The following is a 72089-nucleotide window of genomic DNA, read 5'->3' on the forward strand; positions in this document are numbered from 1 at the left end:
TAACGCGGGTTTCTATCAGTTACGTAGTTTCTTGTCGTAATATAATAAACGGTAGATGTCTTATGTTTAGTGATCGTTTCTGAGACTGTATTTGCAAATAGGTGGCTGCAATTGAGGTTTCTCTGTCGAGTTGTAAATTACATCATGAGAACTATTGGGACACAAATTCTGCTTCATGTCCATCCATACTGTTTACTCTGATCATTCTGATTTAGTGACCGTTTTTCCTCAGCAGTTGTCCACTGAAGCGTGTAACCTTTCTGGACGGATATTCAAATACACCCTACCTGTGTCGGTCAGATGGAATCTTTCAATACAGATACAGCTGAGTTCGTATCTCGGCAATAAAGCCTGATCGCGCCTATACACTTATTGTTAACTGCTCACTGCAAAGCGTCCCTCTGCAGTAGCTGCTGATCACAGTTGTAGCGAAATCTTTATGTGGCCTGACGAACGTAGAAGAGTTTCTTCTTGATAATTCTTAAGTACAGGTTATCAGAAACCTTAGGAGCTCCCGTATTTACAGCAAACGCAGCAGCGGCTATGAAAACCAGGAAAGAAAAATCGAGATCGCAGTAAAGAATTGGGCGGCGAAAGAAGCAGCGATCTTTCAGGTCGGAATACGTCCTCTTGGAAGTACAGCCAAAGAACTTACGCCGCTGTGTAGACATCTACAATTCTAAAATCTAGTTTACTGCGCGAGGGATAATTGTTCGAAACAGGGTTGTGGCAGCTGTTCCAGGGAGTGGGGACCCCATGCACAGCCCCATGCACAGTGGACTCCAACCGCTTTTGCGGAGACGGGTGTTCACCTCCTTCGATGAGTGAGCTTCGTTTGATAATCGAACATCTGTCCCGAGTAGGTCATCATGAAATGCCCGCCATATTTTGTCTTTGTGCTACTTTGACGACGAAAAAGTTTTGTGCTACGCATCCCCCAGCGTTCCTCAGGAAACAACACTGCATATAATTTTTACAGGAACAAAGTTCAGTGAAACCCAAATATGATTAAGCCGGCATAGAAGAAATATAATGCAAGGATCTTCGCTTGTTAGTGTCACAAGTCCTTTAATGAATGTAGTCACTCTCTTTACGCTGCCGAAAACCCTTTTCAGAAAGTAGAAAAAAAGGAAAAGAAAAAGAAAACGCCATCAAACATCACTGCGTAGATATCTGCACATAGTAATAAATATTAGTAGCAAGGGACATTTTATAACATTACCTAATGAGTAACTCTCACAAGCATCGTATTTTATGAACAGTGTTCGTACTCTAATGAAATAAGAATATACGTATAATTGGAAAGACTGAACTTGCCGGTCTATAGTGTCCAACGGGCAAAATGTAGTCCATCAACAAAGGAGGTGGCTTACAAAACACTCGTTCGACCTATACTTGAGTACTGCTCGTCAGTGTGGGATCCGTACCAGATCGGGATGACGAAGGAGATAGAGAAGATCCAAGGAAGAGTGGCACGTTTTGTCACAGGGTTATTTGGTAACCGTGATAGCGTTACTCAAGTGGCAGACTCTGCAAGAGAGGCGCTCTGCATCGCGGTGTAGCTTCCTGTCCAGGTTTCGAGAGGGTGCGTTTCTGGATGAGGTATCGAATATACTGCCTCCCCCTAGTTATACCTCCCGTGGAGATCACGAATGTAAAATTAGAGAGATTCGAGCGCGCACGGAGGCTTTCAGGCAGTTGTTCTTCCAGCGAACCATACGCGATTTGCTTAAAAGATTGTATTTATTCAGATAATTCATTAATCTGTCTTTCATAATTGCTTCTATTATTTTTGAGAATGCTGACAGCAGGGAAATGGGCCGGTAATTTTCTATGTCTTCTGCATTACCTTTCTTAAGCAAAGGTACAACTCTTGCCTGTTTTAGCTGCTCTGGAAATGTCCCTGATGTGAAGGATTCATTTATTATATTTGTTAATGGGCCTTGTATAATCCCTATGCATTGTTTCAGTACACACATTGGTACATCATCTAAGCCTTCTGACTTTTTATTTTTTAGCTTTTGAACAGTTTTATTGACTTCATTCTCTGTGGTTGGAAGTAACATCATTGTATCTAGTGCAACAATTTTTGCAGGTGTTATATTTGTTTTGGGGAATTTTTGCTGTAACTTCTCTGCAATACTTGAAAAATGCTCGTTTACATAGTTTGCTAAGTGTTGTGGATCATTTATTACCTTATCCCCCTCCCTTAGCAGTATGTTATTCTGCGTTTGTTTGCCTCTCCCCGTTTCCTTTTTTATAACATCCCAGACTGCTTTGCTTTTATTCTCTGCATTATATATTATTTTGTCATTAAATGACTTTTTTGCAGCAATCAGCACCTTCCTATAAATCTTTTTGTATCTATGATAGAAATTTAAGAATTCTGGATCATTGTGAATCTATTTCATGGAACTGAGGTGTTTAAGTGTTTGGGAGGACTTCTTAATACCTGCTGTTATCCATCTGTTTTTGTGAGATGTTGATACAGTCATGCATACTTTTGGAAATGCTGTTTCAAAGTTCAATTTAAACAATGTGGAGAATTTGGAGAATTTCATATTCACATTGGTTTCCTTATACACTTCATCCCAGCTTTGTTTTTCTAGTTCTTTTGAAAAATCTTTTATTTTGATTTCTGATAGATGTCGTTTATAGGCTTGTAGTTTAGGGAATGATTCGATGCCTGATTTTACTGTTGTTATTTGACAGAGATGGTCTGATAGTCCGAGATCTTTTACAGCTACATCACATTTTTCCCTGTCTATATTTGTGGCCACATGGTCAATTACTGTACCACAATCCTAGTGCGTTCGTACTCCGTAGCATGATTTTCCGGCAAACAATGTTCAGCGACCGCCGACTTGCTCGGATACATCAGTCGAGTGTGCCTCTGGTGTTCACGGCATCGATCCTCGACGGTACGCATCGTCTGACCAATATACGACTTGCCACATTGACACGGAATCTGGTGCACGCCGGCCTTCCTCAAACCGAGGTCATCTTTGGCGCTCCCCACCAGTGCACGAGTTTTATTCGGAGGACAAAACACAATTCCGACCCGGTGTTTCTTCAGAATGCGGGCGATTTTCCCCGAGAGTGCGCCTGTGTATGGAATAAACGCAGTGCCTACCTCCACCCTCGTGATTTCATCCATCTCCACAGGTTGTGCTGTAGTCGTTGGACGGAGAGCGCGTCGAATCTGCCACTCTGAGTACCCATTTTTTCGAAATACAGTTCTCAGATGTTGCAATTCCTGGGGTAGCCTCTGCGTCAGTGATAGTGAGCGCCCTATGTACTAGGGTTTTAAGTACCCCGTTCCTGTGTGAAGGGTGGTGGCAGCTGTCTGCGTGTAAATACAGATCAGTGTGTGTTGCCTTTCGATACACCCCATGACCTAGGGTGCCGTCAGCCCTTCTCCTGACCAAGACGTCAAGAAAAGGTCATTTACCCTCCGTTTCAGTCTCCATAGTGAATTTAATGTTGGGGTGTATGGAGTTTGGATGTGTAAGGAAGTCAAGGAGTTTATCCATACCGTTTGGCGAACGTGTCGTCCACATAACGGAAAAAGCAAGTAGGTTTCCATTCGGATGACGACAGATCTTCCTCCTCCAAGTTCTCCATGTACAAATGCGCTACTGTTGAAGAACAATTTGGGGATGGTGATTGCATCTTTCAACACTATCGAACACCTGTTCATAATGCACGCCTGTGGCGCAGTGGTTACACGACAGTAACGTTTCTGTAATGGGCTGGTCTGCACAGAGTCTTTACCTGAATCCTACAGAACAGCTTTGGGATGTTTTGGAACGCCGTCTTCATGCCAGGCCTCACCGACCGACATCGACACCTCTCCTCAGTGCAGCACTCTGTGAAGAACGGACTGCCATTCCCCAAGAAATCTTCCAGCACCAGATTGAATGTATCCCCAAGAAATCTTCCAGCATCAGATTGAATGTATCCCTGAGAGAGTGGAAGCTGTCATCAAGGCTAAGGGTGGGCCAACACCGTACTGAATTCCAGCACTAAGGGTGCACATTATGAATCACCTCGAAGGGAACGATCTATTGACACGTAATCAGCATGGCTTCAGAAAACATCGCTCTTGTGCAACGCAGCTAGCTCTTTATTCGCACGAAGTAATGGCCGCTATCGACAGGGGATCTCAAGTTGATTCCGTATTTCTAGATTTCCGGAAAGCTTTTGACACCGTTCCTCACAAGCGACTTCTAATCAAGCTGCGGGCCTATGGGGTATCGTCTCAGTTGTGCGACTGGATTCGTGATTTCCTGTCAGGAAGGTCGCAGTTCGTAGTAATAGATGGCAAATCATCGAGTAAAACTGAAGTGATATCAGGTGTTCCCCAGGGAAGCGTCCTGGGACCTCTACTGTTCCTGATCTATATAAATGACCTCGGTGACAATCTGAGCAGTTCTCTTAGACTGTTCGCAGATGATGCTGTAATTTACCGTCTAGTTAGGTCATCCGAAGACCAGTATCAGCTGCAAAGCGATTTAGAAAAGATTGCTGTATGGTGTGTCAGGTGGCAGTTGACGCTAAATAACGAAAAGTGTGAGATGATCCACATGAGTTCCAAAAGAAATCCGTTGGAATTCGATTACTCGATAAATAGTACAATTCTCAAGGCTGTCAATTCAACTAAGTACCTGGGTGTTAAAATTACGAACAACTTCAGTTGGAAGGACCACATAGATAATATTGTCGGGAAGGCGAGCCAAAGGTTGCGTTTCATTGGCAGGACACTTAGCAGGTACAAGAAGTCCACTAAAGAGACAGCTTACACTACACTCGTTCGTCCTCTGTTAGAATATTGCTGCGCGGTGTGGGATCCTTACCAGGTGGGATTGACGAAGGACATCGAAAGGGTGCAAAAAAGGGCAGCTCGTTTTGTATTATCGCGTTATAGGGGAGAGAGTGTGGCAGATATGATACGCGAGTTGGGATGGAAGTCATTACAGCATAGACGTTTTTCGTCGCGGCGAGACCTTTTTACGAAATTTCAGTCACCAACTTTCTCTTCCGAATGCGAAAATATTTTGCTGAGCCCGACCTACATAGGTAGGAATGATCATCAAAATAAAATAAGAGAAATCAGAGCTCGAACAGAAAGGTTTAGGTGTTCGTTTTTCCCGCTCGCTGTTCGGGAGTGGAATAGTAGGGAGATAGTATCATTGTGGTTCGATGAACCCTCTGGCAAGCACTTAAATGTGAATTGCAGAGTAGTCATGTAGATGTGGGTGGAGGGAGCCACAAACTTGTAAGTCATTTTCAGCCAGGTGTCCGGATACGTTTGATCACGTAGTGTACTTGTATAAGTGATCTCGTCTGAAGTATCCGGAAACCACACTGTGGTGCCGAATTAAGCAATTGATGTTATAAAAGGCGGAACCACCAATGTGAAAGAAGCCAGAGAATATTATGTTGTCAGTAGAGAACCAGTAACTGCAGAGTGGGTCAGTCGGAAGAGCTCCCTGACTTCCATTGCCGACTAATCATTAGATGTCACGCGAGTAACTAATTCGTCAGGGACATTTGAACCCTTCACATGCACGCCAATTCGACTGTGAAGTGGAAATGTAAAGGAACGATCACAGCTAAAACGAGACCGTGCACACCACACGTAATGACGAACAGGGACTGTCGAGCATTGCGGCGGGGGTCGTAGAAAACCTCATGAAATCAGTGAAAGGAATCACTCGTGAGCTTCAAAGTGCTGACAGCAGTCCAGCTAGCAAAACGACTGTGTGTAGAGCATAGATAATGAAAAATAATGACATGTAATTGCCAGGGTCCTCCTCATAAGCTGAGTGTGGGCAGAGGGGGGGGGGGGGGGGGGGGGTCAAACCGGGGTATCTGCCATGGGTGACAATTTCAGGGCCGCCAAATTCATTTTTATCCTTTTATTTTGGTTTACTGCGAGTTCCATTGATACTGATAGCAATGGAGTTGCTACGATATGAAACAAGTCAGTATGTTTATGACGTTGACAATACAGCAGCACACAATACAGTGAATTATTGGCAGTATTACATACATCAGAATTAATACCTATGTGTACACATTCAGATTAACAATATGAAAGCAGGCCTATTTGAGCTACAATATAACGCTACAGCAACAAATAGTTTACATTTATGGCTAACTCAGTTTAATGAACAAAGTAAGAGCATACGGACTATCAGATCAATTGTGTGATTGGATTGAGGAGTTCCTAGATAACAGAACGCAGCATGTTATTCTCAATGGAGAGAAGTCTTCCGAAGTAAGAGTGATTTCATGTGTGCCGCAGGGGAGTGTCATAGGACCGTTGCTATTCACAATATACATAAATGATCTGGTGGATGACATCGGAAGTTCACTGAGGCTTTTTGCAGATGATGGTGTGGTGTATCGAGAGGTTGTAATAATGGAAAATTGTACTGAAATGCAGGAGGATCTGCAGCGAATTGACGCATGGTGCAGTGAATGGCAACTGAATCTCAATGTAGACAAGTGTAATGTGATGCGAATACATAGAAAGATAGATCCCTTATCATTTAACTACAAAATAGCAGGTCAGCAAATGGAAGCAGTTATTTCCATAAATTATCTGGGAGTACGCATTAGGAGTGATTTAAAATGGAATGATCATGTAAAGTTGATCGTCGTTAAAGCAGATGCCAGACTGAGATTCATTGGAAGAATCCTAAGGAAACGCAATCCGAAAACAAAGGATGTAGGTTACAGTACGCTTGTTCGCCCACTGCTTGAATACTGCTCAGCAGTGTGGGATCCGCACCAGATGGGGTTGATAGAAGAGATAGAGAAGATCCAACGGCGAGCAGCGCGCTTCGTTACAGGATCATTTAGTAACCGCGAAAGCGTTACGGAGATGACAGATAAACTCCAGTGGAAGACTCTGCAGGAGAGACGTTCAGTAGCTAGGTACGGGCTTTTGTTGAAGGCTCGAGAACATACCTTCACCGAAGAATCAAGCAGTATATTGCTCCCTCCTGCGTATATCTCGCGAAGAGACCATGAGGATGAAATCAGAGAGATTAGAGCGCCCACACAGAAGCATACCGACAACCCTTCTTTCCACGTACAATACGAGACAGGAATAGAAGGGAGAACCGATAGAGGTACTCAGGGTACCCTCCGCCACACACCGTCAGGTGGCTTGCGGAGTATGGATGTACATGTAGATATATAATAAAAACTTGCTCCTCTGTACTAAAAAATTCGCTAACTGGGTAGAATGACTTTCATATTAGGTATTCCTTCAGTTTTCTCTCGAACTTTGGTGTTTCCGGAGCAAGACTTTCGATGACACTGGGTAGAGCACTGTAAATCATTATGCCAATATAATTTACTCCTTTCTGTGCAAGGGTATAGTTTGACTGGTTACCATGGAAGTCCTTTTTTGACCGTCTGTTGTGACTGGGATATTCACTATTGGTCTTGAGGGGAGAGTGGTTTTTATCAATGAAACTTACAAGGGTGTGTATGTACTCAGATATCACTGTAAATACCTGTAGTTTCCTAAACAGATTCCTACATGAGTGCCTTCGTTGCACACCACTCATGGTGCATATAGCTCTCTTCTGAGCAATAAAAGCCAAGGCCTGGTTACCCCAAAAGATGATTCCGTAAAACAAAAGTGCACGGAAATATCTGAATTAAGCAGCCGTTATGGCATCCTTATGTGTGGATGATGCAATTATGATAAGGGAAAGTTTGCAGAATGTAGCCTTTCTTCTTGATCTAGGATATGGTTGGACCAATTTAGTTTATAGTCTATGTACACGCCCAGGAACTCAGTCAACTTGCTTTATTTGGTGTCCATTACATTCTTTATTTAAATCCGCAAGTTCTTTGTATGCCATATAAAACTGTACGTAATGAGTTTTTTTTTAATATTCTGAGAGAATCCATTACAGTTAAACCATTTCAGAATATCATCAAATGCAATGTTCGCAGATGTTTCCCAGTTGTTCCCTGTTGTGTTATCAACTAGAAGAGAAGTATCGTCAGCTAATATGGTGAATTTGCTCACTGACACGGTGCAGTGTGGGAGGTCCAGTGTGGGAGGTCCTTTATAAATATAGGAAACAGTAAGGGTTCCAATACCGACCCCTGAGTCACTCCAGTGTTGACTGTGCCTCACTTTGAAGAAAAAAAAAAAAGGTTTCACCAAGCTCCTAGCATCCAGCACACGTCGGATTATCGCTTATTTGTATGATTTTGAAACTCATTCCTGTCGGTTTTTGAACATTTTTAACACATTCTAAGTAGATTTGTGAGCGAATCATAAGCTGATTTTTGAATGCACACTCAGTGTAGGCCTACGCAATGTCTCTGGCAGGCAAAGCCTGATCGCTTCTAGAAGTAAAAAACTTTCCTACGGAAAGCTACATGAGCTGAGCCTAATAAACCCGAAAGGGTGAATGTCAATCGCTGTTTGTTTATGAGGTTGAACGAGTGGGTGAATGATCGTCATTGTTATAATGACTAGCAAAATCCGTAGATTGAGACTACAAGATCGGAAGTAAACGATTAATAGGAATAACAGGTTTAGATCACATATTATCTTCTCGGTGTATGCAAGAAAACGAAATTTTCACAGAAAAGTTTTGCCAGATTGTTACACTACTAAGGGCCAGTTGTAAAGTCCCAGGTTAGTAGCTGCTTAAATTTTGTTTTCGGAATAGAATGGAAAGCACATTGTACGGACACACAATAATTGCTGATGGGAGAATAAATGCGGGATTACAAAATTCATGATCCTTGAAGGGTTAGTGAAGTCTTACAATGGCACGAATAGTTACAGGATTAGTGATGATGAGCTTGTTTGTTAGAACGAGAAGAAACAGGGGACATCACAGAAATTGTATGGAAGAATATGATTCCAGATTAATATAAAAATTTCGGTCTGCTGCTACTTTTCTTTTCATGCTTGAGAAATTGGAGCACATGAATGAAATGTGAATCTATTTCCTAACATGAAATTTGTTGCCTAATAGGCATTTGATATTAGTACATTATGAATTATATTGTGTCATATTATTTATGTAGATGAGACAGATAAAGATGGCCATTTGTGCCAAAACAGTCTCTCTTATTTGGTGAGTTTCTGCAATATTAGAAAGGTGTCTTTCATTTTATCTAGCAGACAGTGATGAAATAGGTGTAATGAAATTGAAAAACCACACCGGTCTTGGGTACTATTTGTATTAACAACTTTTTCAGTATCAGACAACCACATTTTGATTTTTTGTGAAGCAAAATGTTTGATGAACTTTGATGAGGTAACAGATTATTTTACAGACAGAAAACCACGTTGTGTAAATCTGTAGCAAGATTAGAGAGAGAAGACTGCTGGAACCAAAGGACTGAAGAAATGTCTATTGTCCCACTCAGTATTAATTGTGAGTTTCTTTTAAGCGGGTAGGATATCAAATCAACCAACTGGGAGCAGAAGAGACACCACAGGACATTTTAGTTTCCACTGTCCTGAATATAGGTTTGATAGCTTCCATTACAAAATGTATACATGTGAATTCCATAGGGTGCAACACAGTGTCATGCTATAGAAGAATGCTGTGTGAAGAAGCATGGTGCTGCACTTTGGCACACTTTGCACCAAATAACATGTCATACATTTCCTCGACATGAGTGTTTTACATGTCAAACTCTTCAGAAAGATGTGCGTTACAAACTGAACACATTTTTGAATTTTTAATGTGCTATCTCAAATCCTCAGGGTGGAAGGGGGCACCTCTATCAAGCCCATGACTCATTTCTGAAATATTGTTGATCCGGGGCATCATAAGCCACACTTTTTCTACTATCGGTACTAATTAACTTTTAAGGTTATGTAAAGGGCAGATGCGACTGGACAGTGAACGATTGGAAAGGAGTGATTTGCTGTGATATGGAATGCTACAGACAGTGGCAATCTACATCTACATCTACATCTACATTTATATTCCGCAAGCCACCTAACGGTGTGTGCCGGAGGGCACTTTACGTGCCACTGTCATTACCTTCCTTTCCTGTTCCAGTCGCGTATGGTTCGCGGGAAGAACGACTGCCGGAAAGCCTCCGTGCGCGCTCGAATCTCTCTAATTTTACATTTGTGATCTCCTCGAGAGGTATAAGTAGGGGGAAGCAATATATTCGATACCTCATCCCGAAACGCACCCTCTCGAAACCTGAACAGCGAGCTACACCGCGATGCAGAGCACCTCTCTTGCAGAGTCTACCACTCGAGTTTGCTGAACATTTCCATAACGCTATCACAGTTACCAAATAACCCTGTGACGAGACGCGCCGCTCTTCTTTGGATCTTCTCTATCTCCTCCGTCAACCCGACCTGGTACGGATCCCACACTGATGAGCAATACTCAAGTATAGGCCGAAAGAGTGTTTTGTAAGCCACCTCCTTTGTTGATGGACTACATTTTCTAAGGACTCGCCCAATGAATCTCAACCTGGTACCCGCCTTACCAACAATTAATTTTGTATGATTATTCCACTTCAAATCGTTCTGCACGCATACTCCCCGATATTTTACAGAAGTAACTGCTATCAGTGTTTGTTCCGCTATCATATAATCATACAATAAAGGATCCTTCTTTCTATATGCTTGCAATACATTACATTACATTTGTCAATCTGGTGGAAGGCTCTGGGTTTGGAAAATGCCTGACGTGACAGCAGTGAAACCAGAGGAGGACGTGTTACAATTGGAAGGTGTTTGTCGTGGCTAGGGGTAACACCCTAATTGCTCTTAAGAAACTGTTCATTGTGGAAGGATATGATTAAGGAGGCTGTACTGGTATCAGTACAATCTACATTGTAGCAGATCTTCGCAAGGGGTCATTGTTCTTCTTGGTCAGTGCTAGACAATTACTTTCCTTCAAGGCCACAAGCCAGTATCCTCCTCAATGGAAGCCCTGAGGCATTTTTCCTCGTCTTCGAGGCCATGAGCATCCTCTGTTGTCTACAAGTAAGTGACAGTTAATTATTACCTGTCACTCACAACAAAATTACTTATTGGTCAGTTAATGGACAATAAGTATTTATAACCACATCATAAGGACATAATACTCAAAAAAGATAGGATTTTCACAAAAGAGCTGAACCTTAAGACTGTTGCCAGGGTTCCTATACTACCGATTATTTAATTTCAGCTACATTGCTAGGCTATCCAACAAGACACTGTCAGCTACTCTTTTTAATGTCAACCAGTTATTTACTAAGTTTGGCAAAATAAAACGCTCACGGACAAATATAATGAAGGGAAAATTAAGCTTTCAGTCACATTGTTCACATGGCTCTGAGCACTATGGAACCTAACTTCTGAGATCATCACCCCCCTACAACTTTTTTTTTTTTGGTCATCAGTCTACTGACTGGATTGATGCGGCCCGCCACGAATTTCTTACCTGTGCTAACCTCTTCATCTCAGAGTAGCACTTGCAACCTATGTCCTCAATTACTTGCTTGACATATTCCAATCTCTGTCTTCCTCTACAGTTTTTTGCCCCCTACAACTCCCTCTAGTACCATGGAAGTCATTCTCTCATGTCTTAGCAGATGTCCTATCATCCTGTCCCTTCTCCTTATCAGTGTCTTCCACATATTCCTTTCCTCTCCGATTCTGCGTAGAACCTCCTCATTCCTTACCTTATCAGTCCACCTAATTTTCGACATTCGCCTATAGCACCACATCTCAAATGCTTCGATTCTCTTCTGTTCCGGTTTTCCCACAGCCCATGTTTCACTACCACACAATGCTGTACTCCAGACGTACATCCTCAGAAATTTCTTCCTCATATTAAGGCCTGTATTTGATAGTAGTAGACTTCTCTTGGCCAGAAATGCCTTTTTTGCCATAGCAAGTCTGCTTTTGATGTTCTCCTTGCTCCGCCCGTCATTGGTTATTTTACTGCCTAGGTACTAGAATCCCTTAACTTCATTGACTTCGTTACCATCAATCCTGATGTTAAGTTTCTCGCTGTTCTCATTTCTACTACTTCTCATTACCTTCGTCTTCCTCCGATTTACTCTGAAACCACACTGTGTACTCATTACACTGTTCATTCCGTTCAGCAGATCATTTAATTCTTCTTCACTTTCACTCAGGATAGCAATGTCATCAGCGAATCGTATCATTGATATCCTTTCACCTTGTATTTTAATTCCACTCCTGAACCTTTCTTTTATTTCCAACTTAGAACTATTTAAACCTAACTAACCTAAGGACATCACACACATCAATGCCAGAGGCAGGATTAGAATGTGCGAGTGCACGGTTACAGACTGTAGCGCCTAGAAACACAGCCACCCTTGCCGGATATGTCACGTGATTCATGTGTGTATATTAGCGCTGAATGGCACAAAAAGGTATATTTATAACCAAATTGAATAGGTATGAGTTACCAAAAATTAATTAACCACAGACTGAGTTTCTGCAGCAAACAAATAATCAGCTGCACTATAGGTAACACTGAGAGTGTGGAAATTAATAATTTTTTATTTTTTTCATGACTACTACCTTCAGTAGCAAATTTTAAAATTACATCCTCAAAGTTAAAATGTGGTACATTTTTTGTACTTATATGAAGAGTGTTCTTGTTGTCAGGCAGCAATGCTTATTCTTCCATCGACTGGATTATTGATTGAACAGAGACACATCATTTAAAGTAATAACAAGAAGTTTCAGAACTTAAAAAATCCTTGCCTTCCCTTAGATGTAAGATACAGCAACTTCAAATATAAATGACGTGACAATCTAAACAGAAGGGTGATATGGTCGCACGGCAGCAATGCGTAAAGTGTCATTGATGTATTCCTGTAAGAAAAGAGACACCTCCTAAGCCATACGAATGATGAAGAATCTGAGCTGCAAAACTTCTTTCTTTTGGTAAGAATATCCTTCTTTTATATTTTCTATTGTATGATACTGCTAGGTCAGATTTGACTGACCTACCTTACTTACATAATGAACTAATCAATTTGTTCTTCACAGCAAGGTAATATGGTCGTATGGCACCAATGCATAATGTCTCACTGATGATGTATTACTGTACGAAACAAGACACCTACTAAGCCATACGAATGATGAAGAATCTGAGCTCCAAAACTTCTTTCTCTTGGTAAGAACTTACTTGTTTTATATTTTTTATTGTAAGATACTGCTAGTTGAGATTTGACTGACCTACCTTATCTACATACTAATATATTTGTACTTCACAGCAGGGTAATATGGTCGCATGGCACCAATGCGTAATGTCTCACTGATGTATTACTGTACGAAACGAGACACCTCCTAAGACATACGAAAGATGAAGAATCTGAGCTGCAAAACTTTCTTCTTTTAGCAAGAACTTCTTTGTCTTATATTTTTTATTGTAAGATACTGCTACTTCAGATTTGACGGACCTACCTTATTTACAAAATGAACGAATCTATTCGTTTTTCGCAGCAGGGTAATATGGTCATATGGCACCAGTGCGTAATGTCTCACTGGTGTATTATTGTACGAAATGAGACACCTCATAAGCCATAGGAACGATGAAGAGGCTGAGCTGCAAATCTTCTTTCTTTTGGTAAGAACTTCCTCGTTTTATATTTTTTATTGTAAGATACTGCTAGTTGAGATTCTACTGACCTATCTTACATTATGAACTAACCTATTTGTTTTTTCACAGCAGGATAATATGGTCGTATGGCAGCAAAATGTAATGTCTCATTGATGTACAAATCGAGAGACCTCATAAGCCATATGAACAATGAAGAATAATAATTGCAAAACTTCTTTCTTTTGGTAAGAACATCCTCGCTTTTTAATTTTTGTTGTAAAATACAGCTACTTGAAATTTGACTGAGCTAACTTATTTACATAATGAACTAATCTATTTGTTTTTTACAGCAGGATAATATGGTCGTATGGCACCAACGCGGAATGTGTCATTGATTTATTACTGTACGAATCGAGACACATCATAAGCCACACGAACAGAAGAGAATCTGACCTGTAAAACATCTATCTTTTCGTAAGAACTTCCTGGTTTTTTGTTTTTTATTGTAAGATAATGCTTGTTCAGATTTTAATGACCTACCTTATTTACAAATTAACTAATCTATTTGTTCTTCACAGCAGGGTAATATGGTCGTATGGCACCAATGCGTAATGTCTCACAGATGTATTACTGTATGAAACGAGACACCTCCTACGGCATATGAACGATGAAGAATCTGAGCTGCAAAACTTCTTTCTTTTGCTAAGAACGTCTCCAAATTATATTTTTTGTTGTAAGATACTGCTAGTTGAGATTTGACTGACCTACCTTACTTACATAGTGAACTAATCTATTTGTACTTCACAGCAGGGTAATATGGACGTATGGCACCAATGCGTAATGTCTCACTGATGATGTATTACTGTTCGAAACAAGACACCTACTAAGCCATACGAACGATGAAGAATCTGAGATCCGAAACTTCTTTCTCTTGGTAAGAACTTCCTCGTTTTATAAATTTTTATTGTCAAATACTGCTAGTTGAAATTTGACTTGGCTACCTTATTTACATAATGAACTAATCTATTTGTTTTTCACAGCAGGATAATATGGTAGTATGGCACCAATGCGGAATGTGTCATTGATTTATTACTGTACGAAATGAGACATCTCCTAAGACATACGAACAATTAAGAATCTGAGCTGCAAAACTTCTTTATTTTTGTAAGAACTTTCTTGTTTCATATTTTTAATTGTAAGACACTGCTACTTCAGATTTGACTGACCCACCTTATTTATAAATGAACTAATCCCTTTCTTCTTCACAGCAGGAGTATATGGTCGTAAGGCAGCAATGCGTAATGTCCCATCGATGTATTACTGTACGAATCGAGACACATCATAAGCCATACGAACAAAAGAGAATCAGACCTGTAAAACATCTATCTTTTCGTAATAACTTTCTGGTTTTTTGTTTTTTATTGTAAGATAATGCTTGTTCAGATTTTAATGACCTACCTTATTTACAAATTAAATAATCTATTTGTTCTTCACAGCAGGGTAATATGGTCGTATGGCACCAATGCATAATGTCTCACAGCTGTATTACTGTATGAAACGAGACACCTCCTACGCCATATGAATGATGAAGATTCTGAGCTGCAAAACTTCTTTCTTTTGGTAAGAACGTCTTCAAAATTATAGTTTTTGTTGTAAGATACTGATAGTTCAGATTTGACTGACCTACTTTACTTACTTAATGAACTAATGTATTTGTTATTCACAGCAGGGTAATATGGTCGTATTGCACCAATGCATAATGTCTCACTGATGTATTACTGTACGAAACGAGACACTTCCTAACCCATAGGAACAATGAAGACACTGAGCTGCAAATCTTCATTCATTTGGTAAGAACTTCCGCTTTTTTTTTTTTTTTTTATATTGTAAGATAGTGCAAGTTCTGATTTTAATGACCTACCTTACTTACAAATTAACTAATCTATTTGTTTTTCACAGCAGGATAATATGGTCGCATGGCACCAATGTGTAATGTCTCACTGATGTATTACTGTACAAAACGAGACACATCCTAAGCCATAGGAACAATGAAGAATCTGAGCTACAAAACTACATTCTTTTGGCAAGACCTCCCTCGTTTTTTTATTTTTTATTGTAAGATGATGCTAGTTCAGATTTTAATGACCTACTTTGTTTACAAATTAACTAATCTATTTGTTTTTCACAGCAGGTTAATATGGACGTATGGCACCAATGCGTAATGTCTCACTGATGTATTACCCCTATGAAATGAGACATCTCCTAAGACATCTGCACGATGAAGAATCTGAGCTGCAAAACTTCTTTCTTTTTGTAAGTACTTTATATTTGTAATTGTAAGACACTGCTACTTCAGATTTGACTGACTCACCTTATTTACAAAATAAACTAATCCCTTTTTTCTTCACAGCAGGATTATATGGTCCATCGATGTATTACTGTATGAATCGAGACACCTCCCAAGCCATCCGCACAATGAAGAATCTGAGCTGCAAAACTTCTTTCTTTTGGTGTTAACTTCTTCATTTTGTATTTTTTATTGTAAGATAATGCTAGTTGAGTTTTGACTGACCTACCTTACTTATATAATGAACTAATCTATTTCTTTTTCATAGCAGGATAATACGGTCGTATGGCAGCAATGCATAATTTCTCATTGATGAACGAATAATGAGACCTCCTAAGCCATAAGAACGATGAAGAATCTGAGCTGCAAAATGTCTTTCTCTTGGTAAGAACTTCCTCGTTTCATTATTTCTATTGTAAGATACTGCTAGTTGAGCTTTGGCTGAACTACCTTACCTACATAATGAACTAATCTATTTGTTCTTAACAGCAGGGAAATATGGTCGTATGGCACCAATGCGTAATGCCTCACTGATGTATCAGTGTACGAAACGAGACATCTTCTAAGCCATACGAACAATGAAGAATCTGAGCTGCAAAACTGCTTTCTTTTTGTATGTTCTTTCTTCTTTTATATTTTTAATTGTAAGACACTGCTAGTTCAGATTTGACTGAGACACCTTATTTACAAAATAAACTAATCCCTTTTTTCTTCACAGCAAGATTATATGGCCGTAAGGCAGCAATGAGTAATGTCCCATCGATGTATTACTGTACGAATCGAGACACATCCTAAGCCATATGAACTAAGAAGAATCTGAGCTACAAAACTTCAATCTCTTGGTAATAACTTCCTCATTTCATTATTTCTATTGTGAGATAATGCTAGTTGAGCATTGGCTGACATACCTTACTTACATAATGATCTAATCTATTTCTTCTTCACAGCATATTAATATGATTGTATGGCACCATAGCGTAATGTCTCACTGATGTATTACTGTTCGTAACGAGCCACCTCTTAAACCATAGGAACGATGAAGAATCAGAGCTGCAAAACTTTGTTTTGGTAAGAACTTTCTCGTTTTATATTTCTCATTGTAAGATACTGCTACTTGAGATTTTACTGACCTACTTTACCTATATAATGAACTAATCAAATTGTACTTCGCAGCAGGGTAATATGGTCGTCTGGTACCAATGTGTAATGTCTGACTGAATTATTACTCTATGAAACGAGACACCTCCTAAGCCACAGGAACTTTGAAGAAACTGAGCTGCAAATCTTCTTTCTTTTGGTAAGATCTTCCTCGCTTTATATTTTTTATTGTAAGATACTGCTAGTTGTGTTTTGACTGACCTACCCTACTTACATAGTGAACTAATCTATTTGTACTTCACAGCAGGGTAATATGGTTGTATGGCGCCAAAGCGTAATGTCTCACTGACGTATTACTGTACAAAACGAGACACCTCCTAAGCCATACAGATGATGAAGAATCTGAGCTGCAAAACTTCTTTCTCTTGGTAAGAACTTCCTCGTTTAATAATTTTTATTGTAAGATACTGCTAGTTGAGATTTGGCTGGACTACCTTACTTACATATTGAACTAATCACTTTGTTTTTCACAGCAGGGTAATATGGTCGTATGGCACCAATGCGTAATGTCTCACTGATGTGTCAGTGTACGAAACGAGACATCTCCTAAGCCATACGAACAATGAAGAATCTGAGCTGCAAAACTTCTTTCTTTTTGTAAGTACTTTATATTTGTAATTGTAAGACACTGCTACTTCAGATTTGACTGACTCACCTTATTTACAAAATAAACTAATCCCTTTTTTCTTCACAGCAGGATTATATGGTCGTAAGGCAGCAATGCGTAATGTTCCATCGATGTATTACTGTATGAATCGAGACACATCCTAAGCCATACGAACAAAGAAGAATCTGAGCTGCAAAACTTTTTTATTTTGGTAAGAACTTCCTCGTTTTATATTTTTTACTGTATGATACTGCCAGTTGAGATTTGAGTGACCTACCTTACCTATATAATGAACTAATCTATTTGTACTTCACAGCAGGGTAATATGGTTGTATGGCACCAAAGCGTAATGTCTCACTGACGTATTATAGTACGAAACGAGACACCTCATAAGCCATACGAACGATCAGGAATCTGAGCGGCAAAACTTCTGTCTTTTGGTAAAGACCTTCCTCACTTTTTATTTTTTATTGTAAGATAAAGCAAGTTCAGATTTTAATGACCTACCTTATTAACAAATTAACTAATGTATTTGTTTTTCACAGCACGATAATATGGTCGTATAACAGAATTGCTTAATATCTCATCGATGTACGAACCTTGAGACCTCCTAAGCCATATGAACGATGAAGAATATGATTTGCAAAACTTCTTTCTTTTGGTAAGACTTTCCTCATTTTTAATTTTTTATTGTAAGATACCGCAAGTTCAGATATTACTGACCTACCTTTTTTACAAATTAACTAATCTCTTTGTTTTTCACAGCAGGGTAATATGGTCAAATGGCACCAATGCGTAATGTCTCACTGATGTATTACTGTACAAAACGAGACACCTCCTAAGCCATAGGAACGATGATGAATCTGAGCTTCAAATCTTCTTTCTTTTGGTAAGAACTTCCTCATTTGATATTTTTTATTGTAAGATACTGCTAGTTGAGTTTTGACTGACCTACCTTACTTACATAATGTACTAATCTATTTGTACTTCACAGCAGGGTAATATGGTTGTATGGCACCAAAGTGTAATGTCTCACTGATGTATTACTGTACGAGACGTGACACCTCCTAAGCCATAGGGACGATGAAGAATGTGAACTGCAAAACTTCTTTCTCTTGGTAAGAACTTCCTTGTTCTTCACAGCAGGGCAATATGGTCGTATGCCACCAATGCGTAATGTCTCACTCATGTATCAGTGTACGAAACGAGACATTCCTTAAGCCATATGAACACTGCAGCATCTGAGCTGCAAAACTTCTTCTTTTGGTAAGAACTTTCTTGTTTTATATGTTTTATTCTAAGACACTGCTACTTTAGATTTGACTGACCCACCTTATTTACAAAATGAATTAATCCCTTTTTTCTTCACAGCAGGATTATATGGATTTAAGGACGCAAATTGTAATGTCCCATCGATGTATTACTGTACGAATCATGACACATCCTAAGCCATAAGAACGAAGAAGAATCTGAGCTGCAAAACTCCTTTCTTTTGGTAAGAACTTCCTCGTTTTATATTTTTTATTGTAAGATAATGCTAGTTCAGATTTTAATGACCTACCTTATTTACAAATTAACTAATCTATTTGTTTTTCACAGCAGGGTAATATGGTCGTATGGCACCAATGTATAATGTCTCACTGGTGTAGAACTGTACAAAATTAGGAACGTCCTAAGCCATATGAACGATGACGAATCTGAGCAGCAAAACTTCTTTCTTTTGGTAAGAACTTCCTCATTTTTATTTTTTATTTTAAAATACTGCTAGTTGTTATTTGACTGACCTATCTTACTTACATAATGAACTAATCTATTTGTTTTTCACAGTAGGATAATACGGTCGTTTGGCAGCAATGCATAATTTCTCATCGATGTATGAATATTGAGACCTAAGCCACATGCACGATGAAGAATCTGATTTGCAAAACTTCTTTCTTTTGGTAAGTCCTCCCTGTTTTTTTATTTATTTTTTATTAAAAGATAATGCTAGTTCACATTTTAATGACCTGCCTTATTTACAAATTAATTAATCTATTTGTTTTTCACAGCAGGATAATATGGTCGCAAGGCACCAATGCGTAATGTCTCACTGATGTATTACTGTACGAAACGAGACACATCCTAAGCCATAGGAACGATGAAGAATCTGAGCTGCAAAACTACTTTCTTTTGGTAAGAACTTCCTCGTTTTATATTTTTTATTTTAAGATACTGCTTGTTGAGATTTGACTAACCTAACTTACTTACATAGTGAACTAATCTATTTGTTCTTCGCAGCAGGGTAATATGGTCGTATGGCACCAATGCGTAATGTCTCACTGATGTATTACTGTACGAAACAAGTCACCTCCTAAGCCATACGAACGATTAAGAACTGAGCAGCAAAACTTCTTTCTTTACGTAAGAACTTTTTCACTTTTATATTTTTTTATTGTAAGATACTGGTAGTTGAGATTTGACTGACCTACCTTACTTACATAATGAACTATTCTTTTTGTTTTTCACAGCAGGGAAATATGGTCATATGCCACCAATGCGTAATGTCTCACTCATGTATCAGTGTACGAATTGAGACACATCCTAAGCCATACTAACAATGAAGAATCTGAGCTGCAAAACTTCTTTCTTTTGCTAATAAATTCCTCGTTTTATTTTTTTTATTGTAAGATACTGCTAGTTCAGAATTGACTGACCTACCTTGTTTACAAAATGAACTAATCTATTTGTTCTTCACAGCAGGATCATATAATTGTATGGCAGCAATGCCTGATATCTCATTTATGTATAACTGTATGAAACGAGACACCTACTCAACCATACAAATGATGAAGAACCTGAGAATCAAAACTTCTTCATTTTGGTAAAAACTTCCTCGTTTTATATTTTTTCTTGTACGATACTGCTAGTTCAGATTTGACTGTTCCACCTTATTTACAAAATCAACAATCTATATGTTCTTCACAGCAGTATAAAATGATCGTATGTCAGCAAAGCATAATGTTTCTTTGATGTATTACTGTTTGGAACGAGACACCTCCGAAGCTATACGAACTATGAAGAATCAGAGCTGCAAATCTTCTTTCCTTTGGTAAGAACTTCCTCGTTTTATATTTTTTATTGTAAGATAGTGCTACTTCAGATTTGAATGACCTACCTTATTTACAAAATGAATTGATCTATTTGTGCTTCACAGCGAAATAATATGGTCGTATGGCAGCATTGCATAATGTCTCATTGAATGTTTTACTGTATGAAACGAGACACTTCCTCAGCCATAAGAACAGTGTTGAATCTGTACTTCAAGACTGCTTTCTTTTTTATGTCATTAACCGCTTTATATTATTTATTGTAAGATCCTGGGATTTCAGATTTGAATCACCTACCTTATTTACAAAATGAACTTATCTGTTTGTTCTTCACAGCACGGTAATATGGTCGTATGGCAACAGTGATTAATGTTACATTGAATGTATTATTGTATGAAACGAGACACGTCCTCAACTATATGAATGATGAAAAATCTGAACTGCAAAACTTCTTTCTCTTGGTAAGTCGTAATTGATTTTATATTTTTTTTGTAATATACTGCTCGTTCACATTAAATGACTTACCTAATTTACACTCCTCCCCCCATGAACCATGGACCTTGCCGTTGGTGGGGAGGCTTGCATGCCTCAGCGATACAGATAGCCGTACCGTAGGTGCAACCACAACGGAGGGGTATCTGTTGAGAGGCCAGACAAACGTGTGGTTCCTGAAGAGGGGCAGCAGCCTTTTCAGTAGTTGCAGGGCAACAGTCTGGATGATTGATTGATCTGGCCTTGCAACATTAACCAAAACGGCCTTGCTGTGCTGGTACTGCAAACGGCTGAAAGCAAGGGGAAACTACAGCCGTAATTTTTCCCGAGGACATGCAGCTTTACTGTATGATTAAATGATTAAATGATGATGGCATCCTCTTGGGTAAAATATTCCGGAGGTAAAATAGTCCCCCATTCGGATCTCCGGGCGGGGACTACTCAAGAGGATGTCGTTATCAGGAGGAAGAAAACTGGCATTCTACGGATCGGAGCGTGGAATGTCAGATCCATTAATTGGGCAGATAGGTTAGAAAATTTAAAAAGGGAAATGGATAGGTTAAAGTTAGATATAGTGGGAATTAGTGAGGTTCGGTGGCAGGAGGAACAAGACTTCTGGTCAGGTGACTACAGGGTTATAAACACAAAATCAAATAGGGGCAATGCAGGAGTAGGTTTAATAATGAATAGGAAAGTAGGAATGCGGGTAAGCTACTACAAACAGCATAGTGAATGCATTATTGTGGCCAAGATAGATACGAAGCCCACACCTACTACAGTAGTACAAGTTTATATGCCAACTAGCTCTGCAGATGATGAAGAAATTGAAGAAATGTACGATGAAATAAAAGAAATTATTCAGATAGTGAAGGGAGACGAAAATTTAATAGTAATGGGTGACTGGAATTCGAGTGTAGGAAAAGGGAGAGAAGGAAACATAGTAGGTGAATATGGATTGGGGCTAAGAAATGAAAGAGGAAGCCGCCTAGTAGAATTTTGCACAGAGCATAACTTAATCATAGCTAACACTTGGTTTAAGAATCATGAAAGAAGGTTGTATACGTGGAAGAACCCTGGAGATACTAAAAGGTATCAGATAGATTATATAATGGTAAGACAGAGATTTAGGAACCAGGTTTTAAGTTGTAAGACATTTCCAGGGGCAGATGTGGACTCTGACCACAATCTATTGGTTATGAACTGTAGATTAAAACTGAAGAAACTGCAAAAATGTGAGAAATTAAGGAGATGGGACCTGGATAAACTGAAAGAACCACAGGTTGTACAGAGTTTCAGAGAGAGCATAAGGGAACAGTTGACAGGAATAGGAGAAAGAAATACAGTAGAAGAAGAATGGGTAGCTCTGAGAGAGGCAGTAGTGAAGGCAGCAGAGGATAAAGTAGGTACAAAGACGAGGGCTGCTAGAAATCCTTGGGTAACAGAAGAAATATTGAATTTAATTGATGAAAGGAGAAAATATAAAAATGCAGTAAATGAAGCAGGCAAAAAGGAATACAAACGTCTCAAAAATGAGATCTACAGGAAGTGCAAAATGGCTAAGCAGGGATGGCTAGAGGACAAATGTAAGGATGTAGAAGCTTATCTCACTAGGGGTAAGATAGATACTGCCTACAGGAAAATTAAAGAGACCTTTGGAGAGAAGAGAACCACGTGTATGAATATCAAGAGCTCAGATGGCAGCCCAGTTCTGAGCAAAGAAGGGAAGGCAGAAAGGTGGAAGGAGTATATAGAAGGCTTATACAAGGGCGATGTATTTGAGGACAATGTTATGGAAATAGAAGAGGATGTAGATGAAGACGAAATGGGAGATACGATACTGCGTGAAGAGTTTGACAGAGCACTGAAAGACCTGAGTGGAAACAAGGCCCCCGGAGTAGACAACATTCCATTAGAACTACTGACGTCCTTGGGAGAGCCAGTCATGACAAAACTCTACCAGCTGGTCAGCAAGATGTATGAGACAGGCGAAATACCCTCAGACTTCAAGAAGAATATAATAATTCCAATCCCAAAGAAAGCAGGTGCTGACAGATGTGAAAATTACCGAACTATCAGTTTAATAAGCCACGGCTGCAAAATACTAACACGAATTCTTTACAGACGAATGGAAAAACTGGTAGATGCAGACCTCGGGGAGGATCAGTTTGGATTCCGTCGAAATGTTGGAACATGTGAGGCAATACTGACCTTACGACTTATCTTAGAAGAAAGATTAAGAAAAGGCAAACCTACGTTTCAAGCATTTGTAGACTTAAAGAAAGCTTTTGACAATGTTGACTGGAATTATTAAGAAATGTTGATCCGCTTACCTACCCTTAACTAAAAAACGTTGTTTCACTTAATGTGCCTCAACAGTTGGGAATTCGATACAGATTGCTCGCAGTGACTGCGTGACTTCAAAACTTAAGGCTTCCTGAAAAATAACCTGAAAAGTCTACAAAATATCGAGAAATTAAAAATAAAATCTTGTATACTAGTCGCCTTACATTTGCATGTCTCTTATGGTTTTATTGTGCTGTTTCGATACTTAGTAGTAAAACAGCAGACACATGTAAACAGACGAGAAACGCATCATCCAGTAATAGGACACTACAAATCGAAAGAGAATCTATTCCTCTGGCTTAGCCATACATCATATTTTTTGTGTGCTGCCTACAACTGCACATAAATAAAAGCATCGATCTGTCAAGAATTTGACCCTCAATGTTGTGCAGAAATTTTGATCACAACTTTGTTCAAGTTATAATACTGCAAATCTTTGTTATGTGACACTCGTGAAAAGGGTACTCACTGCACATGACTGAAGTTAAAATTGTGAACTACTGGTCTGCTCTGCAGCCTTCAGCCAGATTCCCCTTCTCACTGCACCAGAAGGCAGTCTGTAACGTTTCCTCCCTTATGGACTTGTAAGGTACAGCAGAAAGCACAGCACTGTTGCATCATTCATCTCGAAATATACCAAAGTACACAGTACTTCCTGTTTTAAACGAGCAACGGCAACGTACATCACCAACTTGGGTGCAACTATAATGTGAGCCAATTTCAGCCAACCAGACGATGCAGGTGGTTTTCACGCCTTAAGGGCAGGCGGAACGATCCATATCCCCCATGTTAATTTTAACAAATATAAGGAACATTTCTTCTAAAACAATTTAAGAAATTCTCTGAAATTTAAACTACATGTTCAGTAAATATTTCTCTACAAAGCTATAATGCTATGTTAAGAAACATTTATTGGTTTTTGTTTTACAATTTTTTTTAAACAGATGCTCATTTTTTCTCTAAAATTTTGCACTTTTTCTTCTATAACCCTTGAATTATATAACATTTTTATTACAATTTTTATTTAAAAATGGAGAGAAAGAAGTAAACAATATTGTCTATAAATTTCATTGATATACTGTTAGTAGTTTTTGAGAAAATGTTCCTCAAAGATGAAAATTGTAAAGTTACGGGAAATGGCTTCCATAGTTTTTTAATACATTCCTGCCCCATATGATGGATTATCAGCATCCTCCTCTTTCTCCAGTGTTAGTTTCCTCTTCACTGGTCTTTTATTCCCTTTTGCTGCATGTTGTAGGCTTTTGTCTCTTCTTCCTGCACCTCTTAGTCTTTCTTCATCAATTAGGTGCATTGTGGAAATGGTGTTGTGTCCTGGTTGGAAACCTAAACGTTTCAGCACATCACATTTGATAATTTTTCCTTCACTGTATGTTGCCACTGCATCATACACTCCAAAATGCAGTATCTTTATCTGTACAAACACTCTTTTGGGAATCCTAATCCAAATTAGATTATTTACACTGTCATTTGGATTTTGTGTTTTCCCATGTAAACACGTTTCCAATAAACTTGGCTGCGATAAATATCTGAATATTGGCTTAATTAGATCAATTACAACATTTGGCAAACTATTCTTATAGGCATATTCCTTTCCCGATTGGTACTTACACCGTGAGTCATCACCCGTGGGGAACAGTGCATGTTGTGGGTGCTCATTTTCTGGTGCAGTATGAAAAAATAATGCCCATACTGCTCTCCTCATATGCTCACTGCTTCTCGTATTTTGCCTAATTGCACACCCATAATACCTCTGCAATCTATCAATTGCTTCATCTGTCAATCTACCCCTTCCTCTAAGGGTCTTACCATCACTAACCTTCTGGCATCGTAATGTCTGCTTTAGTTTGCGCAAGTGAGCCCCCATGTGCTTCTGCATGTGTCCAATGCGCTCTTGTTTTTTAATGTGAATTTCATTGCCATAAGGTTTGAGTTCCTGTACCGCTTTATATCACTTAGAATCACAATCTCCTAGATAATTAGTGTATGGAACATTATACAACTCCTGTGATCTGGAAAAAATTGCTTTCACTCCGTATACTTGCATCGTTCGACTCATGTCGTGAAAATTTGCTTCACAAATTTCACTATGTCCGTCCTTGGTATTTCCCTTAGATGTGCAATGTTTTGAGAGAATGGCAACATCAATTACTTTGTAACTGTCTCCACCGGTAGCTTTCACAACTCCATTTAGAGACTTATGACCTCTATATTGCCATGATCCATGTAAAGCAACAGTTAAATCTCTACAATTCCCATTATCTGTCACAGATTCTTCAACTGCTTTCCTAATTGTTGCTTGAGCAATATCTTCAGCAGGAAATCCCAACAGTTCATTATAAAATCCAAACTTGGCTGGTGGTTTTAACAAGTTCATAATTCCACATGACATTGTCACTGCAAGCACTGCTCTTGCCAATGCAACTCAAGCCATACAGTAGTCTAAAATTCATATCATACAGCTTCTTTCCACTATTACCACTATGAGGAATACTGTTAGAATTAGAAAACAAAACTTCTGCAGCACATTTGTAGCACTTCAATAACGATTTACATGCCAAACCAATGTGTGAAGTTATTTTCAATTCCAGTCCTCTTTCTTTACAATTTTGGCATAATACGTTATGTTTTAAAATATTAGAGAACTAGGAAATGTTAATTATTTCATTTATGTCATTACTGTCCCTTTCATACTTTATAGTTTTCAAATTTTTCTTTGCTGTCACATAGTTTCTTGCTGGAAAAAGCTCTATCACATTCATTTGGAGTAGTAGGTGAAGCAGTCTGAGCAACATCTCCCTTCAAAACAACAAAAAATTTCTTCTTCCAAAGATTGTGCCTTTTCTTAAACACTCAATTGCTGAAACGGGGCATGTTGATAACCACAAACCAAATACGAAAAAACAGGTATGAGCAAAATTCGCAAAATAGGCAAAATTGAACACCTAAACAACACAAATCAACCTCTAGAAGTCAACACACACGGTATAGTGTTTATGTTTACTGATATGAACGGTCACTTGTCACAGAGATAAAGCCATACAACTTTGGAAAACAAAACACTGTCCAATTCCACAAAGATACCCTGCTTGAAGCCAGCCAGCAGCTCCATCAGAGGAGGGAGTCTAACAGACACATGATTGTGGTGGAAAACCACACGGAAGTGACGTCAAAATGACGTGTAGGCAAACCCGTAGCATACTTGTCGACTGTTCGAGATCCGTGGGCGAATCGAGTTAGGAGAGACATTAGGCATTGCTGCCATACTACCATATCACCCTGCTGTGAAGAACAAACAGATTAGTTTATATTGTAAATTGTTGTTGTTGTTGTCTTCAGTCCTGAGACTGGTTTGATGCAGCTCTCCATGCTACTCTATCCTGTGCAAGCTTCTTCATCTCCCAGTACCTACTGCAACCTACATCCTTCTGAATCTGCTTAGTGTACTCATCTCTCGGTCTCCCTCTACGATTTTTACCCTTCACGCTGCCCTCTAATGCTAAATTTGTGATCCCTTGATGCCTCAAAACATGTCCTACCAACCGGTCCCTTCTTTTTGTCAAGTTGTGCCACAAACTCCTCTTCTCCCCAATTCTATTCAATACCTCCTCATTAGTTATGTGATCTATCCACCTAATCTTCAGCATTCTTCTGTAACACCACATTTCGAAAGCTTCTATTCTCTTCTTGTCCAAACTAGTTATTGTCCATGTTTCACTTCCATACATGGCTACACTCCATACAAATACTTTCAGAATCCACTTCCCGACCATTAGATCTATACTCGATGTTAACAAATTTCTCTTCTTCAGAAACGCTTTCCTTGCCATTGCCAGTCTACGTTTTATATCCTCTCTACTTCAACCATCATCAGTTATTTTACTTCCTAAATAGCAAAACTCCTTTACTACTTTAAGTGTCTCATTTCCTAATCTAATTCCCTCAGCATCATCCGATTTAATTTGACTACATTCCATTATCCTCGTTTTGCTTTTGTTAATGTTCATCTTATATCCTCCTTTCAAGACACTGTCCATTCCGTTCAACTGCTCTTCCAAGTCCTTTGCCGTCTCTGACAGAATTACAATGTCATCGGCGAACCTCAAAGTTTTTACTTCGTCTCCATGAATTTTAATACCTACTCCAAATTTTTCTTTTGTTTCCTTTACTGCTTGCTCAATATACAGATTGAATAACATCGGGGAGAGGCTATAACCCTGTCTCACTCCTTTCCCAACCACTGCTTCCCTTTCATGTCCCTCGACTCTTATAACTGCCATCTGGTTTCTGTATAAATTGTAAATAGCCTTACGCTCCCTGTATTTTACCCCTGCCACCCTTAGAATTTGAAAGAGAGTATTTCAGTCAACATTGTCAAAAGCTTTCTCTAAGTCTACAAATGCTAGAAACGTAGCTTTGCCTTTTCTTAATCTTTCATCTAAGATAAGTCGTAAGGTTAGTATTGCCTCACGTGTTCCAACATTTCTGCGGAATCCAAACTGATCTTCCGCAAGGTCCGCTTCTACCAGTTTTTCCATTCGTCTGTAAAGAATTCGTGTTAGTATTTTGCAGCTGTGACTTATTAAACTGATAGTTCGGTAATTTTCACATCTGTCAACACCTGCTTTCTTTAGGATTGGAATTATTATATTCTTCTTGAAGTCTGAGGGTATTTCGCCTGTCTCATAAATCTTGCTCACCAGATGGTAGAGTTTTGTCATGACTGGCTCTCCCAAGGCCGTCAGTAGTTCTAATGGAATGTTGTCTACTCCTGGGGCCTTGTTTCGACTCAGGTCTTTCAGTGCTCTGTCAAACTCTTCCCACATTATTGTATCTCCCATTTCATCTTGATCTGCATCCTCTTTCATTTCCAGTACATCGCCCTTGTATAAAACTTCTATATACTCCTTCCACCTTTCTGCCTTCCCTTCTTTGCTTAGAACTGGGTTTCCATCTGAGCTCTGGATATTCATACAAGTGGTTCTCTTTTCTCCAAAGGTCTCTTTAATTTTCCTGTAGGCAATATCTATCTTACCCCTAGTGAGATAGGCCTCTACATCCTTACATTTGTCCTCTAGCCATCCCTGCTTAGCCATTTTGCACTTCCTCTCGATCTAATTTTTTAGACGTTTGTATTCCTTTTTGCCTGCTTCATTTACTGCATTTTTATATTTTCTCCTTTCACCAATTAAATTCAATATTTCTTCTGTTACCCACAGATTTCTATTGGCCCTCGTCTTTTTACCTACTTTATCTTCTGCTGCCTTCACTACTTCATCCCTCAGAGCTACCCATTCTTCTTCTACTGTATTTCTTTCCTGCATTCCTGTCAATTGTTCCCTTATGCTCTCCCTGAAACTCTCAACAACCTCTGGTTCTTTGAGTTTATCCAGGTCCCATCTCCTTAAATTAGCACCTTTTTGTAGTTTCTTCAGTTTTATCTACAGTTCATAACCAATAGATTGTGGTCAGAGTCCACATCTGCCCCTGGAAATGTCTTACAATTTAAAACCTGATTCCTAAATCTCTGTCTTACCATTATATAATCCATCTGATACCTTTTAGTATCTCCAGGATTCTTCCATGTGTACAACCTTCATTCATGATTCTTGAACCAAGTGTTTGCTATGATTAAGTTATGGTCTGTGCAAAATTCTACCAGACGGCTTCCTCTTTCATTTCTTAGCCCCAATTCATATTCACCTACTATGTTTCCTTCTCTCCCTTTTCCTACTGACGAATTCCAGTCACCCATGACTATTAAATTTTCGTCTCCCTTCACTACCTGAATAATTTCTTTTATCTCATCATACATTTCCTCAATTTCTTCATCATCTGCAGAGCTAGTTGGCATATAAACGTGTACTACTGTAATAGGCGTGGGCTTTGTATCTATCTTGGCCATAATAATGCTGTTTGTAGTAGCTTACCTGCACTCCTATTTTTTAATTCATTATTAAACCTACTCCTGCATTACCCCTATTTGATTTTATATTTATAACCCTGTATTCACCTGACCAAAAGTCTTGTTCCTCCTGCCACTGAACTTCACTAATTCCCACTATATCTAACTTTAAACCTATCCATTTCCCTTTTTATGTTTTCTAACCTACCTGCCCAATTAAGGGATCTGACATTCCACGCTCTGATCCGTAGAACGCCAGTTTTCTTTCTCCTGATAACGATGTCCTCTTGGGTAGTCCCTGCCCGGAGATCCGAATGGGGGACTATTTTACCTCCGGAATATTTTACCCAAGAGGATGTCATCATCATTTAATCACACACTAAAGGTGCATGCCTTCGGGAAAAATTACGGCCGTAGTTTCCCCTTGCTTTCAGCCGTTCGCAGTACCAGCACAGCAAGGCCGTTTTGGTTAATGTTGCAAGGCCAGATCAGTCAATCATCCAGACCGTTGCCCCTGCAACTACTGAAAAGGCTGCTGCCCCTCTTCAGGAACCACACATTTGTCTGGCCTCTCAACAGATACCCCTCCGTTGTGGTTGCACCTACGGTACGGCTATCTGTATTGCTGAGGCACGCAAGCCTCCCCACCAACGGCAAGGTCCATGGTTCATGGGGGGAGGGTGTGACTGTATGGAATAGCATTGTTAACGTGACTACTAACAATGTTATACCATATTCCCTTGTCAATGCACAAAGCAGTATCCAGACTTACGGCCTAGACATCCCGGCATTCGATATATATCGCTCACAGTGAGTGCTACTCCGATACTCATGTTGAAAATTACCCTTTTTTATACCTTTACTACACTAAACAGTATCAGATGCAAATAATAAGTAAGATACGTGCTTAAAATGTTGTTACATTTGAAACTTAGCAAAATTTAACTGCTAAGGAAGAAATGTTAATAAAGAGCAGATATTAAAATTGAATTAAAATTTAAATCCCGTGTGGAGTTGATAGCCTCCCATCAAACGCCTCCCCAGAATATTTACCACATCCAGTGGGTATCGGGTAAATAAAATACCACAGGTGGAGCAAACTAGCCACTGATGCATTTTAGCGTGATATTTGCTTATCAAAGCCTAGAAGAAAACATTGAGAATAAATTGTCCAGTAGACCAGCTCCTCACTCCTGTGAAAAAATTAAAATATTAAAAGTCTAATAATATTATGTCGGAATAACTGGAATTCTGGATGACAGACAGGCGAAGAAAAAACGAAAATACGTTTGATTGCTGATATGTGCAAGTTATCTCCACTAAAATGAATATATTATCAACAGAACTTGACTGTTTCAAAATTAATGTTGTCATGCTCTCTGAGACCAAGAAGAAAGTCAAAGGTGAAGAAGAACTTTTTAATTATGAACGTATCTGGAGTTGGGTGTCCAAAGCAGTAAGATCCAAAGCAGGAGTCTCCATTTGATGAAGAAAGCATTGAAAAAGAGAATCACAAATTGTAAAGTTATTAATGAAGGTATTATTGTGATAGTAATGACACTATTTTCCAGTGAAGTTGTAATTATTGGTGTTTATACATCCATAAACGATGCAAGAGACCAGCAGAAAGATAATTTATGGAGAATCTTAGGGAGACTATTAAAAAAATCCCATAGAGGAAGCAACTGATTCTCATGGGAGATATGAATGGAAGAGTAAGAATTACAGAATCATGTCTGATATTGGGAAAACATGGAGAGACAGAATATAATGACAATGGAGAATGATTAATTGAAAATAGTGAACAGTTTGATTTCAAAATTACTAGCACACTTTTTAAACACAAGTATATGCGAGTGTACACCTGTCCTTTTTTTCCCCTAAGGGAAGTCTTTCCGCTCCCAGGATTGGAATGACTCTTTACCCTCTCCCTTAAAGCCCACATCCTTTCATTTTTCCCTCTCCTTCCCTCTTTCCTGACGAAGCAACTGCCAGTTGCGAAAGCTCGTAATTCTGTGTGTGTGTTTGTGTGTTTTGTTCATGTGCCTGTCTGCCGGCGCTTTCCCGCTTGGTAAGTCTTGGAATCTTTGTTTTTAATATATTTTTCCCATGTGGAAGTTTCTTTCTATTTTATTTACAAGTATATTCATAAATATACATGGCGATAGAATACTAGAAACTTTGTTCTATAATAGACTCTCCTATCATTAGACAGCAAGTAGTTTCAAGGCAGTAGTTGTTTGATGTTATACAGGCGTCCAGTATGGATCAGACCATTGTTTAGTAAAAATGGTGAGTTTTTGGCACAGAAGAATGCAAAGAATGATTCTAACAACATTAAAAGGTACTGTGCTGAGAAAGTTCAAAATCTACACTTCAGTATTGACTGTCTACATGATGAAATTATACAGATATTCTTTGCTGCTGGCATGGAAAGAGCACTCGACGAATCATTTGAAGGAAGTACAGAGGAGATACATGAAGGCACAAAATCCTGTGTTGTAAGTACAGCAGCAGAGGTGCCGGGCATAAAGGGGATACAAAGACAACCATACAACAGAATGGTGGTTGAAGGAAATAGAGGTGGCAGTGAAAGAAAAGAGGAACACATTCAACCAGGTGTTGAATGATAAATGGGTTAGTAACAAGAACAATCTACAAGGAAACGAAAGAATGAAGTGATAAAAAAAATAAGGATGGCAAATAATGAAGCATGGGAAAGGGCATGTGCTAATGTCAATAGAAAGCTAGGGTTTGGGAGAGCAAAAGAAGCGTGATCAATATTAACAGGACTTCTTCAACTGATAACACCAAAAGAATAGAAAGAATATTTGCAGAAATTACTAAATAACGATACAAAAAGAGTATCTGGAGGAAGGAACAGTGGAAGAAAAGGAACAGAAAGGGGAAGAGATCCGAGTTTTAGAAAGTGAAGTGAGTAAGTTGTTATGAATAGGGAAGAATGGTAAATCACCTGGACCAGGCAATAGCAATCTGGAGCTCTTAAAATATGGTGGTGACAAAATTGTGAAACTAATAACATGGTTATTCAATAAAATGTTACATGGAGATTCAATACCAAACGAAATGAAGCTATGCTATATTAATACTGAATTTTAGAAATGGGACCATAAAAACTGCTCAAACTATCAAGGAATTTATGTTACAAACACATTAATGAGAATTTTTGGGAAAATAATTAAAAATAAGTTGAAAATAAATTTTAAAACCCAGGAAGAACGATGTGACATCACAGTTGGTAGATCATTCATAGATCATAGAGAAAAATAGGCAAAAATAAGAGAAAAAGGATTAATTTTCATTGATTTAGAAAAACTTTTGATACTATCCCGAGAAAACGGCTTTGGAGAAAATTACATATGCTCAAACAAAAAGAGTCCTTTAATGAAAGCGATACATGAAATATATGAAGATAACGTATGTCAGGTGAAAATTGGTAGTGCACTTTCCCAGAAATTTAGAACAAACAAGGGCCTATTACAATGTTGCCCCATGTCACCAACATTACTTAAAATCTATATAGACGTCAGTATTAAGACATGGTCTCGTAAATACAGTGGGATGAGGCTATGAGTTAAAAATAGAATTTATTTACATAACCTACAATTTGCTGATGATCAGGTAGTTACAGCACAAATCAGAGAGGATCTAAATTATGTATGTAACCAATTTTCAATAGAATTCAGCAACTGACGATTAAAGATTAATTACCAGAAAACAGAATATCTCACTAACAATACAGAGCACTTAAACATAGAGGGGAAAGAAAATGAATAAGATCAGTACTTTCTGTGATTTGGGATCCATTTTAGAGCTGGAGGGACAAGCAGAGGTAGAAATTAAAAAAAAGTATTAACAGTGGCAGGAAGGTCAATGGGATGCTCAACTCAGTGTTATGGAACAGGAATATAACAAACCGAACCAAAAAACTAATATATAAATCGATACTAAAGAGTTTAGTTATGTGTGGAGTGGAGACTTGGACTACTAATCTGAAACACATAAAAAACTACAAGCAGTGGAAATGGATTTCTAGAGAAGGCCAGGAAGAATTTCTAGAAAATAGAAAGTAAGAAACCATGAAATAATAAATAAAATGGAAGTAAGAGAAAGAATATATGTTCTGATGGATAGAAGGAAGTTACAGTGGCACAGATATGTAAGAAGAATGGGGGAAGCCAGAATTCCGAAAATGATCCTGGACAGGGAACCAGAAGGAAAAAATAGAAGAGGATGCCCTATGACCACCTGGCTCCAAAATGTAGGATTAACAATGAGAAGACTTGGCGCAGAGGCAGAAGATATAAAAGATTGGAACAGCTGGAGGGACATCCTGAGGAGATAAATTAAGATCTAATGTAATATGTGTAATATTTTCCAAGTATTTGTTATGTTGGAGAAATATTTTTGTATAAATGAAAATCTCAATAAATAAAAAATAATAAAAATTTAAATTACTGTCCAGCAATTAAGTAAGTAGTGTGTAACAGATGAACAGTGTCATTGTGTATTACTCAGACATGTTATGCACATTGTATGTCAAGTTATCACTATCAATAATGTGTGCAAAGTTATGTTGTTACACAGATTAACAGATTTTATGCTTCTAAAGACGACTGTGATAGACAGTTAACAAATTTTTGCACCTGTGATGAGAATAGTTGCAAGAAGATTAGCAAATAATTTTGCTCATAGTCATTTTACTCCAAATAATATGAAAGCAAGGGAGCTGATGGATTAATGAAACCTGAGCCAAACAGGGTACCAACCATTTTCTGTCGTCATAAATCACTAGTGATATCCAGTGCCCCTGTTAAGAGGAACACTATTTGAAGTATGCCTTGAGGAAACAGATAACATGGAAAAACAATTTTTACTGCTTCAGTACTTTCCTAGTGATATTATCATATGCTGCTGAATCTAGAGTATATGATATACCATAGTACTATTTTTCATAAATTGACAGTTCCAATACATTTAGTTGTTTCAAATTGGAGAAGTGACCTGAAGTACCTTACGTGTTGCCGAGACAGAGCACTAGCTTCAAAGTGAAGAGTTCAGTTATTTCAGAATCACTATAAGCTCTCTCCTGGCTCAGACAAACCTGTAACCATTCATGCTGCCCTTCTCAGTTAATTCAATGTCTCCGTGTGTTCCTACTGGATACGGGTCCCGCTTACTTCAGCAGATTTACACTCCTGGAAATGGAAAAAAGAACACATTGACACCGGTGTGTCAGACCCACCATACTTGCTCCGGACACTGCGACAGGGCTGTACAAGCAATGATCACACGCACGGCACAGCGAACACACCAGGAACCGCGGTGTTGGCCGTCGAATGGCACTAGCTGCGCAGCATTTGTGCACCGCCGCCGTCAGTGTCAGCCAGTTTGCCGTGGCATACGGAGCTCCATCGCAGTCTTTAACACTGGTAGCATGCCGCGACAGCGTGGACGTGAACCGTATGTGCAGTTGACGGACTTTGAGCGAGGGCGTACAGTGGGCATGCGGGAGGCCGGGTGGACGTACCACCGAATTGCTCAACACGTGGGGCGTGAGGTCTCCACAGTACATCGATGTTGTCGCCAGTGGTCGGCGGAAGGTGCACGTGCCGTCGACCTGGGACCGGACCGCAGCGACGCACGGATGCACGCCAAGACCGTAGGATCCTACGCACTCCCGTAGGGGACCGCACCGCCACTTCCCAGCAAATTAGGGACACTGTTGCTCCTGGGGTATCGGCGAGGACCATTCGCAACCGTCTCCATGAAGCTGGGCTACGGTCCCGCACACCGTTAGGCCGTCTTCCGCTCACGCCCCAACGTCGTGCAGCCCGCCTCCAGTGGTGTCGCGACAGGCGTGAATGGAGGGACGAATGGAGACGTGTCGTCTTCAGCGATGAGAGTCGCTTCTGCCTTGGTGCCAATGATGGTCATATGCGTGTTTGGCGCCGTGCAGGTGAGCGCCACAATCAGGACTGCATGCGACTGAGGCACACAGGGCCAACACCCGGCATCATGGTGTGGGGAGCGAGCTCCTACACTGGCCGTACACCTCTGGTGATCGTCGAGGGGACACTGAATAGTGCACACTACATGCAAACCGTCATCGAACCCATCGTTCTACCATTCCTACACCGGCAAGGGAACTTGCTGTTCCAACAGAACAATGCACGTCCGCATGTATCCCGTGCCACCCAACGTGCTCTAGAAGGTGTAAGTCAACTACCCTGGCCAGCAAGATCTCCGGATCTGTCCCCCATTGAGCATGTTTGGGACTGGATGAAGCGTCGTCTCAGGCAGTCTGCACGTCCAGCACGAACGCTGGTCCAACTGAGGCACCAGGTGGAAATGGCATGGCAAGCCGTTCCACAGGACTACATCCAGCATCTCTACGATCGTCTCCATGGGAGAATAGCAGCCTGCATTGCTGCGAAAGGTGGATATACACTGTACTAGTGCCGACATTGTGCATGCTCTGTTGCCTGTGTCTATGTGCCTGTGGTTCTGTCAGTGTGATCATGTGATGTATCTGACCCCAGGAATGTGTCAATAAAGTTTCCCCTTCCTGGGACAATGAATTCACGGTGTTCTTATTTCAATTTCCAGGAGTGTATAATAAGGGTTGCATGAGTGTTTTGTAAGCCATCTTGTTTGTAGGCTGACTGCACTTTTGGCATATCCTGCCAATTAACTGAGGTCTGCTGCCTGTTTTATGTAAGATTGAGCATGTGTGATCATTCCAGTTCATATCCCCAGTAATTGTTGCATAAAAGTTCTTTGTTATTTGAATGATGTGAACTGTAATTCATCAGTACTATAATCGTATGCTACTGTGTTTCTGTATTTTGCGAAATGTGCAATTTTACATTTGAAAAGAAGTTGCTTATATTTGCACTATATTTGAAATCTTATCAACATATGATGGAATGTTTGTGCAGCTTTTTTCAGAGAGAGGTTGGTTACAGATAACTGCGTCATATATAAAACGTCTGAGGCTGCTATTGATTCTGTCTGCCAGTCATTAATATACAATGTAAACAGTCCCATGGGATGCACCTGGAATTACTTCTATTTCTGTCGATGTTTCTCCATCCAAGATAAAGTGCTGCTTCCTCCCTACTGTGAAATCTTCATCCCAGTCAGAAGTGTTGTTTCATGCCACATATGGCCATGATTATGCTAATAACTCTGTTGTCGTTCCGAGTTACATGTTTGTCCTTGAGTTTCAGGGTGCCATGTAAGAAAACCACAAACTGGGTTTTGTATGACTCGTGTTTTTTGAATTGGTACTGTTTGGCATGGAGTTCATTGTATTAGTGTTAGCTCATTCTATTTGTGTGCAAAATATGGTATATGACTCTGTAACAGATGAATTCCAAGAGATGTGAGACAGTAGTTTTGCAGACCAATTGGGTCAAATTTTTTATACATAGATGCGACATGCGTTTTCTTCCAAGTACAGTTTGATTTTCGATGGGTCTGTGATGTATTCTGATTCAAAAAGAAGCTAATTTGGGCACAAATTCTGTATAGGATCTGATCGCGATTCCATTGGCCACTGGAGTTTATTTCAGTTATAATAATATCAACCTTCTCTCAATGCCACTGGTACTAATGTCCATGCCACTCATCCTTGCAATGATGTGGTAGTTAAACTGGGGTAGTTCTCTTGGAGATTCCTTACAAAGGAACATCCAAAATCAAAGTTCAGTACTTCTTTTTATTCTATGAGTGTATGTGATATAGTGATAAGTGTTAAAGGTTACAAAGGGTCACAATCAACAAAATTCTCCTCACTATTACTTTTGAAGTTCCAAGTGATTTTTCGTTAGTAAATTGAAGTTACTAGTAGGGATAGGTTCCTAAAGTTTTAGAAAAATCTTTAAGATAAAATGTACAATTGTTAAACTGACAGTAAAATTTATGATAGTCGGTGGTGGTGGTTAGTGTTTAACGTCCCGTCGACAACGAGGTCATTAGAGACGGAGCGCAAGCTCGGGATAGGGATGGATTGGGAAGGAAATCGGCCGTGCCCTTTCAAAGGAACCATCCCAGCATTTGCCTGAAATGATTTAGGGAAATCACGGAAAACCTAAATCAGGATGGCCGGAGACGGGATTGAACCGTCGTCCTCCCGAATGCGAGTCCAGTGTGCTAACCACTGCGCCACCTCGCTCGGTTTATGATAGTCCCTTTCCATATTAGTTCACTCTTCACAGAAACTCAGATGTCATTTTGTTTAGAATAGCAGCTAATGTATATTTGTTGGCTCATTATTTGTATTAATGATGACTTTTTTTGTAGAGCAAAGTCATCAATACCTTACCGCTTGAATCCTATGGACCTGATGTAACTGCAGTGCCTAGCAGACATAATTTACCTCTTGTGTAGATTAATAGGCAGTATGCTGGCTTGCAAGACAGGTAGGCAGATCAACTCAACAGATTAGTAATTGTTGTTCTTGTACCCATCCTGACCTGAATGTGGTTTTCACTTGGTTTTCAACACTTGTGTTGACAAATGCTAGGGTGCTATCTCTGCTTCAGAAGATACAGCACACAAAAATTTGAAAAACTGTAACAAAGTTTACAGAGTTCACAGGCGAACAGCCTCTGCGATTTCCTTCCTTCAGGTGGACTGTGGCAGTGGGAAAGATATCCGACTACAAAATGTTGAAATTAATTAATTTTTCCGGGTTATGAACACAGTGAATCTTGTACTGTGGGCTACACATTAGCAAAGACAAAAAGTGGTGGTAATTACTTCTTTTTCAAGTGTTTTCATGTTGGTGCTAGTTGTACTATGTATGCTTTCAAAATCAATAAACTATATGTTGCTCCAGCTAATTTATGAAACATATTACATATTTGAAATTAAATTGTAGCAGGATGATATGTTTGTTGTGCTCACCTTTTCGTTATTACATTGTTGGTGGGAATTTTGAAGGCTGTGGGTTTGTGGCATATGGGATTTTCTCAAAGCAATTAAATTGACCTAACTGGTACTATTTACTGAAAAAAGTTACATTCAATTTTTTCCATTGCAGTGGCGTACATGAATTTGTGATTAAGTAGTAAATAAAAAAGAAAGAAGCTTCCACATGGGAAAAATATATTAAAAACAAAGATTCCAAGACTTACCAAGCGGGAAAGCGCCGGCAGACAGGCACATGAACAAAACACACAAACACACACACAGAATTACGAGCTTTCGCAACCGATAGTTGCTTCTTCAGGAAGGAGAGGGAAAGACGAAAGGATGTGGGTTTTAAGGGAGAGAGTAAGGAGTCATTCCAATCCCGGGAGCGGAAAGACTTCCCTTAGGGAAAAAAAGGACAGGTGTTCACTCGCACACACACACACAAACACATATATCCATCCGCACATACACAGACACAAGCAGACATATTTAAAGGCAAAGAGTAAGGGCATAGATGTCATTCGAGGCGGAAGTGCAGAGGCAAAGAAGTTGTTGAAAGACAGGTGAGGTATGAGCGGCGGCAACTTGAAATTAGCGGAGGTTGAGTCCTGGCGGAAATCGAGAAGGGAGGATATACTGAAGGGCGAGTTCCCATCTCCGGAGTTCGGATAGGTTGGTGTTGGTGGGAAGTATCCAGATAACTCGGACGGTGTAACACTGTGCCAAGATGTGCTGGCCGTGCATCAAGGCATGTTTAGCCACAGGGTGATCCTCATTACCAACAAACACTGTCTGCCTGTGTCCATTCATGCGAATGGACTGTTTGTTGCTGGTCATTCCCACATAGAAAGTGTCACAGTGCAGGCAGGTCAGTTGGTAAATCACATGGGTGCTTGTGGCTCTCCAGCAGGGATACGACTTCCTAAAATCGTGCCCCGAAATGAGATCCATCCTTCATGAAATCCTCCCCACTCCACCAAGAGTGTCTTTCCGCCGTCCACCTAACCTTCGGAACCTCTTAGTTCATCCCTATGAAATCCCCAAACCACCTTCCCTACCCTCTGCCTCCTACCCTTGTAACCACCCCCGGTGTAAAACCTGTCCCGTGCACCCTCCCACCACCACCTACTCCAGTCCTGTAACCCGGAAGGTGTACACGATCAAAGGGAGAGCCACGTGTGAAAGCACCCACGTGATTTACCAACTGACCTGCCTGCACTGTGAAACTTTCTATGTGGGAATGACCAGCAACAAACTGTCCATTCGCATGAACGGACACAGGCAGACAGTGTTTGTTGGTAATGAGGATCACCCTGTGGCTAAACATGCCTTGGTGCACGGCCAGCACATCTCAGCACAGTGTTACACTGCCCGCGTTATCTGGATACTTCCCACTAACACCAATCTGCCAGAACTCCAGAGATAGGAACTCGCCCTTCAGTATATCCTCTCTTCTCGATTTCCGCCAGGCCTCAACCTCCGCTAATTTCAAGTTGCCGCCGCTCATACCTCACCTGTATTTCAACACCTTCTTTGCCTCTGCACTTCCGCCTCGACTGACATCTATGCCCTTACTCTTTGCCTTTAAATATGTCTGCTTGTGTCTGTGTATGTGCGGATGGGTGTGTGTGTGTGTGTGCGAGTGTACACCTGTCCTTTTTTTCCCTAAGGGAAGTCTTTCCGCTCCCGGGATTGGAATGACTCCTTACTCTCTCCCTTAAAACCCACATCCTTTCGTCTTTCCCTCTCCTTCCTGAAGAAGCAACCATCGGTTGCGAAAGCTAGTAACTCTGTGTGTGTGTTTGTGTGTTTTGTTCATGTGCCTGTCTGCCGGCGCTTTCCCGCTTGGTAAGTCTTGGAATCTTTGTTTTTAATATGATTAATAGTAATTTTGTTCTCAAAATTGGTGTAGTCACACATTTTTATACACATTCTAGTGTGCTTTTCTATTACTAACTTTCAAGTTCAGGTTCGATAACGTACATTTCCATGGTTATTAACATGTCTGAGTCAACAGAACATTGCTTCATTAGTATTTAGAGTTCAGAGTTTGAGGTGAGAGTGCAAATGACATTGTGTTTTTATTACACTCAATCGAGGAACAAAACATTTATAGAATATGATTATATAAATCGGTATAAAAATAAGTTCCTCAGTGCTGCTCGCCTTAGTTGCCCAAAGTTGTTACAATTCCCGAAGACTACCATCATCGCCAGCCGCTGTGACCGAGCGGTTCTAGGCGCGCAGTCCGGAACTGTGCGACTGCTACGGTCGCACGTTCGAATCCTGCCTCGGGCATGGATGTGTGTGATGTCCTTAGGTTAGTTAGGTTTAAGTAGTTCTACGTTCTAGGGGACTGATGACCGCAGCTGTTTAGTCCCATAGTGCTCAGAGCCACTTTTTTTTAGACTACCATGATCAGTTGAGACACACTTCTGATCACACGGTGCTGCTGCTCGAGCAATGTTTATGACAACGGGGGGACAGCCGTGCGATGGTCGACTGTCGCCACAGTGATCACGGTGATCGGTTTCAGTGCCGGTGGTACACACTGGCGATTTAGGGCGGTTGGCGCGATTCAAAGGATTTTTCGCCCACTGCGAGGTGGGTGGAACATCTGGCGTGACCAGAGTCCGGGACGAGCGGCGTTGCCGATACGATTCACCCCGAGGGGCGGCAGTGGATGAGCCGAAGAGCCACGAAAATTACTCCGCGGACTCCTCCATGGTAGACATGGGTCCCAGTATGAGAGGACTGCGCACACACCGAAAATTTCCCAGCTAATCTGGGGCAAAAACTGTGAAAGACCAATGCTGAAAAGGCAGGTAATAACGCCGATGCGACATGAAAAGTACAACGATACGACACAGAAACGCACGCGAGCAACAAAACACTTACTGCGATCCAAACTGTAGCACGACGTGTCGAGGTTGGTTATCTCAATGGACTTGCCCATTTGCAGCCCATATCTTCGTTATGGTGGCACCCCATTTGTATCTGCTCTGCTTACATACTTTTGTTACCGCATCATGTGCCCATCTACATCTACATCTACATCTACATCCATACTCCGCAAGTCACCTGACGGTGTGTGGCGGAGGGTACCCTGAGTACCTCTATCGGTTCTCCCTTCTATTCCAGTCTCGTATTGTCCGTGGAAAGGATTGTCAGTATGCCTCTGTGTGGGCTCTAATCTCTCTGATTTTATCCTCATGGTCTCTTCGCGAGATATACGTAGGAGGGAGCAATATACTGCTTGACTCTTCGGTGAAGGTATGTTCTCGAAACTTTAACAAAAGCCCGTACCGAGCTACTGAGCGTCTCTCCTGCAGAGTCTTCCACTGGAGTTTATCTATCATCTCCGTAACGCTTTCGCGATTACTAAATGATCCTGTAATGAAGCACGCTGCTCTCCGTTGGATCTTCTCTATCTCCTCCATCAACCCCATCTGGTGCGGATCCCACACCGATGAGCAGTATTCAAGCAGTGGGCGAACAAGCGTACTGTAACCTACTTCCTTTGTTGTCGGATTGCATTTCCTTAGGATTCTTCCAATGAATCTCAGTCTGGCATCTGCTCTACCGACGATCAACTTTATATGATCACCAGGCGGCATCCAAGGTCACAGTAGGCAGTGGTCATAATGTTCTTGGCTTATCAGTGTTTTTGAAAGAAGCCGTCAGTATTCTGTGAACGTAACAAGTAGTGCCATCTGTTAGAAGTGTGTTTTTCTTGTTGTTGTGGTCTTCGGTCCAGAGGCTGGTTTGATACAGCTCTCCATGCTACTCTATCCTGTGCAAGCTTCTTCATCTCCCAGTACCTACTGCAACCAACATCCTTCTGTCTCTGCTTAGTGTATTCATCTCTTGGTCTCCCTCTACGATTTTTACCCTCCACGCTGCCCTCCAATGCTAAATTTGTGATCCCTTGGTGCCTCAGGACATGTCCTACCAACCAATCCCTTCTTCTAGTCAAGTTGTGCCACAAACTCCTCTTTTCCCCAATTCTGTTCAATACCTCATCATTAGTTATGTGATCTACCCATCTAATCTTCAGCATTCTTCTGTAGCACCACATTTTAAAAGCTTCTATTCTCTTCTTGTCCAAACTATTTATCATCCCTGTTTCACTTCCATACAAATACTTTTTAGAAACGACTTCCTGAAACTTAAATCTATACTCAATGTTGACAAATTTCTCTTCTTCAGAAACGATTTCTCTGCCATTATCAGTCTACATTTTATATCCTCTCTACTTCGACCATCATCAGTTATTTTGCTCCCCAAATAGCAAAACTCATCACTACATTAAGTGTCTCATTTCCTAATCTAATTCCCTCAGCAACACCTGACTTAATTAGACTACATTCCATTATCCTCCTTTTCCTTTTGTTGATGTTCGCCTTATATCCTCCTTTCAAGACACTGTCCATTCGGTTCAACTGCTCTTCCAAGTGCTTTGCTGTCTCTGACAGAATTACAATATCATTGGCAAACCTCAAAGTTTTTATTTCTTCTCCATGGATTTTAACACCTACTCCAATTTTTATTTTGTTTCCTTTACTGCTTGCTCAATATACAGATTGAATAATATTGAGGAGAGGCTACAACCCTGTCTCACTCCCTTCCCAACCACTGCTTCCCTTTCATGCCCCTCGACTCTTATAACTGCCATCTGGTTTCTTTAGAAATTGTAAATAGCCTTTCGCCCCCTGTATTTTGCTCGTGCCACCTTCAGAATTTGAAAGAGAATATTCCAGTCAACATTGTCAAAAGCTTCCTCTAAGTTTACAAATGCTAGAAACGTAGGTTTGTTTTTCTTTAATCTATTTTCTAAGATAAGTCGTAGGGTCAGTATTGCCTCACATGTTCCAATATTTCTACGGAATCCAAACTGATCCTCCCAGAGGTCGGCTTCTACCAGTCTTTCCAATTGTCTGTAACGAATTCAGGTTAGTATTTTGCAGCCATGGATTCTTAAACTGATAGTTTGGCAATTTTCACATCTGTCAACACCTGCTTTCTTTGGGATTGGAATTCTTCTTGAAGTCTGAGGGTATTTCGCCTGTCTCATACATCTTGCTCGCCAGAAGGTAGAGTTTTGTCAGGGCTGGCTCTCCCAATGCTATCAGTAGTTGTAATGGAATGTTGTCTACTCCAGGGTGCCTTGTTTCGACTCAGATGTTTCAGTGCTCTGTCAAACTCTTCACGCAATTGTTTCTCATTTCTCCAAAGGTCTCTAATTTTCCTGTAGGCAGTATATGTCTTACCCCTACTGAGATAAGCCTCTGCATCCTTACATTTATCCTCCAGCCTTCCCTGATCAGCCATTTTGCACTTCGGTCGATCTCATTTTTGAGGTGTTTGTATTCCTTTTTGCCTGCTTCATTTACTGCATTTTTATATTTTCGCTTTTCATCAATTAAATTCAATATATCTTCTGTTACCCAAGTATTTCTACTAGCCCTCGTCTTTTTACCTACTTGATCGTCTGCTGCCTTCATTACTTCATCCCTCAGAGCTACCCATTCTCCTTCTACTGTATTTCTTTCCCCCATTCCTGTCAATTGTTTCCTTATGCTCTCCGTGAAACTCTGTACAACCTCTGGTTTAGTCAGTTTATCCAGGTCCCATCCCCTTAAATTCCCACCTTCTTGCAGTTTCTTCAGTTTTAATCTACAGTTCATAACCAATAGATTGTGGTCAGAGTCCACATCCACCCCTGGAAATGTCTTACAATTTAAAATCTGGTTCCTAAATCTCTGTCTTACCATTATATAATCTATCTGATACCTTCTAGTATCTCCAGGCTTCTTCCATGTATACAACCTTCTTTCATGATTCTTGAACCAAGTGTTAGCTATGATTAAGTTACGCTCTGTGCAAAATTCTACCAGGGGGCTTCCTCTCTCATTTCTTATCCCCAATCAATATTCACCTACTACGTTTCCTTCTATCGAATTCCAGTCACTCATGACTATTAAATTTTCGTCTCCCTTCACTATCTGAATAATTTCTTTTATCTCATCATACCTTTCATCAATTTCTTCATCACCTGCAGAGCTAGTTGGCATATAAACTTGTACTACTGTAGTAGGTGTGGGCTTCGTGTCTATCTTGGTCACAATAAAGGGTTCACTATGCTGTTTGTACTAGCTTAACCACACTCCTATTTTTTTTATTCAGTATTAAACCTACTCCTGCATGACTCCTATTTGATTTTGTATTTATAACCCTTTATTCACCTGACCAAAAGTCTTGTTCCTCCTGCCACCGAACTTCACTAATTCCACTATATCTAACTGTTAACCTATCCATTTCCCTTTTGAAATTTTCTAACCTACCTGTCTGATTAAGAGATCTGACATTCCGTGCTCCGATTCGTACAACGTGAGTTTTCTTTCTCCTGATAACGACATCCTCTTGAGTAGCCCCCGCCCGGAGATCCGAATAGGGGACTATTTTACCTCCGGAATATTTTACCCAAGAGGATGCCATCATCATTCAACCATACAATAAAGCTGCATGCCCTCAGGAAAAATTACGGCTGTAGTTTCCCCTTCGCAGTACCAGCACAGAAAGGCCGTTTTGGTTATTGTTACAAGGCCAGATCAGTCAATCATCCAGGCTGTTGCCCCTGCAACTACTGAAGAGGCTGCTGCCCCTCTTCAGGAACCACACATTTGTCTGGTCTCTCAACAGATATCCCTCCATTGTGGTTGCACCTACGGTACGGCTATCTGTATCGCTGAGGCACGCAAGCCTCTCCACCATCTCTAAGTTCCATGGTTCATGGGGGGGGGGGGGGGGGGGGGGGTTAGAAGCGTAAAGAATTATTTGCACAAATGTTGTCATTCTCCTGTATAAAGAAACTCGTAAATGGTGATGTTATTATGTTTGTGATTAATTCTTTCAAAGGATTTTTAATGTAGAAACAATTAAATACGTAGTGAAAGCAAACACAGCACATATACGAAATTAACGTAGCTGTACTGTAGCTGCACTCGCCAGCCAAAGACTTGATTTTTTGTGAAAGCTTTGAGTACAGCAAAAGATTGCTTGGAATACAGCAGCAGCAAGTGTTTGTGATGATAAAGGAGTGCACAGGGGCAATTTTCCTGGGATATGACAATATACGGGAATATTAGAAGAAGAGGAAGAGCATTGTGGAGTCAATCATTGATGTGACACGGCTATAAAATGAACGACGGAGGACATGAAGAATATCTGTCACTGAAACATGACCAATGCATCAACAGCCCAGCTAAGTTTTCTTTGTAAAGTGTAGTTTCCCAAGAAATAAAAATCATTTTACTTCAGTCTAGGCAATTCCTTTTACTGAAATCAGTAAAATGGATCTGTGTGTTATTTGCCTGTTTTTGTAACCCACTTTGATAAAACAGGCACTGTATCGAGTAGAAAGTACTGTTTTGCCATTGCAGTACACTGATAAATTCAAAACCTTCACTGCATTGTGGAGACAGACAGGTTTACACATATAGTGAACAGCACAAAGATTCTGTTACTGTACAAGAGAGGCAACACATGTTGCATGTGTACAGACTGTATTTCATAACAATAGGAGGTATGTCTTTGTGCAATAGCATGATTTAATTTAGTGATAGTGTCTAGTTCACATGAACTTTCAATAAATATTTACGTTACAAGACAGTTTGTTATATCTCATTTTCACACAGTCTTCAGAAATGTTCACCTGAGAACCAGACCAAGATAAGTTTGTAAACATTATCAACTCAAGCTCCCATATGACAAAATTAACCCTGTCACTAAATGATAGCAATTCTGCTGATTATGTTGGCGCTTCGTGCAGAGAATTGACTTAGATCAATGTTGGTGCACCAGAATTTTGCGATGAACAGGATTATGTATCAACTTAAATGCGGTCAATTGTATTAATCGAAACAGGTGCACTCAGTCATAAATGTTCTATATTATCTTATTGATTAAACCATCAAATTATAACTATGACTACAGTAATACAGGCAATCGTGATTCTGCAGCAAACAAAAGCATGACTAGAATTTAAAAGTTACTGGACCTATACGAGTCTTTTTCTCTGCTACCTGTGTCCTCAGGATGTATTTCAAGCTCATGTTTCCTCTCAGCATAGGCCTTGCATACCATTACTGGTTTACAGTGACAGAAGTGGTTGGTACAGCATTGGTTTAAGTTTCACTAATCCATCAGCTTGCTTGGATTCAAATGAGTCTATAGTCAAATGATTCAGGTAAACAGGAAAATTACTATTAGCTGTTGTCATTATAGAAGAAAAAATTTCTTAACTGTCCATTATAATTATCTTTAGAAGTAAATGACATGTTCTTTTGTAAAATATGAAAACCCAAGAAATATTATCGATGATAACAACAGAAAATGTTAGAGAAACACAATGACACTTTTACATCTGTTACATTCTACGTAATTAACTGCTTGAAAGTAATTTGCCTCCTAATTCAGTAGTTCAAAGTAGCCCCTTAACTTACGTTGATTTGTTGGCATGTAATTTTCGTTAAGTTTCATGTAGAGCAACATCTTGTGTGTGTGTTGCTTCTACTATTGCACCTGAGATCGTTTATTGTGTCGTAGACACAAGTATAAAATACTGAGGAATTAAAACATCGCGTATACTATTCCATTACATTTGCTCGTCCCTTACGGTTTTCTTGTCTTGTTTCAGTTCCTAGCTTCCTGTTATAATACACTAAACGCAAATAAATAAATCAGAGAAGCATGTTTCAGGAATTACATAGGGCCTGCTGTAAACCGACATGGCAACAACTTCCCGCAAATAAAAGCAGCGATTCATCTAGAACTTAACCTCTCGACGTTATGCTGCAACTTTCATCTCACATTAGTTCAAGTCAAAACACTGCAAGTGTTTGCTATGCGATATAGACCTGCCTGTTGGCGAATCTTAGAATCTTATAATTTACATTTATAAATGAAAACTGCACCTACTCCACAGAATGCTCAGCTTCTATTGTGGGCTGCTGGTTTGCTCTGTAGATTTTCGTCAGCCAGATTCTCCTTCTTGCTGCATCTCTCCCTTCAGTAGGAATCCTATGGAATTTCCCGCATTGTGGGTTTGTTGTTGTTGTTGTCTTCAGTCCTGAAACTGGTTTGATGCAGCTCACCATGCTACTCTATCACGTGCAAGCTTCTTCATCTCCTAGTACCTACCGCAACCTACATCCTTCTGAATCTGCTTGGTGTATTCATCTCTTGGTCTCCCTCTACGATTTTTACCCTCCACGCTGCCCTCCAATACTAAATTGGTGATCCCTTGATGCCTCAGAACATGTCCTACCAACCGATCCCTTCTTCTTGTCATGTTGTGCCACAAACTTCTCTTCTCCCCAATCCTATTCAATACTTCCTCATTAGTTATGTGATCTACCCATCTAATATTCAGCATTCTTCTGTAGCACCACATTTCGAAAACTTCTATTCTCTTCTTGTCCAAACTATTTATCGTCCATGTTTCACTTCCATACATGGCTACACTCCATACAAGTAATTTCAGACATGACTTCCTGACACTTAACTCTATACTTGATGTTAACAAATTTCTCTTCTTCAGAAACGCTTTCCTTGCCATTGCCAGTCTATATTTTATATCGTCCCTACTTCGACCATCATTAGTTATTTTGCTCTCCAAATAGTAAAACTCCTTTACTACTTTAAGTGTCTCATTTCCTAATCTAATTCCCTCAGCATCACCCGACTTAATTCGACTACATTCCATTATCCTCGTTTTGCTTTTGTTGATGTTCATCTTATATCCTCCTTTCAAGACACTGTCCATTCCGTTCAACTGATCTTCCAAGTCCCTTGCTGTCTCTGACAGAATTACAATGTCATCGGCGAACCTCAAAGTTTTTATTTCTTCTCCATAGATTTTAATACCTATTCCGAATTTTTCTTTTGTTTCCTTTACTGCTTGCTCAATATACAGATTGAATAGCATCGGGGAGAGGCTACAACCCTGTCTCACTCCCTTCCCAACCACTGCTTCCCTTTGATGTCCCTCGACTTTTATAACTGCCATCTGGTTTCTGTACAAATTGTAAATAGCCTTTTGCTCCCTGTATTTTACCCCTGCCACCTTTAGAATTTGAAAGAGAGTATTGCAGTCAACATTGTCAAAAGCTTTCTCTAAGTCTACAAATGCTAGAAACGTAGGTTTGCCTTTTGTTAATCTTTCTTCTAAGATAAGTCGTAAGGTCAGTATTGCCTCACGCGTTCCAGTATTTCTACAGAATCCAAACTGGTTTTCTCCGAGGTCAGATTGTACTAGTTTTTCCATTCGTCTGTAAACAATTCGCGTTAGTATTTTGCAGCTGTGACTTATTAAAAGTGATAGTTCGGCAATTTTCACATCATCATAAAAAATCTAATTGTAATATTTAATCCGCATATAATTTCGTAGATATATGCAGAATGCCATTTCCTGTTGTTTATTGTGATAAAGTTCTCCTTTTTTTCGAGCAGATTATGATTTTTATTGAATTATTGTGAGTGTGTGCTCGTTATTTTACCAACTAGCAGGGTCCACCACCATTTCCTTCCGTTACCGATCTGTGCATAATTACCTGGATGGTAGATAAGAAGGGGGTCGAATGCATGTCTCGTTCTCATCCAAAATTCGTCTGAATCGAAGATGTACAAACGTTTTTCCACACTGGCATCTCGCCGAATCCGCAAGAGTACGAAGTGGCGGAGATCTCTTCTGAACACCACGTTCCAAGACATCCCAGATATGGCCATTAATGTTCGTGTCTGAGCCGTCCTACTACAAATGGAAGTGTTTAAATTCAGAAGAGTGTTTCTGGACCAACTCTGGAGCAATTGTGGACGTGTGGGGGTCCTCGCGTTGTCCTGCTGGAATTGCCCGAGACCGTCGGAATGCACAACGGACACGAATGGATGCAGCTGATCACACGGGATGCCTATGTACCTGTCAGCGGTATCAGCGTTCCCAAGTCTTCGCACGCTCACACTTCTTGATGGCCCAGCACGGGTATCTGCAGCAATGTGGGGAAGGGATGCAGTCGTGTCACGTCGATCGAACAACTTCAATCGTCGTTGATCTCGATCTTGCAGGTTCTTTTTCGGCCGCAGAGATGTCGGAGATTTGATGTCGTTCGAGATTCCTGATATTCACAGTACACTCGGGAAACGATCGTATGGGAAAAACTGCAGCTCATCTCTACCTCGGAGATGCTGTGTCCTATAGCTCGTCCAACGACTATAACGCCACGTCCATACTCACTTAAATGTTGATAAGCTGTCATTGTAGCAGCAGTAACCGATCTGACAAATGCAAAAAAAAAAAAAAAAAAAATGGTTCAAATGGCTCTGAGCACTATGGGACTCAACTACTGTGGTCATCAGTTCCCTAGAACGTAGAACTACTTAAACCTAACTAACCTAAGGACATCACACACATCCATGCCCGAGGCAGGATTCGAACCTGCGACCGTAGCAGTCGCACGGTTCCGGGCTGCGCGCCTAGAATCGCGAGACCACCGCGGCCGGCGTATTTTAAACACTTTCTAGCGTATTTCAAATGAATTTCAGGCAGTAAGTTCTATTTTGAAACAAATCTAGTGTCCGTTTCTACCTGTCAGCTTTGACCAATGACATCCCGAATGAAGAACGCCATTAGTTTACGATGCGAAGGATGTTTAAGTGGCATGTTATTAAATTTTATCTGTGGTTGTCTTAGTGTCTGAGGCAAACTACGCTGTATATTACAAATATATCGCGATTTCTCAGGTTGTGGTTAGGCAGGAAACTAAGTGCACACCTCACGTTGCTGCGTGCGAATCAAGTAGCAATCGTATTTATAATCGTAGTTTTGGTAAATATATATGGCTATTTTCTTCCGAATATGGCTGAAATTGCTGCGTGTGAGACGATCCGCATTTATACAGGGAGTTACAAAAAAGGTACGGCCAAACTGCAGCAGACCCTTTTCTTGTATGTGAGTTGCAGATCGCAGTGCCATACTCTGCTGTTTACGTATCTCTGTATTTTAACACGCACGCCTACGCCAGTTTCTTTGGCCCCTCAGTGTAGCTCTGCAATGTTTTGCGTAGATATTCAGTGGGCGTGACTGTCTCAATCGGGACACTACTAATGCCGTATTCGAACGTTACGGGAGTGTTTCTCCTACTCACCTACATTACCCCACATTCTTCTACGTTTAGAGCCAGGTGCTGTCGATTACACCAACAGTTTTCTTTGGTTTCATCGTTCCAGATCCGCCGTCGGTCGTTCAGCTGGAACTTCCTACCGTCGTCTGCGTTCGATCGCTCTCGATCAGTTTCGAGCCGCTGTTGGAGTCCCCACTTCTGGCTCACGCTGTACGCTGCTGTTGAGTGGCCACAACTGGTATACTACAAAAATGTCGTAATGAGATATTAAAATAATTATTAAATGAAATACTGAATTTAACAGTCTGGTACGAATGATAAAACAAGAAATTTGAAGTAGTGAACACTTATAAACACAGAATATGTCTGAATTCTTAGGAGAGGTGTCTGAGTCTTTCTAGGTGTGAACGGGTGTTGAAAAAGGGTATAATCTGTCCACTGTATTGTTCGGCACTATCCTTGCAAAGCAGATCCGAGGGTGCGAAGGAGAGAACTGAGAAAGAAATGCAGTAAATTTGAACCTGAAATGTCAACACGTTCCTGGGGTCAAATTGTTTCGTAGCTGTCTCAGGCAGGCAGAAGGACGGCAAAGCGACTCCCTCGTGTGTGGTGACACAGGTGTGGGCCGTGTGTCTGCCGAGAGTCTGAGGCGTTGCAGGCTGTGCAACTGTGCAACACTGTACTGTGTACGAAAATGGACGTGGAAAGATCCACTGAAGAAGGCAAATGAAAAATACCGGTATGCTGAGTACAGAGACACAGTGCGGAAGAGCCTTTTGGTGAAATTTGTAGTCTGCAGAGTGCGCGATATTTTATTCTCGGTTTTTGGTTGTAGTCTGTTTAAAAGTTGAGAGAAGGGTTGCTGCGTCATTTCGAAATATTCGCAGAACTTTGTCTCGTCATCCACAAGATGAGGAAATAATGCTCGAAACTCTCCCTGAACTGGTCTTGTTTTCCAGGCACGGTGGATCCACTTACTTCTTCCATTTTTTCCCCTTCGTTATCTTACTTCTTCCTCTAAAGAAAGCGTTGTAAGATATAATTAGCTACTGCGACGATTAGCGAAGTTATGTGGAAGAGGCCTGGAGACACTGGAAGGTTTCACATGGATTATATACTGGTAAGACATTCAAGAACGACGTTTTAAATTGTAAGACATTTCCAGCGTCTGATGTTGACTCTGACCACAATCTATTTGCTATGAACTGTAGATTGAAATCGGAGAAACTGCAAAAAGGTAGGAATTTAATGAGATGGGACATTGATAAACTGGAAGAACCAGAGGTTGGTTCAAATGCCTCTGAGCACTATGGGACTTAACATCTGAGGTCTTCAGTCTCCTAGAACTTAGAACTACTTAAACGTAACTAACCTAAGGGCATCACACACATCCATGCCCGAGGCAGCATTCGAACCTGCGACCGCAGCGGTCGCACGGTTTCAGACTGAAGCGCCTAGAACCTCTCGGCCACACCGGCCGGCACCAGAGGTTGTACACAGTTTCAGGGAGAGCATTAGGGGGTTGGGTTGTTCAACGAGGTCATCAGTCTCATCGGATTAGGGAAGGACGAGGAAGGAAGTCGGCCGTGCCCTTTCAGAGGAACCATGCCGGCATTTGCCTGGAGCGATTTAGGGAAATCACGGAAAACCTAAATCAGGACGGCCGGACGCGGGATTGAACCGCCGTCCTCCCAAATGCGAGTCCAGTGTGCTAACCACGGCGCCACCTCGCTCGGTGAGAGAGCATTAGGAAACAATTGACGAGAACAGGAGAAACAAATACACTAGAAGAAGAATTGTTTGCTTTGAGAGATTAAATAGTGAAGGCAGCAGAGGTTCAAGTAGGTAAAAAGACGAGGGCTAGTAGAAATCCTTGGGTAACAGAAGATTTATTGAATTTAATTGATGAAAGGAGAAAATGCAGTAAATGAAGCCGGGGAAAAGGAATACAAACGTTTCAAAAATGTTATTGACAGTAAGGACAAGATGGCTAAGCGTCGATGGTTACAAAACAAATGTAAGGATGTAGACGCATATATCACTACGGGTAAGATGGATACAGCCTACAGAAAAAGAGACCTCTGGAGAAAAGAGAACCACCCGTACGAATATCAAGAGTGCAGATGGAAAGCCAGTTCTAAGCAAAGAAGGGAAAGCAGAAAGGTGGAAGGAGTATATAGAGGGTCTATACAAGGGCGATGTACTTGAGGACAATATTATGGAAATGGAAGAGGATGTAGATGAAGATGAAATGGGAGATACGATATTGCGGGAAGAGTTTGACAGAGCACTGAAAGACCTGATTCGAAACAAGGCCCCCGGAGTAGACAACATTCCATTGGAACTACTGACGGCCTTGGAAGAGCCAGTCATTACAAAACTCTGCCATGTGGTGAGCAAGATGTATGAGACAGGCGAAATATATAATTGCAGTCGCAAAGAAAGCAAGTGCTGACAGCTGTGAGAACTACCGAAATGTGAGGAAACCAGTGGAAAATACATTTACGTGAAAAATTCTGCAACAACGATGTTCCAACTTATTCAGTTAAGACCAAATGTGAGGACCTGATATTTGATTTTTAGCTTCAAGAAGAAATGGAACCATCTCAACGTGACAAGCTAAGTAAACTTGACAATTTACTGTAATATTCACCCCTCTCAAATCTTCTTTGCTTAATAATTATTTGTACCGGGCATTGATCAATGTGGACAGTATATGGAAAAAGACAGGAGGGCGAGATTACAGATTCTTCGGAGTGAGTACGAATAACGAGAGAAATGCGGGAGAGCCTCGGGTACGTGTGGCTCCCAGGGGAATGGACTGTGTCCCGCCCGGCGCTGGTTAGACGTGTTCTGGCCGTGTGAGGCCGGACCTTGAGGCGAGATTGTACCTTATATAGTTACAACGTTAAATTTGTCAATTTTAGGTACATTTACCTCGTGAACGGTTCACGATAATATTACAAAATTTTAGTGGCTGGTAGAGGACGAGTCTCTATCCACTCACGTATTTTTGTGGATGAGTCGCTTGCATAATTTACACTCCTGGAAATGGAAAAAAGAACACATTGTCACCGGTGTGTCAGACCCACCATACTTGGTCCGGACACTGCGAGAGGGCTGTACAAGCAATGATCACACGCACGGCACAGCGGACACACCAGGAACCGCGGTGTTGGCCGTCGAATGGCGCTATCTGCGCAGCATTTGTGCACCGCCGCCGTCAGTGTCAGCCAGTTTGCCGTGGCATACGGAGCTCCATCGCAGTCTTCAACACTGGTAGCATGCCGCGACAGCGTGGACGTGAACCGTATGTGCAGTTGACGGACTTTGAGCGAGGGCGTATAGTGGGCATGCGGGAGGCCGGGTGGACGTACCGCCGAATTGCTCAACACGTGGGGCGTGAGGTCTCCACAGTACATCGATGTTGTCGCCAGTGGTCGGCGGAAGGTGCACGTGCCCGTCGACCTGGGACCGGACCGCAGTGACGCACGGATGCACGACAAGACCGTAGGATCCCACGCAGTGCCGTAGGGGACCGCACCGCCACTTCCCAGCAAATTAGGGACACTGTTGCTCCTGGGGTATCGGCGAGGACCATTCGCAACCGTCTTCATGAAGCTGGGCTACGGTCCCGCACACCGTTAGGCCGTCTTCCGCTCACGCCCCAACATCGTGCAGCCCGCCTCCAGTGGTGTCGCGACAGGCGTGAATGGAGGGACGAATGGAGACGTGTCGTCTTCAGCGATGAGAGTCGCTTCTGCCTCGGTGCCAATGATGGTCGTATGCGTGTTTGGCGCCGTGCAGGTGAGCGCCACAATCAGGACTGCATACGACCGAGGCACACAGGGCCAACACCCGGCATCATGGTGTGGGGAGCGATCTCCTACACTGGCCGTACACCTCTGGTGACCGTCGAGGGGACACTGAATAGTGCACGGTACATCCAAACCGTCATCGAACCCATCGTTCTACCATTCCTAGACCGGCAAGGGAACTTGCTGGTCTAACAGGACAATGCACGTCCGCATGTATCCCGTGCCACCCAACGTGCTCTAGAAGGTGTAAGTCAACTACCCTGGCCAGCAAGATCTCCGGATCTGTCCCCCATTGAGCATGTTTGGGACTGGATGAAGCGTCGTCTCACGCGGTCTGCACGTCCAGCACGAACGCTGGTCCAACTGAGGCGCCAGGTGGAAATGGCATGGCAAGCCGTTCCACACGACTACATCCAGCATCTCTACGATCGTCTCCATGGGAGAATAGCAGCCTGCATTGCTGCGAAAGGTGGATATACACTGTACTAGTGCCGACATTGTGCATGCTCTGTTGCCTGTGTGTATGTGCCTGTGGTTCTGTCAGTGTGATCATGTGATGTATCTGACCCCAGGAATGTGTCAATAAAGTTTCCCCTTCCTGGGACAATGAATTCACGGTGTTCTTATTTCAATTTCCAGGATTGTAATAGGTTTCCTAAACAAGTAGAAGCATCTTCCCACAAATCAGCACGGACTTAGCAAGCGCAGCTCGTTGCAGAAATCAACTTGTTTTTCCCCACATGATATCCTCCGAATGTCAACACCAAACGGATTCGATATTCCTAGATTTCTAGAATTTCCTCAAGACCGTACCACACGGCCGAATACTAACAAGCCTGAGTGCCTCCGCCACCTCTTGAGTGCCAGGTCGCATCACGTTGCGCTGGAGACGTAGTGTTGGTCGGATCATGAGTGGTCCAGGGCCGTGTGAGGGGAGCTGCCCCCACCTGCAGTCCATCTGGCGGGCGGGCTGATGGTGCGACAGCGGGCGGTGCGGCAACGCAATTCCTGCCTCGTGTGGCGCGCTGACTCACGGTACGGTTATATGATTGTCCGCTGAAGCGCCAAGGAAACTGGTATAGGCATGCGTACTCAAATACACAGGTATGCACACAGGAAGAATACGGCACTGCGGTCGCCAACGCCTATGTAACTCAACAAGCGTCTGGTGCAGTTGTTAGTTCGGTTACTGCAGCTACAGTGGCAGGTTATCAAGATTTAATTGAGTTTGGACGTCGTCTTCCGCCAGTTGGCCCAATTGAAGGAAGGTAATGTTGACTTCGGTGCTTGTGTTGACATGCGACTCATTGCTCTACAGTGCTAGCATCGAGCACATCAGTACGTAGCGTCAACAGGTTAGTGTTCATCACGAACGTGGTTTTGCAGTCAGTGCAATGTTTACAAATGCGGAGTTGGCAGATGCCCATTTGATGTATGGATTAGCACGGGGCAATAGCCGTGGCGCGGTACGTTTGTATCGAGACAGATTTCCAGAACGAAGGTGTCCCGACAGGAAGACGTCCGAAGCAATAGATCGCCGCCTTAGGGAGCACGGATCATTCCAGCTTATGACTCGCGACTGGGAAGACCTAGAACGACGAGGACACCTGCAATGGTCGAGGCAATTCTTCGTGCAGTTGACGATAACCCTAATGTCAGCGTCAGAGAAGTTGCTGCTGTACAAGGTAACGTTGACCACGTCACTGTATGGAGAGTGCTACGGGAGAACCAGTTGTTTCCATCAGCAGCTGATTGGCCTCCAAGGGGACACTTCTGCGAATGGTTCACCCAACAATGTGTCAATCCTCATTTCAGAGCAAATGTTCTCTTTACGGGTGAGGCTTCATTCCAAAGCGATCAAATTGTAAATTTTCACATGTGTGGGCTGACGAGAATCCGCACGCAATTGTGCAATCACGTCATCAACACAGATTTTCTGTGAACGTTTTGGCAGTGATTGTTGGTGATGTCTCGATTGAGCCCCATGCTCTTCCACCTACGCTCAATGGAGCACTTTATCATGATTTCTTATGGGATACTCTACCTGTGCTGCTAGAACATGTGCCTTTACAAGTACGACACAACATGTGTTTCGTGCACGATGGAGCTCCTGCACATTTCAGTCCAAGAGTTCGTACGCTTCTCGACAACAGATTCGGTGACCGACGGATTGGTAGAGGCGGACAAATTCCGTGGCCTCCACGCTCTCCTGACCTCAACCCTCTTGACTTTCATTTATGGGGGCATTTGAAAGCTCTCGTCTACGCAACCCTGGTACCAAATGTAGAGACTCTTCGTGCTCGTATTGTGGACGGCTGTGATACAATACGCCATTCTCCAGGGCTGCATCAGCGCATCAGGGATTCTGTGCGACGGAGGGTGGATGCACGTATCCTCGCTAACGGAGGACATTTTGAACATTTCCTGTAACAAAGTGTTTGAAGTCACCCTGGTACGTTCTGTTGCTGTGTGTTTCTATTCCACAATTAATGTGATTTGAAGAGAAGTAATAAAATGAGCTCTAACATGGGAAGTAAGCGTTTCCGGGCACAAGTCCACATAACATATTTTCTTTCTTTGTGTGTGAGGAATGTTTGCTGAAAATTTGGCTGTACCGTTTTGTAACACCCTCTATTAACGACTTAGGTTGTTTTTGCAGATAATGCTGTCGTTAAACGCATACTAGAGTCATAATAAGATCAAAAACAATTGCAAAAAGAGGTTCACAGTTTGGTACTACTGGAAGACATCCAGCATGCAGTAATGTCCGTGTGCGCCATGGCTGTCATGGTGTCTGTGGTTAGTACCACAGACGCCGTGGAAGCTGATTTGAATGTCCACCATGGGGTAATACTGTACCCATCATTACACATCCTTGGTGTGATGCCTGTTTTCAAGGTGATTTAGAGGTTCAAGTGATTTTTTTAGAGGTGGGAACCCTAATATTTGATTCAAGTTTTGAAAAGAGCGGAAAATTTCATATATAAAATGATACTTTATGCAAGGTCTTGGTTAGCTCAATAAATGTCTTTAGTCCTAGTAGGGATTAACTTAGAATAGAGGATGGATACATTAAAATATAATGTTAGATACAAATTGGAAGAGGCATACTGAGAAATGAGAGGCGAGATGACTCATTCAGCAACTTGTAAATCAATGATTTAGGTTTTATTTATCTCTATTCTGTCTTTCAAACGCCGCAATAACGTTTATATGCTGTGGTGTGTTTATTTTTGCGGATTAACACGTTAATTAAAACTTAAAGTTCAAATCCCTGTCTGATCTTTTCAAATCCGGCACGAGAAATAGGGGTTTCCATGAAAAAAAAACTGAACCTTCGAATGAACTACTACAATTATCTTTAAAATCATGTTTATTTGTAATGATACGTGACCCCCCATACAGCCCTTCCAATGTGCAGCTAAACTGTATTTTGCCTTACCCCTTCTATATTCCAGGTTCCATTCTAGAACTAAAAACATATTTGCTTATTTGTCCTCGACAGAACCTTGCCATGACCTTGAATAATGTACCATTTATACGTAAATTTAGTCTCTCTTTTCAAATCTTGACTCAAATATTAGAGTTCCCAGTTTAAAAAATCACTTTAACCTCCATATCAAAATAACGTTCAAGCCTACCAAAAGCTTTTATCAAAAACCTTTCCATGCATCTCATCTCCATTCTATTTATTCCCCATTATCAATTAAAATCGTCCATTCTGTATAAATAAGTTAGACCGCGCCTCCGGCGGTTCGTCGATGGCGCCGCCGTGTTGTACAGTGGAGGACAAGGTTATTAGGAAATTGAAGGAGGTGGCGAGAAACCCAATCAACACTAGCCCCTGCCCTCTGTCGGTGTCTCTCCGTACTACGTGGGGTCGATATAGCTCGCCAATGCCGGAAGCTGCTGCGCTCTCGCGTCATTCCCCTACACTACGTGGAACCCGCCGTCTGTGGGATATACGACATTATACCTCCTGCAGCTTCTATTTCCCTGGTTCTCCACGACAAAACGAGACGTAACAAACAGGCCCGGAGAGAAGCGCGTATTACGTGACCCCCACATTTAAAACGATTTCCTTTGTGAGAACTCTTCCTGTAATCAATTAGTAAACTACGATATACCTTAATTATCTATAAAACAGACGTTTCCAGTCCGACAAGGCGATCTCGTTGATTTCGTGGAGGTACACAAGCAACAACAAGATTGAAAGTAGGCTAGTAGTTCCAACGCAGCTAGACTAATTTAACGTGCAAGCAACAAGTAGGTAACACTCATAGGATGAGTTTTAATATTAAGATAATCGAAGAGGATGATTGCGATGGGCACGGAAGGAAATAAATAGGCGTAAGTGTGGGCTGGGTAAACTTTTCTGTAAGCTCAGTAGTGTTTACGATAACAGTAAACAAACGCATAAACTCCCGATTTGTCCGAATTGGAGAGTTTGGAAACACGACGATTACCGGTTTTCACTTTTAGTAACGAGATAAGTCGGTGGACTTCGAAAGCGAGAACTCTGTTCGAAGGCTAACAACTAAACAAAATAAACATAAGTGACTGATGCACCAGGGATATGTTTGTTACTGCTTTCATTTTTGTCCATTTTCCTGCGAAAATTCTAATTGCGAAGTGAAATTTACAGTGTTCACAAACTCACTGTTGCTTGGTTTCGCCGACAGATGGCAGGTCGACACGCTAACTTCAAAAGCATGGCCGTCCTTTACTTTTTTCATCTGCATTCTTTACAGGTGACTACAGTTCGTGACATGTATAACCGCAATGGTTGTAAATGTTGATCGATAAAAATGGGCTGTTGTTGCGATCTTCAGTCCAGAGACTGGTTTGCTGCAGCTTTCCATGCCACTCTATCCTGTGTTTGCTTATTCATCTCCCAGTGCCTACTGCAACCTACATACTTCTGAATCTGCTTAGTCTTTTCATCTCTTGGTCTCCCTCTATGATTTTTATCCTCCACGCTTCCCTTCAATACTAAATTGGTGATCCCTTGATGACTCAGAAGGTGTCCTACCAACCGATCCCTTCTTATAGTCAAGTTGATCCACGAATTCCTCTTCTCCCCAATCCTATTCAGTACCTCCTTATTAGTTACGTGATCTACCCATCTGATCTTCAGCATTCTTCTGTAGCACCACATTTCGAAAGCTTCTATTCTCTTCTTGTCCAAACTATTTATCTTCCATGTTTCACTTCCATTCATGGCTACACTCCATACAAATACTTTCAGCAATGACTTCCTGACACTTAAATCTATATTCAATGTCAACAAATTTCTCTTCTTCAGAAACGCTTTCCTTGCCATTGCCAGTCTACATTTTATATCCTCTCTACTTCGACCATCATCAGTTATTTTGCTCCCCAAATAGTACAGCTCATCCACTGCTTTAAGTGTTTCATTTCGTAATCTAATTCCCACAGCATCACCTGATTTAATTCGTCTACATTCCATTATCCACGTTTCGCTTTTGTTGATGTTCATCTTATATCCTCTTTTCAAGATATTGTCCATTCCGTTCAGCTGCTCTTCCAGGTCCTTTGCTGACTCTGCCAGAATTACAATGTCATCGGCGAACCTCAAAGTTTTTATTTCTTCTCCATGGATTTTAATACCTACTCCGAAGTTTTCTTTTGTTTCCTTCACTGCTTGCTCAATATACAGATTGAAGAACACCGGGGATAGGGTACAACCCTGTCTCACTCCATTCTCAACCACTGCTTCCCTTTGATGCCCCTTGACTTTTATAACTGCCATCTGGTTTCTGTACAAATTGTGAACAGCCTTTCGCTCCCTGTATTTTACCACTGTTACCTTTAGAATTTGAAAGAGAGTATTCCAGTCAACATTGTCAAAAACTTTCTCTAAGTCTATAAATGTTAGAAACATAGGTTGGCCTTTTCTTAATCTATCTTCTAAGATATGTCATAGGATCAGTATTGCGTCACGTGTTCCAACATTTCTACGAAACCCAAACTGATCTTCCCCTAGGTCAGCTTCTACCAGTTTTTCCATACGTCTGTAAATAATTCATGTTAGTATTTTGGAGCTGTGACTTATTAAATTGATAGTTTTATAATATTCACACCTGTCAACACTTAGGATATATTGTATAATTTCGTACGTTTCATGTTGAATAAACCCACAGTGCGGGAAACTGCGTCGGTTTTCTTTTTGAAGTTCGAGGTGCAGCAAGAAGCAGAATCTGGCTGACGAAAAACTGCAGAATAAACCAGCAGCCCACAAGAGATGCACGATTATATGAAGTACGTACAATTTTGATGCATTTTAAGATTTAAGACCTGCCGACGAGTAGGTCTAAACCACATAATGAAGACCTGTAGTATTTTAACATGGACTATATGGGATGACAGTTGCTGCATAATGTTGTTAGGATAAATTCCTAATGAATCGCTGCTTTTATTCCCAGCTAGCACTCAAGCTTTTTTCAAGGTGGATATTGAGTTTAGGTTCAGTTGAGAATTGAAGATTGAAAAATCAACCTGTTACACAGCTTATTTCAAGGTGGATATTGAGTTTAGATTCAGTTGAGAATTCAAGAGTGAAAGATCAACCTGTTACACTTTACATCAAGTTGTAAAAATTTACCTCGAATTAAAATAATTTTGAAATAAACCGTAATCTCTCTGGAAGGCTGTACAGCTGATGCGTGCGCAGCATAGCTTCCGTAGACGTCCACGGGAAGCGCCAGAAGCGTTTATAAGCCTTGCACTGACCGTGATACGTTTGCGGCCTTTTTACCTTTGTGATCCCCGTTAATGATTGTTGACTGTTGTGAAGTTTGTTTTATACTGGAAAATAGTTCGGTAAGTGTGTGGCATCTTCTGCCTCACTGCTACACCGGGTCTGAAGAGGAAATATAGTGTATTACAGGTACGTTGGTGCATTTTTCTCTAGTGGTACGTTAATATTACAAATGTTAAATATTATTACATAACGTAAACAAATATAATATTCTTTTACGTAGAAAAATTGAGCCTCGATGAAAGTGAAATGGATTACCAGCTAAGAATACATATTATAAGTTGTTCAGCAAAAAGAGGTCATTTTAAACTAACTCTCTAGTAGCTGAGCACGAGATCAGTTTCAACTTTTAACATTTTTTATGTGTAGGTATGGCTAACATTTTGTTTTACCTGTTATAGGATCATTATACCGGCAGAAGTCCGCGGTATTTGATCCTGCTCTGGTCTGTGTCCTGGGGCTGGAGGGTCTTCAGAATAATTAAATTTAAAAATAAAACAATTTTAAACACTTTGAAAATAAAAATTTTTAAACATACATGTCTTGATAATTTTTTCACGCTATTTCCATTCTGATATTTATTTAATTAATTCGGTTCAGTAAATTCAGATTAATAATTATATAGCATAAAACAAGCTGTAAATACCAGGTTGTATTCCACGTGTGTAGATACAGCTGGAGCCAAACTTGATAAGTGAAGCTTGAAATATAGCTTCAACTCTGCCAACTTTGATGTTTGTTTCAAGCTTGAATCCAACTAACAGGTCTGAATATTACAGTTTTGATCAAGCTTATATACTTGAACTTTACATCTGGAAACAAGTTTGAAACCGGCTTACTGTGCTATCTGGGTTAGCAAACAGTTGTTGGAAACATCAGTAACTGCGACATTTGACTGTGGCAAGAAAATAGACTGTCGTGTCAATTTATATAGTAGGCCTTATCTAATTCCTGAAAAATGCTTTTCTCATTTATTTACTTCTGTTTAGTGTAGATCTGTATTTTGTGAAACATGCTGTTCTCATTTATTTACTTTCTGTAACAAAAGGAAGAACACTATTGTGATGGCAGCTGATTTTATTGTAAATGTGGTAGTTAACGAGTATAGCTCAAAACAATTTATTGACTTGTTTCAGAACTCTGGTTTTAAACAAAATTTCTGTAAATGCACTAGAGAAAATGCTCATTCAGCTGCTTATGTAGACAATATGTTAGCAGATTACACTACTGGCCATTAAAATTGCTACACCACGAAGATGACGTGCTACAGACGCGAAATTTAACCGACAGGAAGAAGATGCTGTGATATGCAAATGATCAGCTTTTCAGAGCATTCACACAAGGTTGGCGCCGGTGGCGACACCTACAACGTGCTCACATGAGGAAAGTTTCCAACCGATTTCTCATACACAAACAGCAGTTGGCCGGCGTTGCCTGGTGAAACGTAGTTGTGATGTCTCGTGTAAAGAGGAGAAATGCGTACCATCACGTTTCCGACTATGATAAAGGTCGGATTGTAGCCTATCACGATTGCGGCTTATCGTATCGCGACATTGCTGCTCGCGTTGGTCGAGATACAATGACTGTTAGCAGAATATGGAATCGGTGGGTTCAGGAGGGTAATACGGAACGCCGTGCTGGATCCCGACAGCCTCGTATCACTAGCAGTCGAGATGACAGGCATCTTATCCGCACGGCTGTAACGGATCGTGCAGCCACGTCTCGATCCCTGAGTCAACAGATGGGGATGTTTGCAAGACAGCAACCATCTTCACCAACAGTTCGACGACATTTGCAGCAGCATGGACTATCAGCTCGGAGTCCGTGGCTGCGGTTACCTTTGACGCTGCATCACAGAAAGCAGCGCCTGCGATGGTGTAGTCGACGACGAACCTGGGTGCACGAATGGCAAAACGTCATTTTTTCGGATGAATCCAGGTTCTGTTTACAGCATCATGATGGTCGCATCTGTGTTTGGCGACATCGCGGTGAACGCACACTGGAAGCGTGTATTCGTCATCGCCATACTGGCGTATCACTCGGCGTGATGGTATGGGGTGCCATCGGTTACGCGTCTCTGTCACCTCTGGTTCGCACTGACGGCACTTTGAACAGTGGACGTTACATTTCCGATGTGTTACGACCCGTGGCTCTACCCTCCATTCGGTCCCTGCGAAACCCTACATTTCAGCAGGATAATGCACGACCGCATGTTGCAGGTCCTGTACGGGCCTTTCTGGATACAGAAAATGTTCGACTGCTGCCCTGGCCAGCACATTCTCCAGATCTCTCACCAATTGAAAACGTCTGGTCAATGGTGGCCGAGCAACTGGCTAGTCACAATATGCCAGTCACTATTCTTGATGAACTGTGGTGTCGCGTCGACGCTGCACAGCCAGCTGTACCTGTACACGCCATCCAAGCTCTGTTTGACTCGATGCCCAGGCGTATCAAGGTCGTTATTATGGCCTGAGGTTGTTGTTCTGGGTACTGATTTCTCAGGATCTGTGCACCCAAATTGCGTGAAAATGTAATTACATGTTAGTTCTAGTATAATATATTTGTCCAATGAATACCCGTTTAGTGTAAATTTTTGTCTGTGAAAACAAGTTATGTTTCGACATAGGAATTTCTGACCGTTCTACATTGTTTATTCTGGTGCCAGGAATAACTAACAGTGGGGACATAGTACCACTGGGTCTACTCCCAATAAAATTGCTGGCCTTCCGCAACAAGAACAACTGTAATTCTGCCGGATCAGTTCTCTCAGCTCTGTAGTATGCGCTATGTACTACATGCATTATGTATACGTTTCAAGAATAAAAGTATTCATAGTAAGCGACGAGAGTACGGGTGATCATTTATCATCGTAATTACCATGTTTGCTCCACAGTACCTTCATACCCAAATGTTAAGAAAGGTTTTACGAAAAGAAACTTTTGTGGAAATGACTAGAACCTGTTCCATGACAAGATACATGGCCCTTCAGATAATAGTGTCTCAAGCACTGAGAACTCTGATAAATTTCTAAGACGTTTTCTAGAGTTGTCCACCACCAGAGCCAGTGGCGGCCAGTTTGCCTTGGCATACGGAGCTGTGTACTTGCAACATTGTTAGCATTCCATCACAATGTGCACACGAACTATTTGTGCAGCTTACAAGAGTTTGAGCGAGGGCGTATGGTCGACCTGCGGGATGCCGGGTGGACTTACCGCAGAACTGCGCAACACTTGGGGATGAAGTGTCCCAGTATATCGATGTTGTCGCAGTGGTCAGCAGAAGGTGTACGCGCAGGTTGACTTGGTTCTGGACAGCAGCGACGCACAGATGCAGGCCAAGACCGTCGCATCCTGTGAAGTGCTGTACTGGACCTCACTGTCACTTCACTACAAATTAGGGACACCATTGCTCCAGGGCTATCGGCGAGAACCATTCACAACTGTCTCCATGAAGCAGGGCTAGAAGTCTGCACACCATTAGCGAGTCCTCCACTCACACCCAACACCATTCAGCCCACCTCCAGTGGTGTTGCCACAGGCATTCACGCGAGGACAAATGGAGATGTGTCGTCTTCAGTGACGAGAGTCACTTCTGTCAATGATGGTCGTACACGTGTGGCATTGTGCAGGTGAGTGCCAAAATCAGCAGTGTATACGACAGAGGCACAAAGGGCCAACACCCACCACGGTGTGGCGAGCAATATCCTACTCCAGCTGTACTCCTCTGACGGTCATCGAGGGAACATTGAACAGTGCACTGTACATTGAAACCGTCATCCGACCCATCGTGCTGCCGTTCGTGGACTGGCAGTGTGATCTGCTTTCCTAAGAGCACAGTGCACATCCACATGTATCCTGTGTCACCCAACACACTCTGAAAGGTGTACATCAACTACCCTGGCCATCACGATCCCGGGATCTGTCGCCCCCTTGAGAATGCTTGGGACCGGATGAAACATCTTGCACGGTCTGCACATCCGGTATGAACACTGGCCCCGCTCAGGCACCTGGTGGAAACTGAAGGCAGGCCATTCAGCAAACTACATTCAGCACCTCTATAATCTAAATTCTTAGACGACATAGTTGTGTGGAGATAACAGCGATTGGTTTACTTACAATCAATTATTCAAAATGACAGTCACAATCACATTATTTATTTTGCTGCCAACTGGTTTCAACCCGCGATGGGGTCATCTTCAGGGCATTTACACCATTTGGTGTAAATTGCACCGTGCACAGGCAGGGTGACGACTCCAGAAAGCGACCAAATGGTCTAAATTGCCCTGAAGATGACCCCATCGCGGGTTGAAACCGGTTGGCATCAAAATAAATAATGCAATTGTGACTGTAATTTTGGACAATTGACCTCTATGATCGTCTCCATGCGAGAACTGCAGCCTGCATTCCCACAAAAGGAGGGTATACTCGGTCGGTAATAGCGCTGACACTGTGCGTGCTCTGTTGACTGTACTCGTGTGTGTATGGCTCTCTCTGTGTGATTGTGTGTTACATCCTGAAGAATGCGTCAATAAAATTTCCCCCTGCTGGGGTGACGAATTCACAGTGTTCCTTTTTTTCATTTTTCGGGAGTGCATATTCCACAGGCTCCTGATCAATCGAAAAAAATTTGTGTACACCAACAAGTAAATGGTATTGTCGCAGTATGCCTGTAAAATCAGGGTCATCAGATTCTGGGACTGTCCTTCATAACATCAGCACTGTTGCGGGCGCTTCTATGGTCGAACAGATGGCAGAGCTGAAGCCAGGACCCACCACGCCACTTTTCGTCAGGAGGCCGAGCAAGTTCAATAGCGTCAAGGGGCACTGCAGAGTGATACAGCGGTATTTGGTAGCATTTCTCTATTTGGCTAATTTACAGTGTTTTGATGAGTGCTGTGAAGCATGGGCGTACCGACCGCAGCACTGTTCTGTGAGTCCAGCTGGACAGCAACTCCTGGTATGACAATCCTACTGCTGTTGTCAATAAGGCTGCTCAGCTGGGAGCCAGCCGCACTCGCCCGGTCGCCGCCCGCCGAGGTGTCGTGTCATGTGCAGCATTGTTTTTGTTGTGGTCTTCAGTCCTGAGTCTGGTTTGATGCAGCTCTCCATGCTAATCTATCCTGTGCAAGTCCCTTCATCTCCCACTACCTACTGCAACCTACATCCTTCTGAATCTGCTTAGTGTATTCATCTCTCGGTCTCCCTCTACGATTTTTACCCTCCACGCTGCCCTCCAATGATAAATTTGTGATCCCTTGATGCCTCAGGACATGTCCTACCAGCCGATCCCTTCTTCTAGTCAAGTTGTGCCACAAACTTCTCTTCACCCCAATCCTATTCAATACATCCTCATCAGTTACATGATCTACCCACCTAATCTTCAACATTCTATTGTAGCACCACATTTGAAAGCTTCTATTCTCTTCCTGTCCAAACTATTTATCGTCCATGTTTCACTTCCATACATGGCTACACTCCATATAAATACTTTCAGAAATGACTTCCTGACACTTAAATCTATACTCAAAGTTAACAAACTGCTCTTCTTCAGAAACGCCGCCCGCGGTGGTCTCGCGGTTCTAGGCGCGCAGTCCGGAACCGTGCGACTGCTACGGTCACAGGTTCGAATCCTGCCTCACGCATGGATGTGTGTGATGTCCTTAGGTTAGTTAGGTTTAAGAAGTTCTGAGTTCTAGGGGACTAATGACCACAGCAGTTGAGTCCCATAGTGCACAGAGCCATTTGAACCATTCTTCAGAAACGCTTTCCTTGCCATTGCCAGTCTACATTTTATATCCTCTCTACTTCGACCATCATCAGTTATTTTGCTCCCCAAATAGCAAAACTCCTTTACTGCTTTGAGTGTCTCATTTCCTAATCTAATTCCCTCAGCATCACCCGACTTAATTCCATTATCCTTGTTTTGCTTTTGTTGGTGTTCATCTTATACCCTCCTTCCAAGACACTGTCCATTCCATTCAACTGCTCTTCCAAGTCCTTTGCTGTCTCTGACAGAATTACAATGTCATCGGCAAACCTCAAAGTTTTTATTTCTTCCCCTGGATTTTAATACCTACTCCAAATTTTTCTTTTGTTTCATTTACTGCTCGCTCAATATACAGATTGAATAACATCGGGGAGAGGCTACAACCCTGTCTCACTCCCTTCCCAACCACTGCTTCCCTTTCATGCCCCTCGACTTTTATAACTGCCATCTGGTTTCTGTACAAATTGGAAATAGCCTTTCACTCCCTGTATTTTACCCCTGCCACCTTTAGAATTTGAAAGAGAGTATTACAGTCAACACAGTCAAAAGCTTTCTCTAAGTCTACAAATGCTAGAAACGTAGGTTTGCCCTTCCTTAATCTTTCTTCTAAGATAAGTCGTAAGGTCAGTATTGCCTCACATGTTGTGTGCAGCATACCCACAAATCCGGAGACTGTTACAGTCGCTGGTCCCCATTGTCCTCTGCCGTGTTTGGCCTGTTCTGTCTGACCATCGGACAAAGGCGGCAAGTAGGGCAGTTTCTCATAAATCTGTATGATGAGTAATAATGTTGTATAAATAAGACTCAATATTTGCAGATATAAAGAGTATTTTGTTTGAAAAATGGGACTGTATTTAAGTGAAAATGAAGCTACTACTACCAGCTACACAGCAACTGTACACGGTTTCAAGATTTTTGCGTCAATTGTCTATGTGTGATAGATTACACCACAAAGAACAATTTTTGTCAGAGTTAAATATTTGCAACTCTTCACACAATGCTAGGTGTCCTTCTGAATAGTTAATGCTCCGATATGAGGCAGTCTGCAGTGTGTGTACGCCTTGTGTGTTGCCTATAATCTGGCCATCTGCCCCTATATATAAGGGGATAGACCAAGCAAAATTTAAATTCTCAATTTATTTCTAAAATACACTCCTGGAAATGGAAAAAAGAACACATTGACACCGGTGTGTCAGACCCACCATACTTGCTCCGGACACTGCGAGAGGGCTGTACGAGCAATGATCACACGCACGGCACAGCGGACACACCAGGAACCGCGGTGTTGGCCGTCGAATGGCGCTAGCTGCGCAGCATTTGTGCACCGCCGCCGTCAGTGTCAGCCAGTTTGCCATGGCATACGGAGCTCCATCGCAGTCTTTAACACTGGTAGCATGCCGCGACAGCGTGGACGTGAACCGTATGTGCAGTTGACGGACTTTGAGCGAGGGCGTATAGTGGGCATGCGGGAGGCCGGGTGGACGTACCGCCGAATTGCTCAACACGTGGGGCGTGAGGTCTCCACAGTACATCGATGTTGTCGCCAGTGGTCGGCGGAAGGTGCACGTGCCCGTCGACCTGGGACCGGACCGCAGCGACGCACGGATGCACGCCAAGACCGTAGGACCCTACGCAGTGCCGTAGGGGACCGCACCGCCACTTCCCAGTAAATTAGGGACACTGCTGCTCCTGGGGTATCGGCGAGGACCATTCGCAACCGTCTCCATGAAGCTGGGCTACGGTCCCGCACACCGTTAGGCCGTCTTCCGCTCACGCCCCAACTTCGTGCAGCCCGCCTCCAGTGGTGTCGCGACAGGCGTGAATGGAGGGACGAATGGAGACGTGTTGTCTTCAGCGATGAGTCGCTTCTGCCTTGGTGTCAATGATGGTCGTATGCGTGTTTGGCGCCGTTCAGGTGAGCGCCACAATCAGGACTGCATACGACTGAGGCACACAGGGCCAACACCCGGCATCATGGTGTGGGGAGCGATCTCCTACACTGGCCGTACACCTCTGGTGATCGTCGAGGGGACACTGAATAGTGCACGGTACATCGAAACCGTCGTCGAACCCATCGTTGTACCATTCCTAGACCGGCAAGGGAACTTGCTGTTCCAACAGGACAATGCACGTCCGCATGTATCCCGTGCCACCCAATGTGCTCTAGAAGGTGTAAGTCAACTACCCTGGCCAGCAAGATCTCCGGATCTGTCCCCCATTGAGCATGTTTGGGACTGGATGAAGCGTCGTCTCACGCGGTCTGCACGTCCAGCACGAACGCTGTTCCAACTGAGGCGCCAGGTGGAAATGGCATGGCAAGCCGTTCCACAGGACTACATCCAGCATCTCTACGATCGTCTCCATTTGAGAATAGCAGACTGCATTGCTGTGAAAGGTGGATATACACTGTACTAGTGCCGACATTGTGCATGCTCTGTTGCCTGTGTCTATGTGCCTGTGGTTCTGTCAGTGTGATCATGTGATGTATCTGACCCCAGGAATGTGTCAATAAAGTTTCCCCTTCCTGGGACAATGAAATCACGGTGTTCTTATTTCAATTTCCAGGAGTGTATGTATCTTTCTCCACTTACAGAGACTCATTCTTAAGGTTTTCTTGTTAAAATCACCAATTTCCTGTGGTAGTGTGCAGCACATTTTTTTCTGCAGACCCTGCTAGTTGGTTAAATCTCGTCAGCCCAGGGCTGGCAAATACTCAAGTATGTCCATTGTCGCTGCGTGAGGTGACGGGCGAGTTGAGGCACCCTGGAAATAGTCTAAGTTTGGTGTTGGCGGGGCCACACGGGCTAGCCGGGGCCTGGCAGCAAACTTGTGGTGCCAAACATTAGCCAGACAAGAGGGGTAGCCCCAGTCCATGGTCTAGGCCGAACAGATGGCTGGGAATTCCTTAGTGACACAGTGTCGATGAAAGAGATTTGGATGCTGAGAGCGCCAAAGATGGCGGACTTTGTGAAAGCATCATGGCAGACATTTCACAGCTCGTATAGAAATTAATAATAGCCAGATCAAATCATGATACCTCAAAAAGAAACATGTACATTGCTATTCTTTGCATGATGATTCTGATGGTGCAATCAGATTTTCAATATCTTTATTAGTTTAAAGTTTAGTATCTAACGGTAAATTATACAAGTAACACCCAGCAATTTCCAAAATCCAATTTCGTCCGTCGATGTCTCTTTAGAGAGCTATTAGTGTAGACCTAAATTGGTATAAATTACAGGCATGTAACTTGAATAGCACGGGAGTTATTGGAGGTCAAAGTGGTCAATTACTATGGATCGCATCAGGCCATAAGTAGAGGGATGGAGAGGGAAAGAAGAAAGGGTGTGGGTTTTAAGGGAGAGGGTAAGGAGTCATTCCAATCCCGGGAGAGGAAAGACTTACCTTAGGGGGAAAAAAGGACACTTATACACCCACACACACACACACTCATATCCATCCACACATACACAGACACAAGCAGACATATTTTAAGGCAAAGAGTTTGGGCAGAGATGTCAGTCGAGGCGGAAGTACAGAGGCAAAGATGTTGTTGAATGACAGGTGAGGTATGAACGGCGGCAACTTGAAATTAGCGGAGGTTGAGGCCTTGTGGGTAACGAGAAGAGAGGATATACTGAAGGGCAAGTTCCTATCTCTGGAGTTCTGGCAGATTGGTGTTAGTGGGAAGTATCCAGATAACCCGGGCGGTGTAACACTGTGCCAAGATGTGCTGGCCGTGCACCAAGGCATGTTTAGCCACAGGGTGATCCTCATTACCAACAAACACTGTCTGCCTGTGTCCATTCATGCGAATGGACAGTTTGTTGCTGGTCATTCCCACATAGAAAGCGTCACAGTGTAGGCAGGTCAGTTGGTAAATCATGTGGGTGCTTTCACACGTGGCTCCGCCTTTGATCGTGTACACCTTCCAGGTTACAGGACTGGAGTAGGTGGTTGTGGGAGGGTGCACGGGACAGGTTTTACACCGGGGTGGTTACAAGAGTAGGAGCCACAGGGTAGGGAAGGTGGTTTGGGGATTTCATAGGGATGAACCGAGAGGTTACGAAGGTTAGGTGGACGGCGGAAAGACACTCTTGGTGGAGTGGGGAGGATTTCGTGAAGGATGGATCTCATTTCGGGGCAGGATTCTAGGAAGTCGTATTCCTGCTGGAGAGCAACATTCAGAGTCCATATATATTCATCTATGTCTTTGTTTATATCCGATACATACTATTCGTGAAGGTGGTTAAATATTTACTGTGTTTTAGAAAACACAGAGACAAGAAGCTACTGGCCTACCTTTGTTGCTATTCCTTTGATATATGTTTATTTAATTTCTTTACGTTTTAATAATGTGTGTTAGAGTGTGTTTATAGTGCGGCTGTAGGAATATTTATTTAATTTAAGGTTATTTAAAAGTAAATCCAGTATTTCGTATGTGTTTCTTTATGTTTGTGAGTGCACGCTGACGTGGAGACATGGCTGGAGCGCTCAAGCCAATCACAGCGATCATTGATGGCTCAACACAAAAGTTTTGTCTCAAGTACACATAGTGTTGAGGATCAGTGGACAAAGTTCAAAACCATCGTACAATATGCGTTAGATGAGTATGTGCCAAGCAAGATCGTAAGAGATGGGAAAGAGCCATCGTGGTACAACAACTGAGTTAGAAAACAGCTGCGGAAGCAAAGGGAACTTCACAGCAAACATAAACATAGCCAAACCCTTGCAGACAAACAAAAATTACGCGAAGCGAAACGTAGTGTGAGGAGGGCTATGCGAGAGGCGTTCAATGAATTCGAAAGTAAAGTTCTATGTACTGACTTGGCAGAAAATCCTAAGAAATTTTGGTCCTATGTCAAAGCAGTAGGTGGATCAAAACAAAATGTCGAGACACTCTGTGACCAAAATGGTACTGAAACAGAGGATGACAGACTAAAGGCCGAAATACTAAATGTCTTCTTCCAAAGCTGTTTCACAGAGGAAGACTGCACTGTAGTTCCTTCTCCAGATTGTCGCACAGATGACAAAATGGTAGATATCGAAATAGACTA

Source organism: Schistocerca gregaria, chromosome 11 (assembly GCF_023897955.1).
Source record: "Schistocerca gregaria isolate iqSchGreg1 chromosome 11, iqSchGreg1.2, whole genome shotgun sequence".
In the NCBI taxonomy this organism is placed as follows: domain Eukaryota; kingdom Metazoa; phylum Arthropoda; class Insecta; order Orthoptera; family Acrididae; genus Schistocerca; species Schistocerca gregaria.